Here is a 72,089-nt window from a genome sequence, read left to right as displayed (position 1 = left end):
ACATATACAAAGAATTGAATTGTTAGGAGATTACATCATGGATATTCCATAACGCCCATGAAAGGCTAAGGTAATAACTAATACCATGAGCCATAGATTGGAAGATAGCTTAAGCCTACATAAAGGCTGATCAGAAGGAAGAGGAAACTAAAGAATTACATCACCCAAGTAAATCAGGAGTCTGATTATTGGACCTAGAAAAATTATAGAAGTTGTGCTTGAGAACATGATAGAATCACTCTTAATATTAGATGTTCCAGAGAAATAACACAACAACCATAATCTATAATGGATCTACAAGGAATCCAGTTAGAAGAAGTACCGGCCTCATAAGAAGTCAGTATGAATCTCCCACCGGATCGTGTATGTACTAGAGGTGCGAGTATTATAATAAAGCTTCAAGTTATAGACATGAATTACACCTAGGTAGAAGGGAGGTCATAAAAGAGATAGAAGATACGATGCGAGATTTTAAGGTAAGTAAGGTAAAGGTGAACAACGTACAAGATACTCAAAGGCAGAAGATCGTGAATAGTCCATACTTTGGATAGAAGGCTATAAGCATGGGGATCCAATAACCGGGAATGATAGCGGCATCGTCGGCGACATGTCTTCCAGCCTATGGTTTCTAAGTACTGAGAGATCTAGTTAAAAAAATAGAGAAAAGTTGGAGACGATGTGATGTCTCGCTTGACGTTCCAGAATAACATAAGAAAATCTATGGTTCAAGCAAGTTGAAGGAAAGTTTATAAATGGATATGTATAGGTCGCAAGCTAAAGAATGGCAGAGCAACAAAGTTTTAAGGAAACATGAGTAAGGATGAGGAAAGGCAAGTGAAAAGGTGACGAGAATGGATTAGTCTTTAGGATTAAGCCCATGAAAACAAGAAGGGCAGACAATTTCTCTATGTTATTCAAAGCTCACTATAGTTGTAATGAACTCAAATGAGTCTAAGATTAATAGCATTTAGAAGGAATGAAATACTGACCTGGTAATAAAATAAGGGTATAATTGTGACAGATAAAGGATGACATTTGGGCCTTCGTTTGAGTAATGATTTGATAAAAAAGAAGAGAAGGAGAAAAGATTTCGCTGGCGACACAAAATTATGATACCTCTATAAGATGAATCACATTGAGACAATATGAAATACGATTATGGGAATCACTTCGAATATTCCTTGAGGTAACAAAAGCCCTAGGGGCAAAGTATTACGTAAGAAGTTTCAAGTTATCAGTGGTATATTGTAGATCAATATTAAGGTGAATCAACAATGGATGGACAAAAGTCACAAAGTATGAGATGAAATTAGGCTGTCATTCTAAAGATGAGCAGTAATGAGGAAACATTAAAGGACTTAAATTTATACGTATGGAATAAGCAACGAGAGTAAGTTGGGATTTGGTAGCAGGCCTCAGCAAAGATAAATTAAAGTAAGAGTTATGGTAGTAAATTCATACGGATGGCTAAACGGACCTATGCGATGAGATATAGCAATATTCGTGAATTCAACAAAGTACCAAGCGAAGAACTTCAGTATACTCATATATGCACAAAGGGACATCTTATCAAGCTCTACATATGAAGCCTAGAGATTGGACACACTTACAAGGTCAAAATTGTATATGTTGCATGATAAAAGGTACCAACAGTTACGAGATTGGAAGGATTCCGACTACAAGTTGTGGTGTGAGAAAGAGGCCTAAGGGGGAATGCCCTAGACTTTGGACTTATTCATAGAATAGTCTCCTAGATATCAAGGGAAGTTCTAAAATATTCAGAAGATATAAGTTATGAAAATGATAAGTGCATCAGTCAACATTCGAGGACGAATGTTCCAAAGGGGGGAATAATGTTACACCCCGCAGTATTATATCAATGTCATTCTCTGCAGTAATATATTACGATGATGTTACCCCCAGCAGTATTACATTACAGTGATGTCACGCTTCGCAATATTAAGTTACGACGATGTTGCACCCTGAAGTATTGTACGTTAAATTTGTCGTAAGGTAATTAACATCAGTCCAAGTAAAAGATTATTTGAAGATTATAAGGATTATGCTATTTCACAAGAAATTAGTAAATTCATGAAAATGAAAGGGGGAGCAAGTAAAAAATGAATTTTGTCCAAGTTTGGCATTTTGGGGTAAAATACGGCCCGAGCTAAAATACCCGGTATTTATGGACTAGTGTCATGCGAGGTACAACATGACCATAATAGTAAGGTGTATAAGGTATGTAAAAAGTGAGTAATATTTTAAGTAAGTGGAAATAATTCTTAATTTTGCGGGTAATTGATTAATTATCGGGTAACGGGACATTACCCAATTAATTAGGGATATATATGGATAAGATTAAACCCCACCCCACCCCATGTGACAGCAGATGAAGGAACACTTAAGTGATTTATCTTTAGACAAGCTAACTAGTGGGCACATGGACAATAAATCTTAAGGAGTTTGTACACGTAAGGAGTGATTATCTTAGCCATCTTTATCTTGTCTTTCAAGACTATCTAATTCATTTTATAACAAGGAAATATAATGAAAGGAACAACAAGGAACAAAGTGAGGGAATTCATGAAGTTAATATGAGACTTTTTGTTACATTACCGACGGTAGTTCTTAAATTTACAACGAAATTCATGCGAGACTTCTCAGTGTAGTCGTAACAGAATTTTGCGATTCTAAGGGAGCATAGTATAATTTGTCTCAAGAATATTTCTCTACTTCGGTCCGATGTTATGTGTTGTTGCAATAAATTAGTGTTAAAGAAATTGTCAAGAGAATCGATTCAGGTATGTTAAGGCTACCCCTTCTTTCTTTTTGGCATGGTCCAAGTTATACAGAAGAAACGAGCAAAAGCACGGTTTTCATAAACGACTCTATTCATTAAAGTACTAGGGGTCTCTATGTTCTTAATTCCCCATGTGACATATTATTCCGTCGTCTGTTCATGGGTCTCAGAAAAATACGTATTTGATAAAAAATTTCCGAAAGGCATATTGAGTTTTATGGCATTCCGAGAAAATCTTATTAACGTATTTTTTATGCATTTCATGCATTTATACATGTACATTGACCTATGACCAGAAGGCGTTATGTGTGTGTATATATATATATATATATATATATATATATATATATATATATATATATATATATATATATATATATATATAATATATATATATATATATATATATATATATATATATATATATATATATATATAGTATACATGGGATATTGGAAAGGTTATGGCGTTATATACGCACCACCAGCTGATTAGCTAGTATACGTTGATGATTTTGCCCACAGTGGCCAAGATGATATGATGGGATGCCCTCAGAGGCTGATCATGTTATGAAACATATACCTATGCATGACATGACATTCATACGCATATGCATGATACTATAATTATTTCATGATTTACAAAGTTATTTAGACTTACAGGTTGAGTCATGTACTCCATATTTCTTCCATGTCTGTTGTACTTATTTATGTGCCTTACATACTTGGTACATTTTTTATACTGACGTTTCTTTTGCCTGGGGACACTGCGTTACATGCCTGCAGGTCCCTATAGACAGGTCGAGAGCCCTCCAAGTAGGCTACCAGCTTAGCGGAAGATGTTGGTACGCTCCATATGCTTCGGAGTTGCTTGTTTGGTTAGTATAATTTAGACGTGTATTGTTTGGTATGGCGGGACTCTGTCCCGACCTTTATGACATTTATATACTCTTATAGGCTTGTAGACATATGTCGTGTACGTGAAAGATTGTACGGTCTTGTCGGCCTATGTTTTGAGTTTATAATGATTATATCGGCATATTAGGCCCGTATGTCACATGTATATGATGATGTAATAAGAAAGATATGTTACATTAGTACTCGGTTGAGTAAGGTACCGGGTGCCCATCGCGGCCCATTAGTTTGGGTCGTGACAGTCCTGATGCAACATGGGAAGGTAATTGTGTATGCTTCAAGGCAGTTAAGGAAGTACGAGTGGAATTATCCGACCCACGACCTCGAGTTAGTTGCGGTTGTCCATGCACTTAAGATATGGTGGAATTATTTATATGGTGTTCATGTTGATGTATTCAAAGATCATAAAAGCACGCAATATATCTTCAAGCAGAAAGAATTGAATTTGCAACAGAGGTGATGACTTGAGTTATTGAAAGATTACAATGTTAACATTCTCTACCACCAAGGTAAAGCTAATGTTGTAGGAGATGCCTTAAATCGCCGATCTATGGGTAGCTTAGCACATATAGAGGCCGAGAAAAGACAATTAACTAGAGAGATTCATCAATTGGCTTGTTTGGGGGTTTGGTTAGTAGACTCTGGCGATGATGGTGTTGTACTCCAAAATACTGCAAAATCATCTCTCATAGCTGAAGTAAAGGAGAGGCAGTACGAGGACCTAGAGTTGGTCGAGTTGAGAGAGCGAGTTCTGCAGCAGAAGACGTCGTTGTTAGGGCTCAAGGGAAATGGGGTCCTCAGATATAGAGGTCATCTGTGTGTTCCAGATGTAGCAGGGCTACGAGATAGGATTATGTCAGAGGTGCATTATTCATGGTACTCCATTCATCCTAGGTCGACGAAGATGTATCATGATATTAAGGATGTGTACTAGTGGAATGATATGAAGAAGAACATTGCTGAGTTTGTCGCCCAATGTCCTAGTTGCCGGCAGGTGAAGGTAAAGCACCAGAAGCCCATAGGTCTAATGCAGACTATAGAGATCCCGCATGGAAATGGGAGGTGATAAGCATGGAATTTATCACGAGGTTACCTCGTTCTCATTGTAAGTTTGATTCCATATGGGTGATAGTTGATAGGCTCATGAAATTAGCTCATTTTCTACCGGTCAGATCTACATATACAGCAGAAGATTATGCAAAATTATATATTAAGGAGATAGTGCGACTATACGGAGTGCCAGTATCTATTATATCTGACTATGCGGCCCAGTTTACAACATATTTTTGGAGGTCATTTCAAGAGGTCTAGGGACTCAGGTGAATTTTAGCACAACTTTTCATCCACAGGTTGATGAACAAGTTGAGCGCACAATTCAGACGCTCGAGGATATGTTACGAGCATGTGTGTTGGATTTTAAAAGAAGTTGGGATGAACATCTACCTCTTGTCGAGTTTGCATATAATAACAGTTACCATTCCACTATCTAGATGGCTCTGTATGAGGCTTTGTATGGGCGTAAGTGCAGATCTCCTATAGGGTGGTTTGATGTTGGAGAATCTGGGTTACATGAGCTAGACCTAGTTCAGTAGGACATAGAAAAAGTAAAGCTTATCCGGGAGTGACTGTTAACAACTCAGAGTCATCAAAAGTCATATTCTGATGTGCGTCGACGAGACTTAGAATTTGGGGTTAATGACTGGGTATTCTTAAAGGTGTCACCTATGAAGGGTGTGATGAGGTTTGGCAAGAAAGGCAAGCTTAGCCCACAGTATATTGAGCTGTATAGGATCAGTCGGAGAGCGGGACAAGTAGATTATGAGTTAGAATTTCCCTCAGAATTGAAGTCCGTCCATCCGATTTTTCACGTATCTATGTTACGGAAGTGCATCGGCGATCCTACCCGAGTGGTGCCCACAAATTATATACAGATTACAGAGGACTTATCATACGAGGAAATTCCAGTTGTTATCCTAGACCGACAAATCCGTAAGCTATGAAATAAGGAGGTAGCCTCCGTGAATGTTTTATGGAGAAGCAAGAATGTGGAAGAGATGGCGTGGGAAGCGGAGGAAGAAATAAAGGCTAAATACCCCACATATTTCAAACTGGAGATATGGCTCAAGGTGGGATACCTCAGCACAGCTCTATTCAGTCCAGTAGGTCATCAGGTAACCTCCTATTTTTAACTTTCAGTTATAATGGACAGTTGTGTGAGGCCAAGTGTTGCTATTTATAGACATTAGACATATGTGTCATGTACAGTATGACTTCTGGCTGCGTACAAGTTGTTTTAGCCTAGTGTACGGAGGAGATTCTGGAAAAAGTTTTCCAAAGTTTCTAAGAGTAAACATTCGAGGACGAATGTTCCAAAGGGGGGAATGATGTTACACCCTATATTTTCATACGTGGAAGTACGCCATAAGCAAATTGATATAAGCTCGGAAATGAGATTATTTGGAGATTATAAGCATTATGCTACTTCAAACAAGTGATGAGTAAATTCATGAAGGTGGGAAGGTAAGCAAATTGAAGAAAATGAATTTTCGTCGAAGTTTGATATTTTGAGATAAAATATAGTCCAAGCTACAATACCCTGTACTTATGGACTAATATCATACAAGGTACCACATTAGAAAGCTATGCAAAGTGTATTAAAAGTGAGTAGTATTTTAAGAAATTTGAGATAATTCATAATTATGTGGATAATTAGGTAACTATTGGTTAATGAGAAATTAACAAATTAATTAAGGAATTAAGTGGCTAATGTTGGATAAGTCTAAATATTCCCCACGTGGCACCAACACATGATTCTTGAGTGACTCTTGAATTAAAATTGCAAGATGTCAAAATTAAGAGGGGTTGGTGCCTAATCATCACTTTATACTACCCCTTTTCCATAATTCCAATATGATAACTCTAAAATTTCACGTCAAAATCCCAAAGCTCCTTGAGTTGTATAACTCTAACACTTCATGTCAAAAATCCCAAAGCTTCTTGAACTGTATAACTCTATCATTTCATGTCAAAATCCCAAAGCACCTTGAATTGTATAACTTTAACATTTTCACGTCAAAAAGCTGGTTTAGCCTTCTATGCATCGCAAGTTCCTAAAAATATGGTAGGCAACTTAGTAACGTGACGTTTCTACTTCAACAAGAATTTGAGCAAGAATATCATACGGATTTTCCCCTACTCCAGGTATGTTAAGGCTAAGCCCTTCCTTCATTTTGGCATGATCTCGTAATTACACGAATTTGTTAACGAGGCATAAAAAGAAATTCATATTCCTGAATTTATGTACATTTCCTAGTCTCCTAAGATACAGTATTACCCCTTATCATATTCAATTGAGTATCGTCTTCTTCCAGACAAGAGAGTAGAGAGCTTATATATACAGTATTACTGTATTTTAACTATCATCGAGCTATAATCAATGGGCATGCCCCTATTGGGCAACCTCTGATCAGATGGTAAGTTATATACCGAGCCTATTGTGGACGAGTGCCTATGAGCGAGCCCAGTTGGCCAAGATACAGAGCCTAGTATGGTTGAGTGCCTATGAGCGAGCCTACTATGGTAGAGCAGTTATATATATACCGAGCTTTATAGGGCCGGATATCTATTTTACTTACTGTATTAAGAGAGTTGAGATAGTATCAGTAGGTAAGCATATCTTCATATTATCATTGACTCCCAATTACTTTAGTTATTATATTATCAGTTCAGTTTCAGCTTTTGGTTATTTTATTGCCTTGCATACTCGGTACATTATTTCGTACTAACGTACTTTTTCGGGGGACGCTACATTTCATGCGTGCAAGTTCATTGAGACAGATGAGTAGACCTCCTCAGTAGATGTTCTTTAAGATTTTAATTTCAGATCTATCTAAGGATGTCGTAAGGAGCACCTCGATTTCTTGGTGGGGCGAATGAAGAGAGGATATAACTGCGCATAGTCAAGACCGAAGCTGGAAGCCGCCCGTATAAAGCTCGAACAAAACAATTGCCCGTGGAGCCATCGAGGTCATGCCCCGGAGCCATCAACATCATGCCCCTAGACCTGATTCGAATAACGTGACCTCGGAAACCATTGCCAAATGACCGCACACGATCAACAAAAGGCAGTGATATCCATTCCCAACCGGACATCATGGCGTAAATGTCAGGCCATATCAGCAGTAGATCAATGATTAGTGAGAAGAAAGATTTTTACCTTTTTTAGAATTGTTTTTAAGGTAAAACTCCCCTACTATATAAAGAGGAAGATGACTATTCATCAGAGACATCGTAACACGCATACCAAGGCAATATATTCGAAAGTTCTTGTTTTGGTTCATAAGTTCTTCATAAGCATTAGTCCGTAACCGAAGGCGAGCTTCTTGTTAAGCCTTTAACCGAGCCTAGGTTCAGTATTATCATTGGTTTGGTTATTTATTTAATCTTTTAGTTGCTTACCTAACATCATTTATAACTTGTATCGAATTAATCTATGTATCCTTAAAACCGTGCATAAATTCAATTGTTATTCATTTTTAAGGATAAACAGTTTGGCGCCCACCGTGGGGCTAAGGATAATAGTAATAGTTTGATAAGAATTCCCATAACACACTATACTTTACGCTTGTTCTTTAAGATTTTAATTTCAGATCTACCTAAGGATGTTGTAAGGAGCACCCCAATTTTCCGGTGCGGGGAACGAAGAGAGGACACAACTGCGCGTGGTCAAGACCGAAGGCAGGATCCGCCTGTATCAAAGCTCGAACAAAACACCTGCCCCCGGAGCCATCGAGGTCATGCCCCCGAATACATCGAGATCATGGCCCGGGACCTGGTTCGAATAACGTGACCTAGGAAAGCATTGTCAAACAACATCACAAGATCAACAAAGGGTCATGATATCCGTGCCCAACTGGATGTCACGGCGTGAATCTCAGCCCGTATCAGCGGTAGATCATTGATTAGCGAGAAGAAATATTCTTACCTTTTTAGAATTGTACTAGGGTAAAACTCCCCTACTATATAAAGGGGAAGTTGACTATTCATTATAGGCATTGTAACACGCATACCAAGGCAATATATATCTATTTTTCTCTAGTTATTCGAAAGTTCTTGTTTTGGTTCATAAGTTTTTCATAAGCATTGATCCAGAACTGAAGGCGAGCTTTTTGTTAAACCTTTAACCGAGCCCGAGTTCAGTATCATCATTAGTTTGGATATTTATTTTATCTTTTAAGTGCTTGCCTAACGTCATTAATCACATGTATTAAATTAATCTACATATCCTTAAAACCGCGTATAAATTTAATTATTAACCATTTTAAAGAGTAAATTGTTTGGCGCCCATTGTGGGGCTAAGGATAATAGTGGTAGTTTGATAAGAATTCCCGTAACACACTATACTTTACACTTGTTCTTGAAGATTTTAATTTCAAATCTACCTAAGGATGTCATAAGGAGCTCCTCGATTTCCCGGTGGGGCGAACGAAGAGAGGACATAACTGCACGTAGTCAATACCGAAGGCAGGAGCCGCCCATATCAAAGCTCGAACAGAACACCTACCCCCGGAGCCATCGAGGTCATGCCCCCAGGGCCATCGAGATCATGCCTCCGGACCTAATTCAAAAAAACATGACCTCGAAAGCATTGCCCAACGACCTCACACGATCAATAAAGGGCCGTGATATTCGTACGCAACCGGATGTCACGGCATGAATCTCGGCCCATATCAACGGTAGATTAGTGATTAGTGAGAAGAAAGATTTTAACCTTTTTTTAGAATTGTACTTAGGGTAAATCTCCCCTACTATATAAAGGGGAAGTTGACTATTCATTATAGGCATTGTAACACGCATACCAAGGCAATATATATCTATTTTTCTCTAGTTATTCGAAAGTTCTTGTTTTGGTTCATAAGTTTTTCATAAGCATTGATCCAGAACTGAAGGCGAGCTTCTTGTTAAGCCTTTATCTGAGCTCGAGTTCAGTATCATCATTGGTTTGGTTATTTATTTTATCTTTTAATTGCTTACCTAACGTCATTAATCACTTGTATCGAATTAATTTACGTATTCTTAAAAATGCGTATAAATTCAACTTTTATGCATTTTTAAGGTAAATAGTTTGGTACCCACTGTGGAACTAAGGATAATAGTGATAGTTTGATAAGAATTCCCATAACATACTATGATTTATGCTTGTTCTTTAAGATTTTAATTAAAAATCTACCTAAGGATGTTGATAGGAGCACCCCATTTCCCAGTGGGGCGAACGAAGAGAGGACATAACTGGGCATAGTCAAGACTGAAGCCGGTAGCAGCCCGTATCAAAGCTCGAACAAAACACCTGCGCCGAAGCTATCGAGGTCATGCCCCCAAAGCCATCGAGATCATGCCTTCGAACCTGATTCGAATAATGTGACCTTATAAACCTTTGTCAAACGACATCACAAGATTAACAAAGGGCCGTGATATCTGTGCCCAACCAGATGTCACAGCGTGAATCTCAGCCCTTATCAGCGGTAGATCAGTGATTAGCGAGAAGAAAGATTTTACCTTTTTTAGAATTGCACTTAGGGTAAAACTCCTCTACTATATAAAGGGGAAGCTGACTATTTATTAGAGGCATTGTAACACCCATACCAAGGCAATATACATCTATTTTTCTCTGGTTATTCGAAAGTTCTTGTTTGGTTCATAAGTTCTTCATAAGCACTGGTCCGGAACCGAAGGCGAGCTTCTTGTTAAGCCTTTAACCAAGCCCGAGTTCAGTATTATCATTGGTTTGGTTATTTATTTTATCTTTTAATGCTTACCTAATGTCATTAATCACTTGTATCGAATTAATCTACATATCCTTAAAACCGCGTATAAATTCAATTATTATCCATTTTAAAAGGTAAATTATTTGGTGCCCACCGTGGGGTTAAGGATAATAGTGGTAGTTTGATAAGAATTCCCATAACACACTATACTTTATACTTGTTCTTTAAGATTTTAATTTCAAATCTACCTAAGGATGTCATAAGGAGCACCCGATTCCAGGTGGGGCGAACGAAGAGAGGACATAATTGCGCATAGTCAAGACCGAAGCCGGAAGCCGCCCGTATCAAAGCTGGAACAAAACACCTTCCCCCGGTGCCATCGAGGTCATGCCCACGGAGCCATCGAGATCATGCCCCCAGACCTAATTCGAATAACGTGGCCTCGGAAATATTGGCAACTACCGCACACCATCAATAAAGGGCCGTGATTTTCGTGCCCAAACGGATGTCACGGCATGAATCTCGGCATGTATCAATGGTAGATTAGTGATTAGCGAGAAGAAAGATTTTACTTTTTTTTAAAATTGTACTTAGGGTAAAACTCCCCTATTATATAAAGATGAAGCTGACTATTCATTAGAGACATTGTAACACGCATACCAATGCAATGTACATCTATTTTTCTCTGATTATTCAAAAGTTCTTGTTTTGGTTCATAAGTTCTTCATAAGCATTGGTCCGGAATCGAATGTGAGCTTCTTGTTGAGCCTTTATCCGAGCCCGGGTTTAGTCTCATCATTGATTTGGTTATTTATTTTATCTTTTAATTGCTTACCTAACGTCGTTAATCACTTGTATCGAATTAATCTATGTATCCTTAAAACCGCGTATAAACTCAATTGTTATCCATTTTTAAGGGTAAAAATTTTGGCGCTCACTGTTAGGCTAAGGATAATAGTTGTAGTTTGATACAAATTTCTATAACACACTATACTTTACGCTTGTTCTTTAAGATTTTACTTTCAAATCTACCTAAGGATATCGAACTCTCAGCCTGCTCACTTCAATATTGATATTGAGTCTAGCCATTATGGCAAAAACAATAATATAGCACCTAGCAACGAGGTGCCTCCTACTGATCCAAATGGAGCCCAGTCGTAAACCCAATCGATGTCAACTCGCATATGGCCATCGACGCCAACCTGCCAACCGACCTTAAGAACAACGTTCACGGGGAGCCAGACCAACGACTCGGGCTGCGCCTGAAGGTGAGGCGACGAAATTAATCTACGGGCGATCTTCGAAATGTTACAAGCTCAACAAGCGGCGATAGCACAGCTATAGAACCAAAGCCGCGCACCCAACAGAATTGAGCCCGAACAATCCTCGGAAAGCACCCACAGGAATGAGCAAGCCACGGAGAGACCGGGTGAAGCTGAGCCTGTCGCGCCCATTTTTTCCCTCAGCGGAGAAGAGTCCGGGTTTCGACATTCCTGGGGGTGTAATGACTCATTTCCTTTTGGGAATTGGCTATTGTGTTTTTGAAGAGTCACCACCTAATGATTTTAAGGTGCGTTAGGGCACCTATAGGGTTTATTCCTAACTATGTTTGATAACCAGAGATAGGGTAAGGGCTTGAAATTATCCTAAGGGGAAGGTGTTAGGGACCCTCAAGATCCACTAGTGTGGTTCATGGCCAGACACGTTTTGTGAATTTGTACAATTAGCAAATAGATAAGTAGGGCTCAAATAATAGGGGATTTAAGTTTAAATACACATGCGTTTGAAAAACGATTAATAAAAGCAAAGTTTTGAAAAGAGTTATAATCTAAGCATGCTTATGAATGTAAGGGGGTGCCCTAGGTTTGTTTGTAATATGGATCACATCAATGTAATACCCGGTATGACACTCCTCAAAAGAGTGGATACACGTGACATTAGCGCACCGGTAATCATATCCATATCTACCATTTCCCGCCCCGTAAAGGTAATTAAAGCAAAGATTGGTCTCTACTCTTATTGCGTGCTGTTACCCGTCCCTTCCTATTAGTCCTGGAGGAATCTAGGACTCCTATTCCTATAAGAAGGAGGTTCTAGGCAGACCCTCAGGTTTAAAGGCAAAAATACTAAAGCGACATACAAAACAAGTAGGACTGCATTAGGTACCTCCACAGATAATGCACATAGACAGCATGACTTATACACAGTTAAAGTCTGAATTTAAAATCCTAAAGCAGGGTGTTTAAGTGGTAACATCAGAACCAAATTTATTACATGACTTAGAAAAGAAGTCTGAATCAGGTTTGCCTACTGATTTTAACAATTGATAATTAAACAAAGGCAGTTCCAGTTTTATTTAAGTTATTACCTAAGGCTTGCCTAGGCGCAAAGCGAGATGCAGCAGTTGTTCCAAGTCATTAAGATAGTTGGAGATTATTTTTTATTACCTAAAACATGTTGTTCTAGTTGTAGAGATTGTTGCCAATTTTATTGAGAAAACATCACAATGTAAAAATTATTAATTTTACTACCCTTTTTCATGAATTAGTAGTTAACTAGGCATTTTTTAAACAAAATGCAAACAGGATCCTAGAACATGGTATCTACATGCACATGCAAATGGTAGAGCTCTTGAAAACGGAATCCTTAAGGCATGATTTCTAAATGTACACAAGAGTTGCAGAATTTTTAAAATAACAGCCTTTTATACCAGTGTTGTTATTGCCCTAGGAGCAGGATTTCTAAGTGATAGATATCAGGCATGGACTAATGATTGAAGTGCTGAAGCAAGAAAACATAGGTCCTAAGAACATGGTTTTCTAATGCATGTATGAATCCTAAACATGGTTTCTATTGCACAATTAGGAATTTAAACCTAATAACATGCTTTCTACGCTTTAACAACTATCACATGCATATTTTCCCATCCCTTTTCACTAGCCACCCCAATACTTGTTTAGAAATTATTACAAACCATGTGATAGAGTTACAAAAGAAATGAAAAATAAGAAGTTACCACTATAGGAAACTTAATTCTGACTTCCTCTCTGAGTTATACAATAAACCACCTCGAATGCCAATAGTGTTCCAAAGCCTTTCTCATATCTGGGTGTGTCAGAGTTCCCTAAGGACCTCAAGGGATCCCGGACAGTGCTCACACCCAGATTGCATAACCAAGAGTAAGTGCAGTGTGGAACGGCCAACTCTTATGTGTCCAAGTTCAGAGGGAGCTCAAAGATCCCAAAACAAGGCTCACACAAGAGGGGCAGAACCTAATGATCTAAGAGTGCATGTGAGAGTGCTTGAAATAGTTTTAAAAACAGCATATTTAAAATAAGTTTGTAGAACAAAGAAGAGTTTTGAAAAGGAGCAAGGAATAGGAGCAACAACAACACATACAGAATAAGTTCAGAGAGGAGTACATGCTTCAGTAGTTACAAACAGGGGAGTAGGGGTTGGGGACATAGAGGACCCAAAACAGAAACACATAATTAGTCATGAATCAAGTACATTAGAAGACATGCTAGTTGAGGGACATAAACAAGAACAAGTAAACATGCTAATCATATTTGAACAAAAGAAGGTAGAATTTTAAACATGCTGAGTAAAGCAGTAAAAAAAGTAGAACTTAACAACATAAGCCATTAAGTTAGTGCAGAAAGAGACAGTGATTGACAACAAGGGAACACATAGGTTTGAGTCTCAGAATTTAAACTAGGAACATACCAGTTGAAGGAGCAAAGTGCAGGAAAAGAAAAGTAAAGCAATCAGAATTCCGCAAACTAGCCTTGGCTTTCAGCCGACTAGACAAGGCAGCAACACAAGTAGTAGAGAAAAGAAAGAGAGTTTGAATTGTGTAAGTGTGTGTTTTGAACTCAGTTGTTCGTGTGTTTAAAAAAGAGAGGGTAGGGTATTTATAGCTTTGAAAAGAAGTGGAAAACAAGGTAACAAGTAAAGGTTTAACACAAATATGAAAATAATCATCATCAGAATCAATTAATACAAGTACTTCTCTTAATAAGGGAATTACAGCTCAAACGGATACTAACAGGGGTAATTAAGGAAAGGAAATCCATTTGAGAAAGATTGATTTTTATCATATAAGGGGGTATTAAAGGTATAGAGTATATAATTGAGTCTAGGTACAGAATATACTTACTTTGGGGAAGGGATTCAGCAGGGGTGAAACATCACAGCAAATAAAGGAAGGGAATCAATCAATTGTAAACAAACGAGTAAAATTAGGGGTTTATAAGAAAACCTTACAATCAAACCATAACTTAAGGAAATCAAAATCAATCAAGAAGGGGTCATGAGTCTGTACTTCGACATATAAATAGAAAAGAATGAACAGGCATATCAGACATGCATGGTCAAACATATTGACAAAAAGGAGAAAATTAGATGAACACAATCATACAAAGGTGACATGAGCAAGCTAAGGACTACTAAAAGCATGGTAGTCAACAAGTCAAGTAGTCACATAGAACCAAAAATGAAGAAACCGGTCTAACACATAGTAACAGGTAAAGGAGATCTTTTTTAAAAACTCTTAGTAACATGTGAGGAAAACCTTTAAGACATTAGGGGTTTAACAAAGTCGAGTTAAAAAATGGTAAGAACTCAGAATCAGTCAACAAAGAAAAGGATCTAAACACAAAGAACTCAATCGAAACAAGTATACATTCAAAACAAACAAAGACAGTTCCAGAACCCCAGATAAACCAAAGATACTTAGGGTTTTCAACACAACGAACCAGGTAGAAGGAGAACATAAAAAACCATTTAAACATAGTAAAATCATAAGAAAACATTGAAAATCGGAGAAGAAGTCTTTTCTTCTAAAAAAAAGGTTAAGAAAACCTTAATCGTTGAAGACGAAGAGTCACTTTGAAAGAAATCGAAAAACACTTTGAGAAAAACACCAAGAGATTCATAACATGCACAGATCTAAGATAGATCTGAAAGAAAATCGGAAAGCTCTTAAAACTAGGGTTTTAGAGAACCTAGAAAAAGTGAGAAAAACTTCGGAAAGTTACCAATTTAGCCGGAAAAGCCATGGATCTGACTTGAATGGCCATAGATGGCCGGGAAAAGACCATGGATAGAAGTTGAACAAAGTCTGGACTAGATCTCTTCGAGATCTTTCCATGAAATCACGAAAACAGGCAACCAAGAGACATAGGAAACCGGTACACGTTTCAAACAGCCATGGGAGTCCATGGATTGAGTGAGAATCGAAGGGGATTAGGGTTAATTTGGGTGGCAGCGGCTAGGGTTTGGGTGAGGTAGCAGAGAGAATTGGAGAGGAAAGGGATTCAAGGGTGGCGGGTTGGTAGAAATGAATTAGGTTAAGGGGTTCGTTTGGGTTTATTTTAGGTAGGTGGAATGGTGGCCATTGATCTAAATGATCAACATCCCAGATTAGATGGGGTAGTTGGGGATCCGGGTTTGGGTAGGGTTTAAAAGGGCTAGGGTCGAGTTTAATTAGAAACTGGGCCGGGGAATTGGGGCTTTGATTTGGGCTAGGTTTGAAAGCCAAATGTGGCTACGAGTTAGATAGCCACTTTTTCCCTTTTAATTTATAAAAATAGTAAAATAGTTTTATGAAAATTAGTTTAAAAGGCTAAAATATTTTATAATACATAATTAACAATTTAAGAATACAGAACCCAATTTTTATGAATATAAACCTAATTAAACCTTAAAAGGGTTAATATTGCAATTACGTGCAAGTTAGCTTTAAAAATACTAAATGAAATTGTAAAAATATGTAAAATTAATTTAGCCATATTTTGGCATAAATATAAAAATCCAATAGATGAATTATCAAAATAATAATTTTGGAAATAATTATTGGGATTTTATGGATAAAAAAGGGGAAATAAATCAATTAAAAACCCTTTAAAATTATGGAAAAATAATAAAACACTTGGACATGATTATGTATGCATACATATACTTTTGAAGTTATTTTGCATATTAAAAATATATAGGGAAAAATTGGGTATCAACAGAGCCCAGAACCAACCCTGAAATCATTAAGATGCTCGAGGAATTGACGAAGTAGGTGGAGTCAGGGGAAAAGAAAATTGAGGCCAATGAAAAAAAGGTGGAAAGCTATAACTCCGGAGTTGATCAAATCCCAGGAGCGCCCCGATATTGAAAGGCCTAGACTCTAAGAAATATTTCCAAAAGCCTTTCCCCCTAAGCGCAGCACCGAAGCCAATCCCAAAGAAGTTTTGTATGCCCGAAATTCCTAAGTATAATGGAACCACAGATCCAAACGAACACGTGAGCTCTTACACGTGTGCCAACAAGGGGAACGACATAGAAGATGACAAAATCGAGTTGGTTTTGCTGAAAAAGTTTGGAGAAGCCCTGTGAAAAGGAGCAATGATATGGTACCACAACTTACCCCCTAATTCTATTGATTCGTTCACTGTGCTTGTAGGTGCCTTTGTAAAAGAGCACGCTGGGGCCATCAAGGTCGAGACCAGGAAACCAGATCGTTTTAAAGTAAAAAAAAGAGATAACGAGATGATTAGGGAATTCGTGTTAAGGTTTCAAATGGAACAAATGGATCTTCCTCCGGGTGTGGACGATTGGGCCGTTCAAGCATTCACCCAAAGGCTCAACCCCCGAAGCTCCTTGGATTCACAACAACTGAAATAGAATTTAATAGAATACTCGACGGTAACTTGGGTCGATGTCCAAAACAGGTACCAATCAAAAATTAGAATTGAGGATGATCCACGTCCAACCCGCACTCAATAATGAGTGGAAACGGTCGTTGGAAGAATAGTACCCAACAAGAGTCGGAGTTTATTTCCACAGGGAGTTACAATGGGTGTTAAGAGTATACGCTTGATGAGAGTAAATGGATTAACTAAATTTGCACTTCCACAAAAGGTTTTGATTATTAGTTCTACTTTTACTCTTAACAATTATAAACTAAGAAATGACTAAGAAAGGAAACTAGAAGCAAATTATTATTTTTGGTGTTTTTTCAAATAGTTAAAAATCCTAGGGATGTGACTATAACCTAGGTATACGCCTAATGGGTTAAATACATTAATATTTATTTTGTTAATTGGGGTGTATTATAACTCTCAACTCTACGTTTCCCACTCAATACCTCTCGGCGAGAGAGTAATTTTGCACAATTTGGTTTTCTCAACTCCAAATGGGTATCAAACAAAATAATTGATATGAGCTCAAGTCGGGTTCTTACTATCTCTAGTTTGAACTCTTTAGTTAGGCTAATCAATCTCTCAACTAATAAGTAGAGATTAAGCCAAAAAGGCATGAATCAATGTTTGCAATCATTAATTCTAAAATTGAAGCATAAACTAAGCTAAATAATCAACACCCAAGCATAAACAAGCATTAAATTAAGTACCCATAAGGTTTACACAGTAGGGTTAGGTCACAACCCTAGTAAAAAACTAATTACTTACAGTGGGAATTGAAGAAAATAAAGAAGAAATTCTAATTAAACTCATAATCAAACATAAAAATGATAAAATATAATGTTTAAACACTAAAATAGTCACAAACTTTGAAATTTGACCTAAAAATGTGAAACTCGTCTATTTATAAGGGACTAAAATCCGCTGACAAAAATGTCCCTTGAGAGATTCAGCGGCCGCATATTTCCATATGCGGTCCGTAGATTTCTTCAGTTGTTAGGAGATTGGATTCTGCAACTGCACATTTCTGGAATGCGGCTGCAAAGTATCTTCTGCGGCCGCACTTCAGCAAGGCCTCAGGACTTGGTCTTTTTCACACTTTCTGAAATTTGAATCATTTGTTAGTGAAAACTCTGTTCTGCGGCCGCACAATTCATATGTGGTCCGCACATTGGCCAAAGTTCTGTTGGGTGCTTGTACTTGGTTTGCGACCAAAGATGGAATTATGCGGTCCGCACTTTCTTCTGCAGACCACACTTTCTTGATTCTGTGCCCTTTATTGCCTTGTGATTCAGAACACTCCTTTTTGAGTCGGATTTCATCGTGGGAGACCAAACTTCCAACATCCCTGCAATTTGCATAATTTCATTAGTTTCGGGAACATTAATCTATACTTTCGGGCTAATACAAAAGCAAAAAGGTTCTATTAAGTAGTTAAAATCCCCACTTATCAACTTCCACAAACTTAAGTCTTTGCTTGTCCTCAAGCAAATAAATTAGTTCCCACCTCCTAGAGTTAATGGTCATTTCAGCGAGTTAAAGGTGAGTCATTCACATATCAATTGGGACCAACAATTACCCATACTAATCATGCATTATCAATAAGGTGATAAGTCAAATATTCATGCACATATAGTTCTAATGTAAAATTTGAGCTTCAAGAATTGACTTAACTCATCAAGGACTCTCTTTCTATTGTGCAGTCCTTGGTGGATTCCAAACTCTTCCTCCTCTAGTTTTCATTTGCCAAGCTCACTTAAAAAATTAGCACTCAATCCGAAGATTCATGAAAGGCTCACTAATCTCTCACAAGAGAATGTCACAAGTACGGCTTCAAGTACCATAGGCTTGCCCCTCATGTAGATCGCAACTAATGTAAGCTCACTCAGTTTGAAATCAAGTAGGAATTCTTTCGGGATGTAATGAAGGATTTTGGGTTAGGGTAGGATACCATATGGGTAAGTGGTTACACTTTTCCCTAAGCAATTCATCTTTCATTTCTGGGCTCATAATTGCCAATTTTTAGAGGCGCTTTCTTTTCATTGGGGACTAGAGAGACTTAACATCACTCTTCCTTGCTCATTTCTTTCTTTTTCTCCCTTTTTTATTTCTCAATGTTTGGGATCATTACCTCTTTTTGAATCTATCAAGCCTTCCACTTATTCACGTTTTGTATTTTTCTTTTTTATTCTTTTCTTTTCTTGCTTTCTCTTTCATAGAGATAATTTCTTTTCTCTTTTTGTGCCTTGATACCTTTTTCAAATTCTTCGTCTCTCCCCCAATATTATGTTTTAGGCCATTTGTTTCACAAGAGTGTTAAGGAATGTTCGAGTGCCAAGAGGGGTCATGACAAAACGGGTACACGCTTACAATATGGTTATCAAATAAGAAAGTCTAGAGGCTCAAAGAGGTTGACTAGGGATAACGACATTGGTTGGCAATAGAAAGCTCAAACGGGCCAAGAAAAACCTACCATCACTTCTCAAACCAAGAAAAACTTAGGATTTAGCCTTGAAACACATTCGGGGCAAGTTCTAGATCCTTTGCATGGATACTTGGACTAGCAACAATTCATCTCACCCCTCATGCAACTAGATTATAAAAAAGGATAGAGTCGAGAGCCTACAATGACCACATTTAAGTTTAAAGATCACTATTCTCCAATTAAACCACTCAATGATTACCAAAGTCAACTCAAGAGTCACAAAGTCACTAACTAGAGCTATTTCTTTCAAAACCTTTGTCTCTAACCATAAGCACACAGTTAAGTGTGTTGGTGCCAATTGAAGCGTGGTTGACTCTTCGAGCATGACTTAATTAGGTATTTTTATTTGTTACTACTACTATATTACTTAAACACAAAAATGGACTCATTCCCTTAAGAAGGTTGTCACATCATCCATCGTCGGGACGAGTCACCCGATTCATATGACAACTGCCTTTGGAAAGAACCGTGGCGTTATGAAAACCAAAGTATTATTATCTACTAAAGCATAAAAAGAAGATATTTAACAAAATAAGAACTAGTATGGAAAACATAAAGAAGCTAATAAGCTAAAATAAAGATAAAAAAACTAATAAGCAAAAACTACTAAAGATAGAATGAATATACATAACAAGAAAGAGAGAAGATAGATAAATACAAATAAGAAAAGAAAAAGTATCATCATCACCCCCCCTCCCGAATAAAAAGAAGCATTGTACCCAATGCTTAGCTAACTAAGAGTAAAAGAGGAGAGGGTGAAGAAAACTCTTTAAGGGTCTTTGGACACCTCAGTGTCCCCAGCAATGTCATCTCTCTTAGGATCAGGCAACTGAATCTGATCATCCTCAAATCTTGGTATGGCTAGGTTGGCGAACATCTAACGCACTACCTCTGCAGTGTTGATAGCAAGGTCTGGCTCGTCAGACTGGCTAGCTGGTGCTACCGGTACAGATGGTGCTGAAGGATCTGGGGCAGACTGGTACGGGTCAAGAAGCATATCAAAGAGGAGGTCTTCGGTTGTAGCAATTCTGGCCTCCTTCCGGAGCTTGTCCACTGATTTCTTACTGACCTAGGACTTCCTCATCTTCCTTAATTCCTTTCCCAGCTCTTCAATCACCGACCCATGTTTTACTAAGGTACTCATGATTATCTTCTGGTTCTCTAAAATCTTCTTTAGTGTCTCATTAATGGTATAAAAAGCCTGAGTTGCCTGAGAAGTGGACTGCACTGCAATAGTATTGGACAAGTCAGACAACTTTGCAATAACTGTCTGCATCTAGTTGTTGAGACTCGCCAGTGTCTGAGAGACTCGCAACGCAGATAGTGGGCATGTGCACTGGCCTCAGAGCTATGACAGAAGCTATAATAGGAGTTGTGGATGATGGTGGATGCATAGCTGCGGCACTGGAGGAAGGATCAGCCGAAGTGGATGGAACATCAACTATCTCAGAAACTACCATAACTGGCTCATCAGACTGGCCTGTGGTGGTAGGAGGATGGGCTTTCTTCTTCGGATTGCTCGCATCCATAAGTGAATACCAATCGAAGGGCTTCTTTGCCTTCACCTTTGTATCAAAATCCCTCGGCTCTACCTTTACATCAATAAGATATTATGTAATAGTGTTGGGATAAGGGTAGGACGAGATATCATGTCGTACTATCAATGAGATATTGGCCAACATCACGGCACCCACATTGATTGGGTACCTAGCTATGATAGAAGCCACTAAAACTGCCCGAGGAATAGGAAGGTGAGTCTCATTTTGGCTCGGATCCAGTCTGCTGCAGACAAAGGTTTGCCACCCCTACACCTCAAAACTCAGAGTGCTCCAGTGGATGGGAACCCCAGCGGCAATCCATGGTGGTGGTGGCCCTGGTGGTGTTAGAATCTCAGCTAGCCAAGGTCGGACTTCCTCCTTTAGTGCACACTTTTCAAAATACTCATTCGGCTCAACATTCTCAAAGCCCAAGAACGCATTTAGCGTATGCTAATCAAACCTCACCTTGAGGCTGTGTACTTTGGTCACCTTCATCCCTTTCTTTATATGAGCCACATTGGCGTAGAATTCGCGGAAAAGGTATTCTTTGGTATCCTCTACCCTCTGGGTGAACCACCTCTACCATTTTCGTGACCTGAACTGTCTCAATATGGCTAGGTTATACTTCTCCAAATCCTTTAACAAAAACTGTTGCTCAAGAGTTAGCGACTTCACTGGCCACCATATACGGAAACTGGTGAAGGCATCCAGGCTGACAAAACGATCCTACCAAATATCCTTCTTTTTTGATCCCTCTAAACCTGTAGTGGTAGAATCTCCCCATCTGCTATCATCAAGGATGTCATGAACTGGTGCAGGAACCTGTGCCTCAGGAACTGGTGTAGTCAATGGCTCAGAAGCCTGACTAGCACTCTCCGATCCCTGAGAAGTGGAGTGAGATGTAGATGGCTCGTCCCTGTGTTGGTATCTCCCCTGCAGCCTTGACTATGTGGTCATCTACTCTTAAATAGAGGCTGAGTTGCCCTTTAACCTTCCCTAGACAGGACATAGGAGCTAGACTCGAAGAGGTATGCACCTCTCCCTCTGCCGGCTGTTGCTTTCTTTATTATTGTCTTTGGCTAGTCAAGGGGCAAGGTACTTTTCCCTCGGCTCTGAGAAGGTTCACCTCCCCCTTTTGAATTGTCGCCTCGTCCTCAAGATCGAACCATTGTCTGTATTAAGAAGAGGTGATTGTTAGTTGCAATTCATTGTTCAAACACACACAGGATACATGTAAGTAAACGAAAAGCCATAAGACACATTGGGGTTGTACAATTGAATCATGCTTGCAGGGATAAGGATCTGCGGACCGCACAATTTAACTTGTGGCTGCATATGGGGACTTGCGAACTAAATATTTTGACTTGCGGCCACAAAAGTGAAGTGCGGTTCGCACATTTGTAATTGCATCCGTACTTCTAAGGCTCAAAAATGTTAACTCTCTGATGATGGAGAATTGGATAATCTACGACCGCAAAGAGAATTCTGCAATCCGCACATTTTAACTTGCGGCCACAGATTCCTTCTTCAATGAGTTGCCCAAATTCAATATTTGTGGACCGCACAAATTCAAGTGCGGCCGCAAATTTCAAAAGTTGCATACAAACAAAATTTTCTACTTAGGTTTTTCAATTTCTCAAACAATTAGACATGGCAACATTGTAAAAACATTAAATTGTACTTACCTAGTCCTCATAGAGCATGTATCAAGTTAACCCAGTTCAGATTTACCCCACATGGACACACAATTGAAATCTAATAACAAATGGCCTCAAAACTAAAAGTCTAAAAATTATACTAACACAAAATAAATTAAACTTGAAATTGAAGCATACCAAATAGAATGACTGTAATGAGTGAATGATCAAAGTGGTGGTATGTGAGGTTAGTTAGAAATCTCCAAGAAAATTCAATAGAGCACAGTGTTTTGTTTAGAGAGGGAAAAGTGTAAAATGGACCATGTTCGTCTATTTATACCAACTTTTTGATAAGGGGAAGAAGGAAAGTGTGGCCGTACATTTTCATGTGTGATCCACACTCTTTCACCTGGGGGCCTCATCTCAGATCTCCATCTGTGGTCTGCACATTTTCAGGTGCGGCCATAGATTTCACGTGCGGTCGCAAATCTGCCTCCGTACTGACAAGCTTAAACTTTAGAGAGTTTGTATTTTTGACGTTTCAAATGTGCAGTTCGCAAGATAAATGTGCCACCGCATTGCTAATCTACTATAGCACCAACAAATATGCGGTCCGCATTCCTTGGAACACTTAGCCATATTTTCTTCCACTGTTCTTGTAAGTCATGCTCATCCCTACAACACACTTCAATTCAAGTTAGAACACAAAAATTGCCTAACTACAAAAAGAAAAAGTCTACAAAAAGAAAAAGGAAAAGAACATGGGTTACCTCCCAAGAAGCGCCTGATTTTACGTCGCGGCACGACGCAGAATACCCTCAAGTCAACTGAATGACCGCTACCACGTGGCTATCTCCAACCTTTCCCAAGTAGTGCTTCACTCATTGACCATTGACTAGGAATACTTCATTGTTTTTGTTCTTCAAGTCTAATGCACCAAAATGTGTCACACCCACAATTTCAAAAAGGACCACTCCATTTGGATTTTAGCTTCCCGGGGAACCCACATTGAACTCTTTATTCCAAATGTATTTGTCATGAAGATATTTCGTCTTTTCTTTGTACAAGGACAAACTTTCATAAGCATGTCACCTGAACTCATCCAATTCATTCAAGTGTGCAACCCTTAAGTTAGCGGCTACATCCCAATCAAGATTCAACTTATTTAGCACCCACATGACCTTGTGATCTAGTTCCACCAGAAGATGACAAGCTTTTCCGAACACCAATAGGTATGGTGACATTCAATAGGTGTTTTGTAAGACATCCAATAATCCCATAAGACATCATCAAGCATCTTGGACCAATCCATCTGATTAGCATTCACCGTTTTGGACAAAGATACTCTTTATATCTCCCAGTTGGAGATTTCCATTTGCCCACTAGCTTGTGGGTGATAGGGAGTCGTGACTTTGTGAGTTACACCATACTTGCTAATAAAGTGTCGAAATCCTTGTTGCAAAAATGTGACTCCCCATCGCTTATAGTTGCACGTGGAGTACCAAACCTTGTGAAAATATTCTTCTTCAAGAAATCCACCACACTTATCGCCTTATTGTTGGATAAAGCTACGGATTCAACCCATTTGGACACATAATCCACCGCGACCAAGATGTATGTTTTTCCAAAAGAACTCACAAAAGGGCCCATGAAGTAAATACTCCACACATAAAAAATATCATTCTCCAAAATGATAGTGAGAGGCATTTCATTTTTCTTTGAGATTCCACTAGCCCGTTGACATTCATTACATCTTTTCACTAACTCACTTGCATCCTTTTAAAGAGCGGGCCAATAGAAACCACAATTAAGCACTTTGATTGCCATTCTCGCTCCACCATGTTGACCACTATATGGAAAAGAATGACAAGCCCCAAGAATTTCACCTTGTTCTTCTTTTGATACACATCTTCTAGTCACCCCATTTGTACAAATCCGGAAAAGGTATGGTTCATCCCAATAATAATCTTGACAATCTCGTTTGAGCTTCTTCCTTTGGCTTAAAGAGAACTCATCCGGGATGATTCCACACACAAGGAAATTTGCTAAATCCGCGAACCATGGCACCTCTTTAATTTAAATAGCCAAGAGTTGTTCATCAGGAAATGAGTCGTTGATTTCGAGGCCATCATGCGGCCTCCCCTCCTCCTCCAAACGAGACAAGTGGTTCGCCACTTGGTTTTCATTACCTTTTCTATCTTGGATGTCAATATCAAACTCTTTTAACAAGAGCATCATCTCATCAATCAAGCTTTGGAGTCCTTTTTTCCCATAACATAACGAAGCGCCGCATCATCCGTGTGGACAATGACTTTTGCACCCATCAAGTACGGGCGGAACTTCTGAATTATTAACACAATAGAAAGGAGAGATTTCTCCGTAATGGTATAGTTGTATTGGGAATATTGATGGTCTTACTAGCATAGTAGACCGGATGAAAAATCTTGTTGATGCGTTGCCCTAATATATCCCCAATCGCTAAGTCACTTGTTTCACACAAGAGTTCAAAAGGAACACTCCAATTTTGAGCGGTGATGATGGGAGTAGTTGTCAAACTTGAGCTTCAACAATTCAAAATCTCTCTTGCAATCAACATTGAAGTTAAACTTAGAATCCTTCTCAAGAAGCTTGCATAATGGCTTCACCACCTTAGAAAACTCTCTGATGAAGCGCCGGTAAAAACCCGTATGGCCTAAGAAACTCCGCACACCCTTCACCGAAGTTGGAGGTGGAAGTTTGGAAATTACCTCAATATTTGCCTTATCAACTTCAATTCCATTCTTTGTTATTTAGTGGACAATGACAATGCCTTCCTCGACCATGAAATGACATTTCTCCCAATTAAGCACCAAGTTGGTTTCTTCACATCTAGCCAACACCTTGTCTAAGTTTGCAAGACACTCATCAAAAGAATCTCCAACCACTGAGAAGTCGTCCATGAAAACTTCAAGGTAGTCCTCCACCATGTCCGTGAAAATAGCCATTCATACATTTTTAAAAAGTTGTCGGTGCATTGCACAAACCAAATGGTATCCGCTTGAATGCGAAAGTACCATAGGGACATGTAAAGGTTGTTTTCTATTGATATTCTGGAGCAATGAAATTTGGTTGTATCCCGAGTACCCATCAAGAAAGTAATAGAAAGCACAACCGGCCTGTCACGACCCAAACCGATGGGCCGCGACGGGCACCTGGTACCTTACTCAACCGAGTGCCAACATAACGTATCTTTTCGTATCATACTATCATAGATAACTGAGCCGGAGAGGCTGCCATAAAATAGGTAGAATACAACATGTAATACCAATTTATACGTAAGACATATAGGACAATAAGGCCAAAATAACCACTTATATACTGAACATAGGCCGACAAGGCCATGCAATCTTTTATGTATATGACATCTGTCTACAAGCCTCTAAGAATACATAATTTTCATAAAGATCGGGACAGAGTCCCGCCATACCAAACAATACACGTCTAAATCATACAAACCAAACAAACAACTCTGAAGCAAATGGAATGCACCAACATCTTCCACTGAGTTGATAGCCTACTTGGAGGGCTCTCGACCTGTCTATCGGGACCTGCGGGCATGAAACATAGTGTCCCAGGCAAAAGGGATGTCGGTACGAATAATGTACCGAGTATATAAGGCACATAAATTAGTACAAAACAGACATGCAAGAAATATAAAGTAAATGACTCAACTTGTAAGTCTGGATAACGTTGTAAATCATGAAATACTTATAGTGTCATGCATATGTGTATGAATGTCATGCCGTGCATATGTACATGTGTTCGTAACGTCATCAAGCCTCTGAGGGCATCCCATCATATCATCTCGGCCACTGTGAGCAAATCATCAACGTATACCACCTGATCAGGTAGTGGTGCGTATATAACGTCATAACTTTTTCCTATATCCCATATACATATATATATACGCGTATATAACACCATCTGGTCATGGGTTAATGTACATATAAATGAATGCAATGTACGAGAAGTACGTCAATAAAATCTCTCGGAATGTCATAAGACCATTATGCCTTTGAGTAATATCATGAAATAAACTTTTTCAACTTACGTATTTTCTGAGACTCATGAACAGACAATGGAATAATAAGACATATGGGGAATCGAGAACATAGGCACCTCTAATACTTCTATGAATAGAGTCATTTATGGAAGTTGTGTATTTACTTGTTTCATTTGTATCATATGGATCATACCAAAAAGAAAGAAGGGATAGTCGTAACATACCTGAGCCGATTCTCTTAGCAATCCCTCTAACACACGTCTTTTGCGATGGAACACATAAAGGAGGATCGAAGTAGGGAAAAATCCGTATAACTTCGCATGAATTCCTTGTTGAATCGCTACTTGGTAGATTTAGAACATCACATTTTGGTGAATTTGATCAAACTTTGTATGGCTTCCTTGCTGGACAGTGACATTTTCATGTATCTCTTAATGAAATGTTGAAGAAAGTCACTTTTCCATCTAATCTTTGTAATGGTATAGAAAAATGTTGTTTTGCTGAATTTTGCAAGGTCTTATACTTCTCCAATAAAGATACTAATCAATATTTACGTGTAAACGAGATAAAGCTTTACCTAGTGACTCATTTTGCATAATTTTGCCACCTTGATTAACCTTATGCCATGTGGCAATCTCAACAAGACCCTTATCCACTTAATACCATAATTATCTCCACCATTAATCAATTATCCACATAATTAAGGACTATCTCAAATTACTTAAAATACCACCCACTTTTAACATACCTTATACACCTTACTATCATGTCCACGTGGTACCTTGTATGGTACTAGTCCATAATTACTGGGTATTTTAGCTCGGGCTGTATTTTATCCCAAAATGCCAAAATTGGACGAAAATTCATTTTCTTTGACTTGCTTCCCATCTCACCTTCGTGAATTTACTTATCACTTGTTTGAAATAGCATAATCCTTATAATCTCCAAATAATCTTTTTCTTGGATAGATGTCCATTACCTTACGACAAATTCAACGTACAATACTACAGGGTGCAACATCATCGTAATTTAATACTACAAAGAGTAAAATCATCGTAATGTAATACTTCAAGGCGTAACATCATCGTAATATAATACTGCAGGAGGTAACATCATCGTAATATAATACTGCGGGATGTAATATCGACGTAATATTGCGGGGTGTAACATCATTCCCCCCTTTGGAACATTCGTCCTCGAATGTTGACTGATGCTCTTATCATTTTCATAACTTATTGCTCTTGTGAATACCTTAATACTCTCCTTGCCATTTAGACAGTTGTTCTGTGAATAAATCCAAAGGCCAGGGCATTCCCCCCTTTAGGCCTCTTTCCCACACCATGACTTGTGATCGAATTCCTTCGAATCTCGTAACTGTTTCTAGCTCCTACCATGTAGCATCTATGATACTGACCTTATCAGTGTGCCTATACAACTCTTCTCTCCTCTTTCCTCCAGTTTTTAACTAATCTCCAGGCTTTACTTTGTGAACATATATAAAATTATGTCAAGCTATCCCTCTGGGCGTCATTAGCTTTACTTCATCTAAGTAGGCCATACTATACCATAATTCTTACTTCGATTATCATTACTCAGGTCTGCTACTAAACTCCAGGTTACTTTCATTGCTTATCCTATATGCATAAAGCTAAGTCTTTTAACGCTTCTTCATTATTGTTCATCTTAAGACTGATGGCCTAATCTCATCTAGTACTTTGCAGCTTTTGCTCATCCATTGTCGATTCACCTCAATATTGATCTTTAATCTTCCATTGATAACTTGAAACTTCTTACGTAATATATTTCCACTAGGGTTTACGTTGCATCGTGGAACATTTGAAATGATTTTCTAGATCCACTTGGGGGCAATATTGTAGTTCCATAACCCTATCTCATATCATAGTCATCCCAATATGATTCGCCTTATATGGGTATTTTAATCTTGTACAATTCATGAACTCATTATTCAATCGAAGGCCCAAACGTCATCCTTTATTTATCACAATTACACCCTTATTCTACTACCAGAGTAACATTCCATTTCTTCTAAATGATATTAGTCTTAAACTCTTTTGAGTTCGTTTAGGCTATGCTGAGCTTTCAATAACTTAGAGAAACCATTAGCTCTTTTGTTTTCACGGGCTTAGTTCCGAGGACTTATCCATTTTCGTCACCTTCTCACTTGCCTTCTTCTTATCCCTACTCTTGTCTTTCTAAAACCTTGTCGTTTTATCATACTTTAGCTTGCGATCAATTCCCTTATGCTCTTCTGGAACATCGAGACATCACATCGTCTCTAACTCTTCTTTTACTCTCTAATTAGACCTTTCGGTACTTAGAAACCATAGGCTAGAAGGTATGCCACTAACGACGCTGCTATCATTCCTAGATATCGAATCCCCGCGCTTCTAGCCTCTTATCCGCAGTATGGACTTTTTATCGCCTTCTACATTTGAGTATCTTGTACGTTGTTCACCTTTTCCTTACTTACCTTAAAATATTACCTCGCATTCTTCTATCTCTTTCATAACCTCCCTTTTACATAGGTATAATTCACAGTCATAACTTGAAGCTCTTATTATAACACTGTGCATACACAATTAGGTGGGAGCTTCGTACTGACTTCTTATGAGGCCTGTACTTTTCCTACTGGCTTTATCGTAGGGCTATTATAGAATATGGTTGTTGTACTTCCTATTTTGTACCTCTGATATTAAGAGTGATCCTGCAATGTTCTCAATCACGATTTCTACAATTTCTGGGTTCAATAATCGGATTCCTGATTTACTTCGTTAATGTAACTCTTTAGTTTCCTCCTTCTTCTGATCGGCCTTTATGTTATCTTAATTTATCTTTGAATTTGCGGCTCATGGTATTAGTTATGATGTTTAGCCTTTCGTGGGCTATGAGGAATACGCATGATACAATCCTTTAACAATTTAATCTTTCGTTTATGACCTGGGCTCAATTATTTCTTTTAACGTATACTAGAATCTTCTACGGTTGTATGATTATCAACATATATGCTGCATGGATAATGCTCTTAGTTATTTTCTGTTATAACGTACGAAAGAAGGAACCGGAAAACATCTGTCGCTTCTCATCGTTTCGGCAAACCTACCCTTTGAGAAACGAGGGGACTATCTATATACGGGTAAAACCGAAGGTAAGGAGCACCCCGATATCCCGGTGAGGCGAACGAAAGAGAACATAACTGCGCGTAGTCAAGATTGAAGCTGGGAGCCGCCCGTATCAAAGCTCGAACAAAACACCTGCCCCCAAGCCATCGAGGTCATGCCCCCGGAGCCATTGAGATCATGCCCTCGGACCTAATTCGAATAATGTGGCCTTGGAAAGCATTGCCAAACGACCGCACACGATTAACAAAGGGTCGTGATATTTGTGCCCAACCGGATGTCACGTGACCTCGGAAAGCATTACCAAACAACTATGACCAAAATGGAATGCATGTCTCCTCCTTGACGGATATATATATATATATATATATATATATATGAAACTTTTTTATTCTTTCCAAGAGTTTTTAAAAGATTGAGCTCCACATATATATTCCTCCATAACTTATCAACCACATATTCGTGTTTGATGTTTAAGTGCTGGCTACTTACTATGCATGAACAAGGAAATGAGGAATTCAATTCATATGTTGCCGCACATTGCCAAGGAAAATAATTAATTATCTTTTAAATAGGAGTGTACAAGCCATTGCAATATTATAACTCTAGAATGGATCAAGAAATTTAGGGAAAGAAAAGAAAAAAGAAAAAAGAGACAAGATTAATGATATCAGGACCCTGGAAAAATAAACATTTAATATTTACCAGCCAAAATATGATTAATCTATTTAAAGAAATCCATAACCACCTATAAAAACCGGACTTTAATTAGTATTGACTTGAGTATCAGCAATTATTGCTTAAAACATTACTAGTTTAATCGTCTGTAGATTCTTAGCTGAAACAACTCCAGCTAATATCTAGTAGCTGCTGTATATGGGTCATCAATAAGTATTCCAGTGACTCAATTGAGATTACCACTCAAACTAATCCCCACCACTTACCTTCTTTGAGGCAGATTCACATTTAAACTCAATGAGTTCGACCTTTAGATTTCATTCTGCTTGAACTTTTGAAATTAGAGGTTCAAAATGTAATATTTGTTGAAGTTTAGTTTCACATACATATAACATTTCCAAGACGAAATACTAGATTCGATTAAACTCGTAGCTAATAAGCCAACCCGCTCACGTCCATTGGTTATAACCGTCAGCTGTAGATAATTAATTAAGGAGCAGTAAAATTAGTTAGGCGGTTAGTACAGTGGAAAATAATACTATCCCAACTTTGTCATTAATTTGCTGGCCCATGATAGAAATTGTCAACTTGATTAGACTGCATATTCTATTTTTCGCTCGTCTCATATCCAGAAGCAACATCATTGAGACGACCATCTTTAGTAGGAAATTAAAAGCAAGCAATATAACCAATGATGTATAGCATTATTTTTTTATTAGTTCTATTGTACTACTCATTTAATTAGTAGTAGGGCCAAATATGATTGGTTGTCTATGACAATGACATAACAACTTCTTGATTTGCCTTAGAGAAAAATTCAACTTTAGCATCCGTGGAATGATGAACAACCCATTTCTTGGACAACTAACCTATCTAAATTTGAGGGGTTTAAAGGAAAACCCTCAAGTCTTGTGAGAATTGAGTAGTCAAAAATAACAAATGTAACAGTTGCTTTTGCACTTACTCTTTCCTCTTGTTAATATATCAAAAGTTGATCGTTTAATTCTAGCTCTAGGTACAAAAATCATCTCACAAGACTCGTAATAGGTTAGCTACTTCACTTGTGCAAAAGAATAAAAAATAACTCCTGCCTCTTAAATTAATAAAGATCATTACTTTTACGGCTGAAACATGAGATAGTTACTTCTGCTGAAGAGTAAGAAGGAATTACTAAAGTTGAACCTTTATCCTCCAAGTGGTTTAGATCTTAAACCAGCTCTAAAGGAAAGTCTTGTTTGCTTACTTGGGCCTCTCATCAATCAATAAAAGGGCGACCCAATACACAAAGCATATCATGTTCACACAGGATGCAGAGATGGACCGGATGCGAAGGGGTGTGATGTAGGCAGTCTACCTTGATGCAAGCGCCAATGGCTTTCTCGAACCCATAAGTCTCCAAGGCTCATCTTGGCCTCTCATCAGTCAGAATTTACAACTTATACTCCATATAAACACTAATAGCCAAAAGAGCTTTGACCACTCACAAATTGGAAGAATGGTGATTCTATTTCTTATGGAATCTTGATTTTCATGAGTATCAAGATCCCATTTTAGTAACTGGCTTGCAGTTTACAAAAAGTCTCACGAAATAACAGATAATATAATCACATCAATACTAGTTAGTTTTCAGGGTATAACTGGAAACATTCTAAAAACTTCAAGGCTCAATATTTCTTCCTTCAGGATACAGCTTGTTGCACAAAATGTATTCTCCATTTGAAAAAAGGAAAAAGAAAGTGTGGGGCTGAGTCTATAGACTATATACCTGTTGTTCAAGGTGTTATCCACATAGCAAAAGATCCGCTCTCCAACCGCTCAATTATCTTCAAACTGAATGCTACATTACATATATCACGTGCTCAAACTATGGCATCAAATGCATCATAGTGGCATTAAGTAATTGCATTTTCATTGAGGAACTGTAACAGGGGACACGACACAAGCAAACAACAGCGTACCCAGTGTAGTCCCATAAGTGGGGTCTAGGCAGGATAGTGCGTACGCAACCTTACCCCTACCTTTAAGTAGGTAGAGAGGTTATTTCCGATAGACCTTCAGCTCAAAGCTAGCATGCATAATCACAACAGTATAGAGGAATACATGCCAGATGGTCCTCGATCAGGTGGTAGAGATAAGTTTGAAGTAGCTTATTGTCCCTCATGTCCAGTCTATACCAGTTATTTATGACCATCCGGGATGCTCCTCGATCAGGTGGCAGAGATACCATACTTATGACCCTAGTCGTACTGCCTCATTTACTAGTTTGGAGACAAGATAGACTGTAATTGGCAATTAGATGAAACATATTACAGTTGTCCATTTGCGGGGCCATGAGAGATGTGTAATCCAGTGGACGAGAAAAATCCAGACCACAAAAGGTCTTCTTTGACTACTCTCCGAAATCCAGGCTATAAAAGGTTTTCTTTGACTACTGTCCTCAACTTATAGACATGAAACAAGTTGAGTATTCTTTTGGACCTATAGTAAAATCCCAACATCATTTCGATCCAGGTGCCGAATGATTATAAGAAGTAGACTTTTCAAAAGTATTGGCTTCCCTTAAATACCCGAAAATTCTTTCTTGCAAGAACTGGCCTTCAGAATCACAGATATTCAATGATGTTTGTTCAGCCTCAGAGTTACTCTAAAAATACATGGCATAAGCTAGGAACTCTGTGCACCATAGCGCCTCTGCCTTTGCTGGAAGGAACATAAAGCCTCCAAAAATTCAGTTTCTCCAAAGTCAGGCCAATGTGAATGTGAAAAGAACAGTTCAGTGTAGGCCAATTGCCAGAGTAAGAAATTGCTAAGTCTCTGCTCCCCGCTAGTCCTTATAAGTAAATCAGGACACGGAAAACCAGTACAGTTTGTTTGTAACTCCTGCTCTACTAGGAAACTATCTACGTCTTTGGGTTCAATAATGCCATCCTTCACTTTTTCAGCAATGTTTTGACAAGCTTGGACAACATCATACTGTCCACTGTAGTTGACTGCAACTACGAGGTGAAGCCGTGAATTTTCCTTAGTAGTCTTTACAGCTTCATCTATTAAGTCCTGTAATGACTTGGGGAGCTTACTGGAGTCTCCAATTATAGACACCCGAATCCCTGCTCTGTAGAAATATGATAAATCACACAAGGAAACTCTGTAGACTATAAAAAGTCAATCGTAACAACTCAAAGTAAAAGCTCTAAGAAAGAAAAGAAGAAAGGGCATGCAAGTATGTGTGTTTGGACAGGTGAAAATCAGAATTTGTACAATGAACTGATGAAGTTGCAACTATAAACGTAAAGAGCCTATTAAGTCAAAGTTTGTGATCAACCGGTGTTAACACGTTAAGCATTCATCTTGAGAGTAATTTCAACTAATTAATGATCTTAGCAAAGCAATTACACTAACAAAAGTCAAAGTTCTTCAAATCAACAAGTCTCAACACATTAAGCATTGATCTTGATGGTCCTTTCAACAAATTAATGATCTTAGCAAAGCAATTACACTTAACATTGGGTTTTTGGCGACTTCAACAAATTCATGGTCTTAGCACACAACATGAATTACTAAAGCCATAGCCTTATAAAGCATGTCTAGTGTACTAAAAGGTCATTTGGTTCACGGTCTATTTACACAAAATTTATAATACGACAATGTTATGTGGTGAATAATAATGTAGAGATTGTGATGTGGTGAGTAAAACCAAAGATGTTATGACGGAATTGGGTTTTTGGCGACTTCAACAAATTCATGGTCTTAGCACACAACATGAATTACTAAAGCCATAGCCTTATAAAGCATGTTTAGTGTACTAAAAGGTCATTTGGTTCACGGTCTATTTACACAAAATTTATAATACGACAATGTTATGTGGTGAATAATAATGTAGAGATTGTGATGTGGTGAGATAAACCAAAGATGTTATGACGGAATTGGGTTTTTGGCGACTTCAACAAATTCATGGTCTTAGCACACAACATGAATTACTAAAGCCATAGCCTTATAAAGCATGTTTAGTGTACTAAAAGGTCATTTGGTTCACGGTCTATTTACACAAAATTTATAATACGACAATGTTATGTGGTGAATAATAATGTAGAGATTGTGATGTGGTGAGTAAAACCAAAGATGTTATGACGGAATTGTCTACTTTAAGGGAACTTTTGTCTTTAGATACTCTTATATAAGTTATTATTTTTTTTAATTTTCTAGTACTCCTTATCTTTCTTAATTAGATAAAACTTAAATAAGCATCTTCGATACTAGTATATAGTTAATATCAAGCAGAAGTATTTGCTCTAAATAAACTAAACTTGTAACTAATAAATTAACCCAAATGTATGTTGTTTATAGCTATCTTTCTAATAAAAAGAGGAATTGAATCTAATTTTGTTGTCATTATATTAATTCTCTTTGTAAATGTACCATGCCTTCGCGCGAGCAAATTTACTAGTGTATTAATAGTCCACATTCTACCCCGTATAAAACATAGATTCTCACGTGTTAATAAGCTAGAGTATAATATATCAATCCAAATGTTTGATTAGTTAACTAGAATTTTATATCTAAACTGAACGTATCAATTATGCAAGATTACACTAGTGATGCTGAGTTTTAACGCTACAAACCAAACAATGAATTAGTTATAATACGTAAATTTATGTCAGCATTAGAGTTTAATATACCTCCCAAACTCTTCAAGTTCATTTTTCAGCCCTCTTTCGAACAAGCCCATCAAAAAATCAACTTCCATCTACAACACAACAGCAAAACTTTACAGCAAACACAAAATAAAACCAAATATCATTGACTTAAAAAAGGAACTCAAAGACTTTACCTTTGGACGGAACCAATTTTGGGAGGAAAAAGCAAAGACAGTAAGAACACTAATTCCCCAATTGCAACACAGCTGAATAAGATTCCTAAATGCTCGAACACCCGCTTCGTAACCTAAGGCAATAGGCAACCCTTTCATTTTAGCCCACCGTCTATTCCCATCCATTATCACCGCAACATGGTTCGGCATTAATTCTTTCCTCAGTGGCGGAGGCAATAAGGCTGCTTTCGCAGTGTCGATGTGGCTTGTGGCGGCGTTTTGAGCAAAGGCAAGTGGATTATTAGATAGTCTTGTTGGTAGTTTGAGGGAGATTAGAGGGTGGTTAGTTATTGATTTTGGTAGAGAGCTAAATCCGGTGGGCGAATGGAAGAGTTGCTGGTGCTGGAGGGATAACACCATTTTTGGGCGGGAAGGCAAAAAGGGCTCTTTCTCCCCAACTTTTGGAGTTGGAAACTTTGATTTCAAGACTAGTGTTGCTGATAATAAACCAACGGCTGTGAGAAACTCTTGGCTACACTCTCTTTTTTTCCTTCTCTCGCGGTCTTATACATAATAGTCACGTCACTCCTTGTTGCTTTATATTGTTGGCTGCATTCACACCTCCACCAGTGTCTTTTGTTCCAAATATTTTTAGGGTATTTGAATCTATACTCACTTTTTGGGTCACGTTTTAACATGTGTTTGCTTTACAAAAACAATTGCAAGCATATCCACTTTTTCGCGTAACTTCAGCATACAGAGCTGAAGTAGCAAATGCAATCACGCAAAACTTCAGCATTCTAGTAGACGGACCCGAAGTAGCAAGTATACTGAACCAAGTGTGCTGAAGTTTTTGTTTGTAATTGCCGAACTTAAGCATAGTAGCTGAAGTTTTGTTCTCTATTTGCTGAAACTTTTGTTTGTAATTGCTGAACTTAAGCATAGTAGCTGAAGTTTTATTCTTTATTTGCTGAAATTTTTGTTTGTAGTTACACTAAATAAGCTGAAGCTTTTTTTGTCTTGGATTCATTAGTTTTGTCATTAAGTTTTTTCAAAAACTTCAGCAGAAGATGCTGAAGTTATTTAGTTTATTTATAAAAACTTCAGCACTTGATAAGCTAAAGTTTTTATCTTGAATTCAATAGTTTTGTCGTAAAGCTTTTTCAAAAACTTCAAAACTTCAGCATAGATGCTGAAGTTATTTAGTTCATTTATAAAAACTTCAGCACTAAATAAGCTGAAGTTTTTTTTGTACTGGATTCATTAGTTTTGTCATAAATCTTTTTCAAAAACTTCAGCAGAAGATGTTGAAGTTATTTAGTTTATTTGTAAAAACTGCAGCACTATATAAGCTGAAGTTTTTGAAAAAGCTTTCTAACATACTAGATAAATAATCAGATTGCCAACAGTATCTAAATCATAAATTTTGGAAACAATAAACGTGAAAAGAACATAATTATCATGAAAAAAATCACTAAGTGTGACCTTAAAACTTCCCGTACATGAAAATATTCACAAATTATTGTCTACTAACTTACGTAATTATTTATAATTTGTTTTTAAATAATCTGATAAACATACTTATGGCAATCATCCCATGAACTGAAGTTTCATAGCAGCACCAACAACAGCAGCAACAGAAGAAGAAGAAGAAGAAGAAGAAGAAGAAGAAGAAGAAGAAGAAGAAGAAGAAGAAGGAGGAAAATTAAAAAATGGGTATAGGTTAAATGGGGGCGACCAAATAGGGCGCGCTGTGCAATTTTTACAATATTTTTGAATCTTATAGCGTATTGCTCTTCTAGAAAACATATATTATAACATAAAATGAAATATGATTCCGAAAAAATTTAGCTTTTATAGTGAAGTATTGCTATGTAAGAATGTTGTTATAGAGGTCGGACTGTATTAGATGTAAATTGATTCTTTGTTAATTGATTTGTTTTCTAGTAAGTAAGATAGTTTTTTTTTGTGTGTATAGAATATTTAGTATCCTAGTTAGTTGATTCTTTATACAGGATCTTTTACTTCTTTTTTTCCTTCTTAGTTTGTTTCCTAGTTTGATTAATTTGTCACTCATTCATCATTGTTGAAAGATTCACAAAAAATCATAGATGAAGCTGATGAACAAAGGACCTTTGTATCGGAATAATGAAATATGATTTCTTCATGACTACAAGTCTGGTTTAAGTAGATGATGCATGAACAGTGGAAAGGATATGATTAAAATGATAGGTGTATCATTATAGGAACTCATATAAGGCTGATTGGAAAAGGGACAGGTATAACACATGCTGGGCATGCGCTATATTCAATCAAAATTGACCAGACGTCCATTAGCCTGGGACGTTTGGTAATGTTGGTATAGCGTACGCCAGGCATGAGCTCTAAGTAAATATGTTTTTTCCTTTTTTTTTCACATTACTTTGGTTCGTCGAGTTGAATTTTACATTACTTTGATTCCGAACTTCACATATATATGCCATATTTCTCAAAGTTGAACTCTATTTTAGTCCTCTTGATTTTTGTTTTGGAAGAGTTTAAGAAAGCAACTGTTTTATATTTTATAAAGATTTTTATGTTGTGGTCTGGAGAGTTCTCCAAACATATCTGATTTTATTAACGAAAAAAGAAGAAGCTATTTTCACTACTTTTGTGGTCGACAGAGAAGACCTTCCAAATATTCGCACTTGTTGATTAAGCCATACTACTTTGGAAAGTACGTACTCAACAATCAACATTATTAGCTTTGGAACATGTGATACCGAAAGAAACATGTCAACATACACAAGGTGGTAAGAAATGTCCTAGTCCATAGGATCAATATCACTTTGTTTCTTCTATTTCAGCTCAAAATCCTTTGACTAATTGGTTAATCAATATAATTGGTTAATTACCTTGCATTGCGTATCAGAATTGCCCAATCATTTCGATCCAGGCAAGACGAGAATTGCTCTCATGTTATTTAATTTGCAATCTCAATGCTTTAATTTCCTTTAATGATAGTAGCAAAAATTCAGTGATTTGTACAGCCTATATAAGCTTCAGTCCCAACTTTTGTACTGCAGGCCGCAGGGCATGTGAACGTCTGTCAAGTATTTTGTTGGGACTATAAGCATGGATTAGTCCTTTTAGTGAATGTAATTTAAGCTGCTCCAAAGTTGCAAAAAAGCATGGTGAAAAACCTATTGCTGTTGAATGCATGAAAAAATCTGCTTAAGCGTTAGAATACCAATACTTCCAACAAGCAACAACCTGAATGAGCCATATCAGGCTGTGCGTTACATGTCGTAAGGGGGACTTGACTTACCACTAAACCAGGTAGCTTCATGTGTCCCGGAAGGAACAAAGAAATCCTCGTACACCACCCATAAAAGGGAGTATTGCAGAACATGCACGAGCCCAAAATAATGGAAGAATGACACTTGAAGATATGGCGAAGGATACTAGACGCCTATGGCCTCACTGAGGTTAGCCAGCTTTTGAAGGGAGTATCCTCAGAACCAAGCACTAAGCTAAACCCAATTCCATCGCTCTTAAAATTCACTGAATTATCTTATACTGCTTCAATGGCACTCGGTTCTTTGAGCTTAATGCAATACACACGGGATCCCAAATGGTTTACTTCAAGACCGGCCTTTTCACATCCTGTGAAAAAGATTGACTCGTCTTCTTTCCCTATTCTGCGCCTCCAGCTCATTAAGAAAGCTGGCCGGGGCAATGGGCACATATCTGAGCCATGAGTTTTGATAGAGCAGGTTAAGCAACCTGATTAGTGCCGTATAAGATAAATATGCAAGCTTTACAAAATGTACAAAACTTACCCTTTTCTTCACTATTTCTGGAACCTGTTTCATTAACTTTTGGCTTGTAGGATTTCAAGAGAAAGCATAGGGTCTTTACCAAGTTCTCATATTGTTTAACATCTGCAAGTAGCAAATGAACAAGAAAAAGGAGAAAGGGGAAAGGTTAGAGGATATGCACGAGAGATCTGATATGTCAAGACCGCTAATCCATGTAACATAAGCCCGCTACAGGACGATAGCAAGCCTGAGGTAAATTACTTACATAGTAGGATATCACTTGCGATTATGAGGTCCCAGTCTGGATCAGCTATTGGAAACACATCTCCCCATGAATCTGAGAACAATGATGCAAGTCAATTTATGTCTTCAAAATTTGCTCAAAAAGCATACCTTGTATATTAGTACAGAAGTAACTTGTTTAGGGTATATAGTTTTCTTTCTCCCCAGGGGGCATTTTCATCACAGTTATCAGAAGGGTATAAGGATAAATTTCATGGGGAAAAGAGCTAACGCCTTATGTGAGGAAGGGCTGGTAAAACGCCGTTCGCCCGACAATTATGTGCTATGTTCTCTTCAATATCTGGATCATCATAGTCCGACGTTGTAATATCCAGTTCAAATGATTTTCTCAAGAAGATGGCCAAAGCTCCAGTCCCACTGTGACAAAAATCAAAAGTTAGCACAAGGACCACCACATACAAGTCTCAAAGGAAGGACAGAGAAAGTGGAAAAGACACCAGTTTAACATTTTCAACTTAAAGAATTTTTTCTCTTCCACTTTCCCCTTTTCAAAATTAGATACACATGGGAGCCAAGAGGACACAAATAAATAGAACTCTTTCAGATGATAGAACGACAGATACTAATGAGATTGCAAATTAAATAACAGAAAATAAGGAAGATCTGGAATAAACATTAACAAAGGTCAAACAACTAACACAGTACAAAATAACTTCACAAATCAGAACCACTAATCATTTCTAAAACATGCATGTACCAAAATTATTCCAACAAAGCAGCTTCTGCTCAAACTGCACAACGTTATTCATTTCTGATTTTCATACTGGGATCCTGCTTCATCTTCAATTGTGCTACTGAAGATATAAGGAGTTGTCTATTCTCCTTATACCAAGAAGTGCTTTTATTAAAGTTCTCTATTACTTTGCAAAACTTAGCATTATAACAATAAGTTGCAAAACTTGGCATTATAACTGAAAGTATCTTAGATGGAACGATACTTGTGTAAACAATTGCTAAAGACGAAAACACGTCATAGAAAATTGCTAATATGACAGTCTATAATGAGAAACATTATTTTGATATTGAAAAGGAAGTTTGTTTCTTCTCAATTTATGAGGAACATTTAAACAGAATTGCAACAAGGTTCCTTTGCACTGTGAAGGCATGTCGTTTAGCAGAGAAAACACAGAAGAACGTCCAATCTTTTAGGATGAGAGAACAAAACGTTAAATGCTTTAAGGTATTACCTGCCCAGCTCAATTATGCGTCGCCCTCTAAACCAGGATGTATGCTGTGCAAGCCATTCTGCAAACGCAAATGTACCAGGCCAAAGTAAATTAGCATTCAGCTGGTGAAAAGAGAATTCTTGGATGAGCAACTCCTGCGGGGCATGCCAAAGTGTATTAGTTTCCATGCTGAGGAACTTAATAAACAACATACTCAGTACTCATATATCCCTCAGACATTTACTTTGGCATAAAGACAAAGAAACAGCAGCATTGTGATCAGGGGCGAAGCATCCTTTGCTAAGGGTGGTCAATTGACCATCCTTTGTTGATATATTACGAAAAATTACATTGTGTATATAAGTAAAATATTGATTTTAGATGCATATAACATATATTGAATACCCTTTATCGGGAATTTTTTTTCTTCTTTCAAGTCTAAATATCCTTGGAAAAATTTCTGGCTTCGCCACTGATTGTGATAAATCCTGGAAACTTAATTTGATTCCCCATAACTTCTGATAAGTGGAAGATTTGGTCAATTAACTGAATACTGATCTCAAACTGTATTTATTTAGCCAGAAGATGGTATCAATGTACCGTAAAAAATAATAACAAAATCGTATATTCTCCCAGGTCCCACACTACTCTTGTTGTTTATCTTAGTCCCGAGCCTTAGATTCTGGTTATTGTTATTGCATGTCATTCATCTTTTGGTTTTTATGCTTCAATTACTATTACGGTTTCCACTGGAGTTACTAATGAATTCTCTTTTCTTGTTTTTTATTTTATCTTCGTCCTTCTGAGCCGAGGGTCTATCGGAAACAGCCTCTCTGCCCCTATCGGGGCAGGGGTAAGGTCTGCGTACACATTACCCTCCCCAGACCCCACTATGTGGGATTTTACTGGGTAGTTGTTGTTGTTGTTGTTGTATATTCTCCCAGGTAATTGTCCAAGGGAACTATACATAATATTGGAAAGATTCCTTAGACTTATTACTTCACAACTTGCAACCATGATATTCCTTTTAAACCTACAACTAGAGTTGATAAGCAGCAGCCAGCATGCAACCAAAATTTTCAATGCATATCACAAAAAGATTACATCTTCATGTAAATATGCACACAGTAAAAAATGACAAGACGAAATTTGTGATTTAACAAATGTACATACATCAAGCTTCACCGACATTCACTTTATAGAACTAATACACAAACCAAATAAATCTCCAGAAAGTGGAGAGTCAATCACTAACCAAAATGTCAAAATTGATTTTGATTAGTTAACTCTGGTATTAAAATGAGAAGCTTAAAGTTAAATTATTTATAAATATAGAAAGGCGTGAATTTTTTTTTTTTTTTTTTTTTTTTTGGGACAGAGGGAGTAACTGCTATACTATACAATTTCTGGGAACCCAATACAGAATCAAGAGCTGAGCACAAAACACAAATAATAATAAACTTGGTTGGGGTAGTTATTGAAAATATGATTAAACTCACCATTCCAGGGAACTGGTGCCTCCTCTCCACATTTTGCTGGGTCTCCGTGTTCTCTTCATCTGCAAAAAAAAAAAAAATCTCTTTAACTATTATAAAATGAATGCATTTTGAATCCTTTAGGAATATTGTTAGGAAATAGTAAAAGGAGTACCAGAGGAGTTGCCGCCGAAGAGGGAAGAAGGAGAAAACAGAGCAGCATCCATTACTGTGATTGGAAAATTTGGGAAACGAGCAAGACTTGACTATACAATCATTTTTGTTATTATCAGACCTGCCCCTATGTTTTCTGTAAATTACAAACTAACCCCCTCTGTTCTTTTATTTGTTTTGGGGTAAAATTCACTTTACCCCCTTAACCTTTAAGGGTTGCAAAACAATACCGCTCACAATTTGAATGGGAAAAGAAACTCCTTATGCAATATTTTTTTGGTGAGAATTCCTTAAAAAATATTTTTTTCTCTCTCTATCCTTACAAAGGTGAAGTATAATATTTTTCGTCCAAACCAATACTTGAATTTTATCTTTCTTGCTAGTAAAATTTAAGATATTTTTTAATTAAATTGAGGCCGTTGTTAATTTTTTTGCAAGAAAGAAAATATTTTGCATACAAAATTTAAGAAATATGCTAAATGCACATTCACCATGGATGCTTTAACATTTCAATATGAAAAGGAAAAAGATATACTGAAATAGTCAATTCTCTGACACATATATTAGATGAAAGAATTGTTGCTATATTAATTTATTTATGACCTGCTTGACTGGCTATCCTATATGATCAACTTGGTTATGTCTACTTTAGGATATAAGTGTATCCTCCAACTTCTGTCCACTCTACTTACCTACAATTTATGCTATTCTAAACTCCTCATATTAGGTTCTATTGTTGACCTCCCTAGTGTGAGCACTGCTCAGTGTCCAATTGAGACCCTTGTGAACTCAGACACACTAGGGCCTGGTCTTTAGTTACTCCCTCAATCTTAAAACTGTTCCTATTCATTCTACTTCACCCTATTATGTGTTGTGTACCTGAATTGGCTGATTTAAATGGTGCAACACTTGGTGCTATGGTTGAGTAAATTGGTTCTGGACTCCTCTATGGATCCGTGAGGCGTGTAATTAATGTGGCTCTTTGTTGAAGGCATGAGTATGATGTGTAAGAGTTATTGAAGGTCCAGGCAATGCTGGGTATATTTATTTAGGCCTGCTATAGGCCTATTATCACTATTATGTAATATTTGTACTTTTTACTCATTTTGGGCTTGTAATAACCTTTTGTATAAGCAATTAAGGTGTTAGTAAGAAGGAAATTTGATATCTACCTACATGCAATGGGTAGATAACATGCCTATAGGACTTGACAATGTGTTTGTTATATGTGTTGTTCGATTACATGAGCACTGTAGAGATCATGACATTAGGAGAAGCACGCACACACTACTTGTTTACCATTAATCATGAGTTCAGATGCTATGTCTACTGCTACGTGTTTATAGACAGCATGCTATAGGAAGTGAACACTCTGCATGACTACTTTTAAATGCATTAGAAACCAGCCTATAGGAACAAATGGCAACAAAGTTTCTTTCAATTCACTTCAGTTATTTACTAGAAATCATGCCTATAGAATTTTGATCACTTCATTCGCTATTATATCATATTGATCACTAGAAATCTTGATTATAGGACTAAGTATAAATAAAGCGGTTCTAATCATGAACTGTTAGAGATCCTGCCTATAGAAAACAATGGCTTGTTAATTGGTTAACATTAGACTACTCAAACACTGTTTTGAGCGTCACTGTTAGGAAAATCTAGATAATTCTGGGACTCTTCCCGGCAGATTCTGTTATACCTAATTGTGTAGATCACCTAGGTATCACATATGAGATTGGTAACTTAAAACTATTAATAATTAGCGTGTAATCCTACATAATTCCGCCTATAAGCAATATTCTGCATCTGAAATTTACCTGCATACTTTGATCACCTAGAAAGCCTGCCCATAGGTTTAAGATTCTGGATTCTGCCAATTCCTAATTGATATATTTGTTTGCATGCACTTGCTGCTTAAGTGTGGAGGTCAATGTGAGCCTTTAATTGCATCTATGTGAAGTATTTGGATGTTTTGATTGTCGCCTAGCTTTTACATTTTTGAGTAGCCTAGATAAGGTCTAGAACCATCCAAATAGAGGTCTAAAACCTCCCGGACCATAGGTATGGACGGGTAATGCATGTATAGGACACGTCTTAGAATTGAATTAGAGCGTTTTTAGGTAGGCAACTTTAACATAGTAATCGGGTAGCAAGAGATGATAGTCTATGCCCGCTGAATAATATGAGTAACACCCCATTTCGAGGGAGTTACGAAATATTATTTATGTGGCACGAGGTGATCCTTAAGGCTAAAAAGCTTAGTACCCCCCTCTTTTCTTTCTTTTCTATTAGAATCAATAGTTGTACCCATCTGTTAATCTTTTTACAATAAAATTCTCAAATTTTGTGCTCTCTTCGTTTATTTGACTAATCCATATAATTTAAGTTCGGTCGGGACCCACAATTGTGGACCTCGAGAAGTGCCTAATACCTTTTCCTCGAGGTAACTTGAGCCCTTACCCGATCTTTGGTGATGTAAACTAGTTGAACCAGAGTCATTTGCAAATAGGTGCCCTAACGCACCTTAAAAATCGTTAGGTAATGACTCTCCTCTTTTAATACATCTTTAAAAGAGTTGTCACACGTCGAAACCTAATTCCGCGAGAAAAAGAAGCGTGATAGCATGGCGACTCTACTGGGGATTTACACTTAGGCTCTTACCATAGTGAATTTGGCTTATATGTATTAGTCTTCTTTGATAAAAAACGTGCTTCCCTTTTCCATTTATTTGCTGCTACATGCACACCCCTCTCCCATTTTCCTTTTATTTATCTAATTCATTGTTACATGCACCTCTCTCTTCCATTTTCACTTTACTTGTTACATGCACATCCCTCTTCTATTTTCCCTTTACTTGTTTAAATTCGTTGTAATATGCAAATCCCTTCCCTTCTCACCCTTCTTTGCTTAAATTGGTTATAACATGCATATCCCTTTCTTATTCACCTTTATCTGCTCTAAACTGCTCTTTATTTGTTTAAAGATTGCTACATCATGTCTCTCCTACCCCTACTCCCTTGCTTACTTTATTACATTCCCTATATTCCACGAACTAACTTCTTATTTTATTTTTCTTTTTACGTCTTTTATGTTTTATCTTAATATTGAGTTTGTTGCTTTCACATATTTATTATGCAAATACTTGGCAACATGTTATTATCTTTGCATAAAGCATGCTCCACATCATATTCCACTCGTGCCAATTATCAATATATGTGCGTTTGATGAGTGTCTGCGCTCTTCCAAAATTACCTTTTTAAAATTGAAAAGGCTTATTTGCGGTAGACTAGTCAATCAACATTGCAGTCGACAGTCCCGTGCCTTTCCCTCTCACGTTGTCGACTTGAGAGTACCAGTCTAGGCTACTCTAGAAACCCTACTCCAATATCAAATGTACATGCATCATGTTAAATCTAGTAAGATTTATAACGTTTTCAACGTGATATCTTGCTAAGATAAGCCTTGTCCAAAGTCGGACGGGATTTCCACAATCCTAATGGACACCATCACGTGCATTACTTGGAGAAAATATGCTAATATGTTGATCATTAGTGTGTAAATAGTCAAATCCGGAAAGGGAAAGGGCTAACTCTATTTGTTTGTAGAAAATGAAGCACGAAGTCCCCAGGTTCGGCATGGTCCAAAACATCCCACCTCTGCTGCTGGATTGGTGGAAAATCTCACGCCTAGAGACAAGAATCATGTGAGAAGGGTCTTTGGTAATCTACCATCTTCGTCAGACATCCGACCAAATAGAGCACTAATTGAGGCCGCTACTATGTTTTGGGATGAGAAGAGGGTTGTCTTCCGCTTCGGTGACATAGAGATGACTCCTCTCTTGGAGGAAATAGGAGGTTTCGCTAAGATGCCATGGGATAGTCCCGGATTATTGGTACCAGAGAATCGCACCCCTCGTGGTTTTCCGAAAATGCTAGGTTTAAAAAAAATGATGAATTGCTTTGTTTGAAGAAGTCGTGCATCCTATTTGGATTCCTTTATGAGCATTACAGGCATAGTAAGTCATATCGTCTCCATCATGAGGAACTCGCCATTACTTCCTTGAGCTGGACGCACCGTCGAGTCTACGTGTTCATTGTCTGCTTCTTAGGGTTGCTTATATTTTCGAGGAAAGGGGGAAGGATCCGCACTCATCTAGCCATGGTCGCCAGGACCTTAATGGAAGGCATTGAGGGACAAACCTACACTATCATCTCCATGATCTTGGCCGAAATATACCGTGCTCTAGATCGATACAAGCAAGGGTTCGAGCACTTCGAGGGTAGTAATCTGCTATTGCAAGTTTGGTTATTAGAAAATTTCCAGATAGGTGAATACCGTCAAGAGCTTCTGCAACGACCATTGAATGACCACATAACTTACCATCACCCAAAGAGAATGACATTTATCCCATACAGATTTGCACAACCTGGAATGCTGTGAGCTGGGTGCGCTTCTACAACAATCTGACGGACGAGCAGGTACATTGGATGTTCGAATGGTTTCCTAGCGATGCGTTCATCATCAGGTCAAGAGAAACTACTCATCTAGTACTGATCGGGTCGAGGGGAATTTTTCCTTATGCTCCCATAAGGGTAATGAGACAAGCATGCAAAAAAAAATATACCTTGGGTTTCCAACATGGTCTAGTACAAAGCAGATTTTAAAGGGGACGTTATACCATTCAAGTTCGAGGCATAACATATGTGGAATCAGAAAAGTCATTGTGGAAAAAGATACTATTGAGACAGACAAATAACATGCCGATCATATGTACTTATACCCATCATGGCTAGTGGATGATATAGCAGGAGACGTCAAGCCGAGAGTTAATTTGAAAACAGGATCATAGATGACGCTGCTGAAGCACAGGACAAGTACAGGAGGTTACGCAAGAGGGTTTTTGAGTCTGAAGCTAGGCATCTGGAACAACATAAGGAGGATATGGAAGCAATCAATGAATGGAGGGAAATTGCCACCAAATCAACAAAGAGATTGGAATATCTGGGGCAAGGGTTGATGGAACTTGAAGAGAAAATGAGAAAGAGGGCTGCAGGCTCAGGCTTATCTATTACTAGATATGCGCGGCTTGGGGAATTTGATCGATGGAGTCAAAAGAGCAAAGCACGGGGAAGGCCTTTCTGAGACAGAGCAAATCAGGGGAATGTTGTTTTAATGCTTTCTACTTTAGTAATAAGGCAAATGCCATTAGATTTCGATTGTAATAAAGGCAAATGCCACTAGTAACTTTCTTATTATTGTCGTTTTAGTAAAGATTTGATTTATTTTCATGTTAATGAAATGATGAAATTATTGGCATCAATTTTCTCCAAGTCTCTGTGTCGCCAGGCCTACCTCAGGCACAATGAGGTCCCCCAAATTAGGACACGAATTTATTCTGCAAAGCATGTTCGATATTGCAAGCATTCTTTCAATATTCCTTACTGACTTGGTTACTTTTTTGTTTTTCATTCTTTTGATTATTCCCATTCCCCAAGGTTGGTTTGTGCATACTGGCATCATCTGCATATCATACTAGATCCAGAGGTCCTCCACCTCCTCCTCCACCAAGTGATCCTAAAGGCAAAAGCAAAGGAAAAGGAAATATGGACAATTTAAGTGGTATCAGTAAAGACAATGCTGAACACGTTGAAACTTCGAACGGTCGGAGTACTCCAGCCCAAAATGAATTGGTCATGTGCCTAGAATAGAAAATATTGGATCTACAAGGGGAGATTGAGCAGGTCCAAAACTTGGCAAACTTTTCCCTTACCCTAAATGTCCCCGACATCAACCAACAAAACACAAGTGCCCAAAACCAGGCACCTCCTCAAAACACACAAAACCAAAATCCGCAAAATCCTCCCTCGCCTCATCAATACGCCAAACCTCCTCAAAACCATAATCCTCCACCAGTACCTACTTCTCCACAACACCATCACCATCCAACTCAATATTCACAAACCACCACTTATCATACTCCTCAAAACGCACCACAACCTACCCCTGATCCCCAAAACTCAACCAACCACCACCATTATGCCCAGATTCCCAGAGTCCATCAAAGCAATCCCATATATGTGGAAACTTTACCCCATATCCCATAATAGACCCTATACATACCCAAATCCACCGAGAAGGACCTGCTTATCAAGAACATGGCGGAAGAACTCAAGAAACTTACTGGCAGAGTTCAAATTGTCAAAGGTGGCAAAAGCATTGAGGGTTTGAATTATGAGGATTTATGTATTCAACCAGATGTAGAACTGTCGGAGGGTTACAAACCTCCTAAGTTTGAAATGTTCGACAGAATCCAAAAGTGCATTTAAGAACGTATTGTGACAAGCTTGTAGGGGTTAGCAAGGACGAACGGATCCGTATGAAGTTGTTCATGAGGAGCCTCATTGGAGACGCCTTGTCTTGGTATATAAGTTAGAACCCAAAGAAGTTGGTTAATTGAGAGACATGGCGTCAGACTTCATGGACCGATTCAGGTTCAACATAGAAAATGCACCAGATGTTTTCTACATTTAGAATCATAAGAAGAAGCCAACAGAAACTTTATGCGAGTATGCTACTCGGTAGAGGTCTGAAGCCGCAAAGGTAAGGCCAACACTAGAAGAAGAACAGATGAATAAGTTCTTTATTAGAGCTCAGGATCCGCAATACTACGAAAGATTGATGGTTATTGAAAACCATAAGTTTTCTGACATTATCAAGTTGGGAGAAAGAATATAAGAATGGATCAAAAGTGGAATCACTCCAAGCCACAAATAAAGCCTTGCAGTCAGGAGGTATCTCTATGAAAAAAGAAGTAAGTGCAGTAATGGTAAGCCCAAGGTCCAAAGTCTCCTCTTACATACCAAACACCCCTACCCACATATCAACCTTCACCTCCCAGATACCACCAACTTGCAGCCACTTACCATACTTATATACTCAACCAACACACTACCACTCACCACTAGCCCTCCAAAACTACCAAAAACCTAGCCCAAATATCGACCGTGGACCACCCAGACAATACACCCCAATTGTTGAACCCATAGACCAACTCTACAAGAGACTGAAAGTTGCCTGTTATGTCACTCCCATTCCTACTGTTGCTATAGAAAACTCTTACAATGGATTAACCCAAACAAGACATATGCCTATTACTCAGGCAAGAAGGGTGATACCATTGATGAATGTCGCACTTTGTAGGACAAGATCCAGACATTAATTGACACTAAGTAAAAGGAGATTGCACCCAATATTCGTAATAATCCTCTCCCAGATCACAGAGGTGGGGGGTAAATGTTTAGAGACCGATGAAGAATGAGATCCAGAAGGGTCAATTGGACTCATCCAGGAGAGGGATGATCCTAAAACATCTCCAGTCACTCTCACACCTATTGTGGTACAAACTCAGGCACCAATTGAAGTTGAAGTAGCCACACCAACACTGTTTGAAGTTGAGGTAACCACACCCTTCACTGTGATGGTAGCACCTACTCCATCTTACCATGCTAAAGCTATACCATGGGATTATGTCGTGGAGGCAAAAAGGAAAGGAAAAGCGAAAGTGGAAGAAACAGGTGTAACACAAGGCATGACTAGAACTGGTAAGGTTAACACACCCGAGCATTTGGGAGGAACAAGCAAAGAAACTACATCTAAGCTGCCTATCGTTGAGACTAGCCCTGACTACCTTTGGAGGAAGGTTCAAGTAAGAGAATACTCTGTGGTCGATCATTTGAATAAAACTCCTACCTTGATATCCATCTTATCACTGCTGCAAAACTCTAAGACACAAAGGAATGCCCTGATGAAGGTGCTGAGTGAAGCCTATGTACCCAATAACATCACCAGTGGAGAAATGGCCAATATGGTAGGACAAGTGTTGGAAAGCCACAAGATCACTTTTCATGAAGACGAACTGCCTCCAGAAGGACTGAGTCAAATAGGGCACTACATATCATGGTGCAATTTGAGGGCAAATTCATCGCCAGAGTCCTGATAGATGGGGGTTCAAGTCTCAACATATGTCCACTAATTACTTTGAAAAGATTGGGTAAGGGTCTGTATGAGATACGAGCAGGGAGTATGAATGTGAAAGTATTTTATGGGTCTCAAAGGGCCACAATTAGGGAAACCAACCTCAGCCTACAGATGAGCTCGACCTGGTTTGATGTTGAATTTCAGGTGTTGGATATATCCGCCACCTACAACCTATTGTTGGGACAAGCATAGATACATGCCGCTGGGGCTGAGGCCTATGCTCTACATCAGGCCATGAAGTTTGAGTGGAACCATCAGGAAGTGATCATCCATGGGGATGGAAGTAACCCTATTTATACCAATTAGACTGTTCTGGTCGTCGAGAATAGAAGGAAGTTGGGTGGAGAAACATACCATCGCATCGAGCGCGTCAACGCAATTGAGAAAGACAAATGGTTAAGCAGTAAAATAGAAAGCATATTAGCATAGATAGGGTATGAACCTGGCAAGGGTCTCAACAAGAATCTCCAAGGCATCACCAAACCGATACAGCTAAAGCGTCACGACACAACTTTTGGGCTTGGGTATGAATACACCTGGCACGAGTAGCAGAATTGGTCGCCACTATGGCGTGGTCCTTATTACCCTCTAAAGCAACCAGTACCACATTTGAGCCAGTCATTTCATCAAGCTGACTTGATGTGGGGGTCCGAAGAAGATGAAGTTCTAGCTGGCATAAGGAATTTGTTTCTGGATGATGAAGACATGGAATGAAGTGCGATAGTTGAGAAGGAGGAGGATGAAGGCCTTACTATTCAGACAATGGAGAAGGGATTGTTCTCAAGAATTGGACTTGTTACATCTCGCATTTTTGTACGTTAAAAGTTTCATCTTCAGTTAGTCGAGGTAGACTCAGGGATAAAATTATCTTGAGGTTAACGTATTTACACTATTTATAACAAGTGAGAAGTAAGTATCATAAAGGATAAAGGCTACATAAATTAAAGAAAACAAGTTTCGTGGAAAATGACCAATTTGGAATAAAATACGGGTCGAGCGATATTTTGAGCGATAATACCCGATAATTATAAACTAGTACTATGCAAGGTACCATATAACCACGGTAGTATAATGTATAAAGTATATTAAAAATAAGTAGAATTTTAAGTAATTTGAGGTAATTAAAGTATGCAGGCAATTGATTAATTACCGGGTATGGGGACATTACCTAGTTAATTATTAAATTATAAAATGATGCGTGGCAACAAGGAAGCTCAAAGCATATGACTAATTAATCATATAGGATCAGTGGCATCTACGTGTATAACTCTTAAATGACTAAAGATATGTATCAAGTTTGGTCTCTTTACATCTCCTTTAAGAGATGGATAAAATTTTAGAGAACATCAAAACCAAGTCTTGCCTCCTCATTTCATTCTTAATAACAATAGCAGAACGCTAAGCATCCGAAAAGAAAAGGATCCAATGAAATCTTGCAACAACGCAATTCTAACACGAATTTATTAGAATTGTAGCAACGTAAAATTTTGTGGTTCTAAAGGAGTACGGTGCAATCTTCTCCAAGAATATTATACGGAGTTTTCCCTGCTCCCAGGTATATTAAGGCCATCCCTTCTTTCTTTGGCATGGTCCAAATTATACTGAAGAAACGAGAAAATGCACAATTTCCATAAATTACTCTATTCATAGAGATACTAGGGGTGTCTATATTCTTGATTCCCCATGAGAATTATTATTATCTTTTGTTCGTGGGTCTCAGAATAATACACAGTTGAAAAAGTTTATCCAGAAGAAATATTGAGAATTTTACGTATTTTTCATGCATTTCACCCATTTATACATGTGTATTGACTCATGACCAGATGACATTATATACGCGTATATATGTAAATATATGTATATGGGATATGGGAAAAGGTTATGGCGTTATATATGCACCACCACCTGATCAGCTAGTATATGTTGATGATGTTGCCCATACTAGCCGAGACGATATGATGGGATGCCCTGAGAGGCTTGATGATATAATGTACACCCATACCTATGCATGGAACGACATTTATACGCATGTGCATGACATTATAAATGTTTTAGAATTTACAAAGTTATTCAGATTTAAAGATGTGTTTCTATATCCCATGTTTCATCTACGTCTTTTATGTACTAATTTTCATGTTTTACATACTCAGTACATTTTTCGTACTGATGCCCTATTTCATGGGGCCTGCATTTCATGCCCTCAGGTGCAGGTAGGCAAGCTGACAGTCCCCCTTCTTAAGATCCCTGATCAGCGAGAGTTGGCGTGCTCTACTTGATCCGGAGCAGCATTTAATTTTGGTATATATATATATATATATGGGTATGACGTGGCTTAGTCCCGTCTTTGTACAATTATATTTCTATTTGAGGTCTGCAAACAGTATATCTAGTTGGGTTATATATGGCCTTGTCGGCTTTTAGTTTTAGATGTATAGTTGTCTGTAGCAGCCTTGCCGACTCGCCCACTGTATTCTGCATGTAGACGTACATATGCCTTGTTGGCGAGTTTCCTTCATGTATGTTATTTTCGTAATTCAGCAGATGTATTCAGGTTCATATCTTAGACGCATGCTTAGGGGTGTTTCACAAGTAGGACTCAGGCACCCGTCGCGACCCATCGGTTTGGGTCGTGACAAAAGTGGTTTCAAAACAGTTCTGTCCTAGGGTTGTCTACTGACCGTGTCTAGTAGAGTCTTGTTTATGGGTGTGTTGTGCACCACACTTATAGACAGGAGGCTACATGACAAATAGGATGTTATCCTCTCTTTTTATCTTAGATCGTGCGATACAAGAATTCATGTTCCTAATGATATGTTATATTTTCAACAATACCTCCAAAGAGTACGACCACCCAAAAGGGAAAGTCCGTGGCTAGTGAAACTACTAGTCAAGCGCCACGAGTTACTAGGGCTCGGGGAGAGTCTTATGGTGAGGTTCCATCTCAGACTTCACATATACCGTCCTTTCCAGAAGAGCTCCGAGGGGCACCAGCTCTAGCGCCCACCCCTGTACATTCAGCACCTCAGCCGGATGCATCGGGTCAGGAGATGAGAGACGTTATTCAGCTATTAACCTGATTAGTAGCCGCACAGGCTCAACGTCAGGAAATAGGTATTGGTCATGTAGACAAGTCTGTCTGCGAGGGTTCATGACTTCATTAATTTAGACCCATCGGTATTTACTGGGGCAAATCCGAATGAGGACCCTCAGGTATTTATTGATAGAGTGTAGAGGACGTTATGGGTAATGAAGGCCACTGCGATTGAGTCAGTTGAGCTAGCTTCCTATAGACTTCGAGATGTTACAGTTAATTGGTACGAGTCTTGGGAATTGTCCAAAGGTGAGGATGCCCTTCCAGCAGTATTGTAGGAGTTTATAGAAGTTTTTCTTCGTTATTATCTGTCCTCAGAGCTTAGACGGGCCATAGTTGATAGGTTCTTGACCCTTCAGCAGGGTAACATGAGTGTTCGAGAGTACAGTCTTCAGTTTGATTCGTTGGCTAGGTATGCACCCACTATTGTATCTAAGATGGAGGATCGAGTTCACCGGTTTGTCATGGGATTAGAGCCTCACTTTCTTAATGATTGTATGTCGGTCTCACTTCATCTAAACATGGATATTTCTTGTATTCAGGCATACACTCAGGGTGTAGAAGAGCGTAAACAGAAATAAAGGGCCGATCGTGATCATGATAGGGCCCAGAATAAGAGAGCGAGGTCTTCGGGCCTTTCTGGTGAGTTTCGAGGTGGTCATAGGCAGTAGTACCCGAGGTATCCAGCGCAGCCATCGGCTAGCGCACCCCCTCAGTTTGGCGGTAAGAGATTTGATCGTTCCACATATTCAGGGTCTGGTCAGAATTTTAGGGCCTCAAGGTCACAGTATAGGGGTGAGTCAAATCAGATGAGGCTGCCCTTGCCACGATGTGCTCAATGTGGTAAGCAGCATACCGGGCAGTGCCGTATGAGATTAGGTGTTTGTTATACTTGTGGTTATCCGGGCCACATTGTGAGGGATTGTCCGATGAGAGGTGATGCAAGCATAGCTCAGCCAGCGGGATCTATAGCTGGTTCGTCATCATCAGTACGCCCCTGGGCAAGGTCCACAAGCACCAATGAGTCGTGATAGAGACAGAGGTGGAGCATCTAGCTAGATCAATCCTCAGAACCGCATTTATGCGTTGGCAGGACGATAGGACCAAGAGTCATCGGCTGATGTTGTTACAGGTATATTATCAATCTCCACATATGATGTATATACACTGATTGATCTAGGTTCAACCTTATCATACGTTACTCCATTGGTTGCTAGTAAGTTTGAAATAAAACCTGAATTGGTTAAACCTTTTGAGGTGTCTACACCTGTTGGGGACTCAGTGATAGCTAAGCAAGTATATAGGGGTTGTATAATAGTAGTTCATGGTCGATCTACCATAGCATACATAATCGAGTTAGATATTGTAGAATTTGATGTTATAATGGGTATAGATTGGTTGGCTTCTTGTCATGCCAACGTTGATTGTAGATCAAAGATAGTCCGATTTCAATTTCCAGAGGAGCCTATTTTGGAGTGGAAAGGTAAGACGGCATCACCGAGAGGAAGATTCATTTCTTATCTCAAGAAAAGGAAGATGATCAGAAAGGGCTGTATTTATCACTTAGTTCGGGTTCAGGATGTGGAATGGAGTCACCAACCATTCAGTCCATCCCAGTGGTTCATGAGTTTCCCAATGAACTTCCGGGTCTCCCTCCAGAGCGAGAAATTGAGTTTGCTATTGACCTACTACCAGATACTCACCCAATATCTATTCCTTCCTATAGAATGGCCCCCGCAGAGCTGAAGGAGTTGAAAGAACAACTAAAGGACTTGCTTGAAAAAGGCTTTATCAAACCTAGCACATCACCATGGGGACCATCTGTGTTATTTGTGAGGAAGAAAGATGGTTCCTTACGAATGTGTATTGATTATAGACAGTTGAATAAGGTGACAATCAAGAATAAGTACCCAATCCCGAGGATTGAAAATTTATTTGATCAATTGCAAGGTGCCAAGTGTTTTTCCAAAATAGACTTGGGGTCCGGGTACCATCAGGTAAGGGTTAAGGAGGAAGATATTCCGAAGATAGCATTTAGGACCAGATACGAGCACTTCAAGTTTCGTGTTATGTCATTCGGTTTGACCAATGCCCCAGCAGTATTCATGAATTTGATGAACCGTGTGTTCAGACCCTTTTTAGATCTGTTCGTAATTGTATTTATTGACGATATATTGGTGTATTCTCGTTCAGAGGCTGAGCATGCTGATCATCTGCATACTGTGGTCAGAGTTCTACAAGAAGGGAAATTGTATGCAAAATTTTCTAAATGTGAATTCTGGTTGAATTCTATAGCTTTCCTTGGGCATGCCATTTCGGGTGAAAGCATCCGGGTGGATACACAAAAGATTGAGGCAGTAAAGACTTGGCCTAGACCTACAACACCGACAGAGATTCGTAGCTTTCTTGGTTTGGTAGGCTATTACTGGAGATTTGTAGAGGGATTTTCTTCTCTCTCAGCACCTTTGACAAAGTTGACTCAGAAGGGAGCAAAGTTTTAATGGACTGATGCTTGCGAACGGAGTTTCCAGGCATTAAAGGATAGATTAACGTCAACACCGGTTCTAATGATTCTAGAAGGGACCGATGGTTACATTATCTATTGTGATGCTTCAGGCGTTGGGTTGGGTTGTGTGCTGATGCAGTATGGTAAGGTTATGGCTCATGCTTCTAGACAACTAAGAAAGCACGAGAAGAATTACCCGACCCACGATTTAGAGTTAGCTGTGGTGATTCATGCACTAAATATGTGGAGGCACTACTTTTATGTCATTCATGTTGATATCTATACGGATCATAAGAGCCTCAAGTATATCTTCAAGCAAAAGGAATTGAATCTACGTCAAAGGAGATGGTTGGAGCTACTTAAAGACTATGACATTGATATTTTATACCATCCGGGGAAGGCAAACGTAGTAGCCGACGCCCTCAACCGTAGATCAATGGGTAGCCTATCGTATTTACAGCCAAAAAAGAGGGGAATAGCCCATGAGGTTCATCAGCTAGCTAGTCTTGGAGTTCGGTTACTGGACTCAGGTGATATTGGAATCACTATTCAGGATACGACAACATCCTCCTTAGTAACTGAAGTAAAAGAATGCCGGTACGAGGATCCTGTGTTAGTTCATTATAGGGATACCACCCCCCAGAAGAAGAGGACACCGTTTGAAATTACAGAAAATGAGGTCCTTAGATATCGAGGACAATTATGTGTCCCTAATATTGCAGGGCTAAGCCGGCAGGTTATGGGAGAAACTCACTATTTTCATTATTCTGTCCATCTAGGAGAGATAAAGATGTATCATGATATCAGGGAAGTGTATTGGTGGGACGGAATGAAAAAGGATATAGTGAAGTTTGTTGCTCAATGTCCTAACTGTCAGCAGGTTAAGATTGAGCATTAGAAATCCGGTGGGTTATTGCAAGCTATGGAGATTCCGACTTGGAAATGGGAAGTAATCAATATGGATTTCATCATAGGCTTACCTTGTACCCAACGTAAGTTCGATTCTATATGGGTGATTGTTGATAGGCTTACAAAGTCAGCCCATTTTTTGCCCGGTGGAACTACATATTTCTCAGAGGATTATGCAAGGCTTTATATTAAGGAGATAGTACGACTGCATTGTGTCCCTATATCTATTATCTCAGATAGAGGAGCTCAATTTACAACTAACTTTTGGAGGTGCTTCCAAAAGGGATTCGGGACTCAAGTAAGTCTTAGTAAAACATTTCATCCCCAGACAGACGGACAGGATGAGTATACTATTCAGACGGTGGAGGAAATGTTATGAGATTGTGTAATATACTTCAAAGGTAGCTGGGATGATCATCTGCCGCTTATTGAGTTTGCATATAATAATAGCTACCATTCCAGTATTCAGATGGCTCCATATGAAGCTCTTTATGGACGGAAGTGTAGAGATCTCTCATAGGGTGGTTCGATGTTGGAGAATCTGGGTTACATGGGCCAGACCTGGTTCAACAAGCCATAGAAAAAGTAAAGCTTATCCAGGATCGACTGTTGACAGATCAAAGTCGTCAAAAGTCATATTCTGACATGCGGCGATGAGATTTAGAGTTCGGGGTTGATGACTGGGTATTCTTAAAGGTGTCACCTATGAAGGGTATGATGAGGTTTGGCAAGAAAGGCAAACTAGCCCACGGTATATTGGTCCTTATAGGATTATTCGGAGAGTGGGCCAAGTAGCTTATGAGTTAGAATTTCCCTCGGAATTGGAGTCTGTCCATCCGATTTTTCACGTATCTATGTTACAGAAGTACATTAGCGATCCTACCCGAGTGGTGTCCACAGATGATGTACAAATTACAGAGAACTTGTCATACGAGGAAATTTCAGTTACCATCCTAGACCGACAAATCCGCAAGCTACGAAATAAGGAGATAGCCTCCGTGAAAGTACATTGGAGGAACAACAATGTGGAAGAAATGACTTGGGAGGCCGAGGAAGACATAAAGTCTAAATATCCCTACTTATTTCCTCCCCTAGAGAAGGTTCCGACTGAGACATCATAAACATAAGGTACGTGTACAAATTCTTTTATTAGTTATTGTCGTTGGTCGTGTGAGTCCATTGTTGTTATTGATAATTGTGGCCCTGTGTGGAGTTGGATTATTAAACTTCTATAAGGGGAGTTGGTAGTAGTGTTGTTACAAAGACGACCCTACCAAAGTTATTAGGTTACGGAGAGTTAAAACATTTGAGGACAAATGTTTCTAAGGGGGGAGAGATGTTACATCTCGCATTTTCGTACGTTAAAAGTTTCATCCTCAATGAGTCGACGTAGACTCGGGGATAAGATTATCGCGAGGTTAACGTATTTACACTATTTATAACAAGCGAAAAGTAAGTGTCATGAAGGATAAAGGGTACATGAATTAAAGAAAACGAGTTTCGTTGAAAATGGCCAATTTGGGATAAAGTACGGGTCGAGTGGTATTTCGAGCGATAATACCCGATACTTATAAACTATTACCATACAAGGTACCATACGATCACGGTAGTATAATGTATAAATTATATATATATACCAATTGTTAGTTTGTATGAGTCCACCAAACAGTAGAGCACCTGGTCCTCTATGAGGTTATGCTGAGAATACTAGTAAAACTATAAGTAAGTGAGACACATGATTTTTACGTGGAAAAATCCCAACTCAAGGGGACAAAAACCATGACCTACACCTGTAGGCTTTCAACTTCACTAACTTGTAAACACCTATTACAAGCCACTTTGTAATACCTCTATTACAAAGGATTCAACTCAACTAACTTGTGGCACTCTCACCACAAGCCACTTTGTGACTCTCTAGTTACAAAGACTTTGACTAACTTGTGATACTCTCACCACAAGCCACTTTGTCACTCTCTAGTGACAGACTTTAATTTATGACTAAACCTAGTCACAACATAACTCAGAGAGTTTACGGATTTTACAAGAGGATTCCTAATCAACGCTTTTGACTAAGCAGTTTAGGAGATACAATAAGAACAATCACAAAGGTACAACTCAACTAAGGACAACAACATACTAACTTTAGGAACTGGTCCGTAGTAGCGTTTAACTTTGTTCTTCAAGCTCGTGAGGATTGATTTCTCTATTTTGCAAAAGGCTTGAATGTGAAACAGAAATGTTCAAGTGATGTTTTGATATAAACTCATTGTTGATAGACCTTGATGACATCACTTGAAATGATGTAAGCACTTTAGTTGGTCAAGGAATAAGTGGGCACTGGAAACAGTGCAGTGCAGGCAAAAACAATGCAGCGGTCACGTCGCTTCCAGTTATGTCCAATTGACTTTGTACTGCTATGAAGGAACCAAAAGGGTATCAGGTCCGCGTTTGGTTTCCTATCTCCTAAAGCTATATTAGTTCACATTTAGCTAGAATCCGTTAATCTTGTAGTGTAGTCCAAACGTGTCAGGTTCCCTATTTGGTTCTTAACAGTATGTTTGTTAGATCATCAAACCATAAGGCAAAGACATTTTAAACCTATCAATTTCCCTCTTTTTGATGATGACAAACTTAACATTGATAAAGTGCATTTAGAGCAGTGAGAACCAGATTAAGTAACAGGAGAACACAAGTTTCACAAGTAGTTCCCCCTAACTTTATGCCTTACTTATTTCTCATCTTTATCTACTACACACTTGTTTCTTATTATTCCCCTTTTTGGTATCATTAAAAAGATAAAAGCAGATAAACAACATAAAGAAGTCTAGCCAAGTTAACTCATGACATATATGTGCACACAACAAGATAGAGAAGAGAAACATAAAATTTAAGCAATGAGATAACAAAAGAGGATAGATTTGATATTGATAAAAAAATTCATATTCATTTGCTTAAAAAAACAAAGGCAACATTGGACTGTTAAGACGGAAACAACACTATTTCACCAACCACATCAAAATAAGAATACAAAACATTTGCCAAACCAAAAAAAAAACTTAAAAGAATATTTCCAAAACTGGTCACTGAAGGGGTACTTAGGGGTCACTAGGAGTAGAGGGCTTGGAAGCTGCAACAAGTGTTTGGAGAACAAGGTCTATTCGGGCATTGGCCGACTTTTGCTTATTGAGCAGTTTTGCTTTCAGGTTCTCTACTTGCGCCCTGAGATCAACATTCTCTTTTGTCAAACAAGCTACTTCATCATTTAACGTCGGAACCCCTTGGGCTTGCTGACCTTCTAGGATAGCATTCCTGGCCTTCAACTTACGAATTTCCTCAGCTGCACTGTTCTGAGCATTAATAAGTTGTGAGACAGTTGATGTACTTCCTATCCTCCATTCTTTTCTATGCACTCGCATTCTTCCAATGTTGTCTGTGAGAAAGTTTGCTTCTTAGTCCCCACCTTGCCTGGCCCCAGTGGCACCTCAAAGAATTTAAACACTCGCGTAAGAAAGAACCCATAGGGAAGACCATGATTACCATCTTTGAAGGTGGCAACCTTTTGCATGTGTTTAATCATAATAGCAGGAAGGCTCACAGGAGTAAAGCTATCCAGTTGCTACATTAAGAACAGGTCAGACTAAGAAGTCACTGACCTCCTCTCAGCTCGAGGCAATAGAACTTTGTTTACCAATTCGAACAGCAGCTGATAGACAGGGAGTAACGCTTATGGATCTGGTCCCCCTTTTGGTTTGCATTGTCTTTTACCTAAGGCTGTATTGTGGTCCGGGCCCGGCCCAGGACCACTGGCCAAACGGGCCGGTCTCTAGTGGTGCATAAGCTCGTAGCGGGCCGGTTCAACCCAAATAGCCCGTGAGCCCGAGACCGGTAGGCGGTCCTGGGCCGGTTCAACCGGGCCCAACAGGCCAAACGGGCCCCAACGACTATTTTTTATTTTAAAAAAAAATGACCAACGGTCAGATTTTTAAAATCTAGCCATTGGCCATCAAAATTCAACCATTTGGCACTTTAAAAAATAGCCATTTGCCCCCAAACTTTTTATAATTACACTTTTTCCCAATTCTCAACTATAAATACACCCCATTCTTTCATTTTTACTCAAAATTCATCAATCTCTCTCAAAGTTTCTTCTATAATTGCTTACTTTATTGTTGCAATTTCGTAAAAAATTGTGAAGTTGGTGAATTTCAGTATTCAAGTCTTCAAGTCTTCAACGATATTCAATTTTCAAGAAGTTGTTCGTCAATTCGGTAAACTCGTTCCAACTCTTAAGTTTTAATAGTATAGTTTTGTTTGTATTATTTAGTATAATTATAATTAATATGGACTTTTCTTTGAAAAAAATATTTGGTGGTAAGGGTAAGGGAAAATCTAAAATTGGTGAATCTAGTAGCCAAGCTACTACTCTTCCCCCGGCTCCCCGACCAAGACCTGTTACCCGTCCTCCTCCACCTGTTATTCTTGATAGTGATAACCCTTGTTTTCAATTTTTCGATAGTCAATTTTGCCATGATGTTGCACCAGGTCAATAATTAAATGAAGAAGTTATGAATGTTCTTTATACTAATCAAACTATCTTTGAAAATGATGAGGAAAATGATGATTTAGATGAAACGCAACCGGATTTAGATGATACACCTACTAGTCCTGTTAATAACCCAACTGATGCCCCTCCTGACCCTCCTGTAGTAACCCCTACTTTTAATAGAAAACCTTCTAAACGGCCTGAAACATCTCTTGTTTGGCACTTTATTACTCAATTAAGAGAACAAAATAAGGCTAAGTGTAAAACTTGTGGGTCTTTGTTGGTTCATAAATTTACTGGAGACCGTAGCGGTACGGGTAGTTTGACTAGACACATATTGAAACACCCTAGAGATAAAGCTAGATATTTAAAAATGAAAATTGCGCAAGAGGGAACAAGTGTATATACTACGGTTAACCCTAGTACAGGTTCAAATCTAGTTCAACCGGGAATTAACACTGTTACCGGTGTCATTTTATATTATAATCCAAATAAAGATCGTGAAGAATTGGCAAAAATGGTTACTGTTATGTGCTTACCCTATAGTTTTCCTTCTAACCCTCATTTTGTACATTATATTAGAAGAGTTTTTAATCCTACTTATAAAGGATGGCCTCGCGCAACTGTAAAGAGCGATATTTATAAATATAAACATGAATATGAACAATATTTGTGCTATTTATTTACTCATATAGATTGTCGCATTGCTATTACTACTGATATTGGTAGAAGTGGTAATGATTGTGATTATCTAACTGTTACAAGTCATTGGATAGATGAGGAGTGGATAATGCAAAGGCGCATTATCGCTTATAGAATAATTAATTCACGCCATACAGGTAAGTTTATTGCTAACACAGTTGCAGATATTTGTAAATATTTTTGCATTAAAGATAAAATTATGTCGGTTTCAATGAATAATGCTTCTAGTAACACTAACGCTATAGGCTTGCTTATAACTACACTAAATCCTGCATTTAGTAATATTTTTCATGTTAGATGTATTTGTCATATTTACCATTTTATCGTCGATGCTGGTATGAAAGTTTTAAATGTAGAAATTGAAAAGGTTAAAATGGTTCTTAATTGACTTTTTTATTCAAACCGTAGAAGTAGACTTAGAGACTATTTTAAAAAATGTGATGAATTTGGCCTTAGAGAAAGAAAGGTTCCTAAAGCTTGTCCAACTAGATGGAATTACATGTTTGAAAGTTTAGTTGTTGCATATGAATATAGAAACCCAATAAGCGCAACGTATAATGCTAACGTATAATGCTCGTGTAGGTGATGGTGGTGATGATGATGATGAGCACCTTACAAATCAAGATTGGAGTAATGTTAAAATGCTTGTAGACTTCTTAGAACAATTTCATATTGCTACAAATGAATTATCTGGCCAGTATTATCCAACTATTTCTGTTTAGTTTATATTGCAGCACTTGTAGATTTATTTACTCAATTTTCAGAGGGTGGAGTAATTTATCAAGAAGCTATTAATTCTATGAAAGTTAAGTTTAAAAAATATTTTTTCCATGCCCCCTATTTTTGGTGTTGCTGCATTGTTAAATCCTACAATAAAATTAGGAGGTCCTCACTTTTGGTATTCAAAAATTTATAACGCTTTATCGCTTTCAGCTGAGGAATTTGCTACACTTGGAGATGCAAAAGCCTCAATTAAAATAAATGCTCAAACAATTTATAATGCTTATCAACTTGCCTTAGATCAAGCTAGACCAGATGTTCCAACTCCTACTTCGTCTAGTTCGCAAGAATCTAAAAGAACTACGGGCCTAAAAGCCCTTAGTTCTTGGACGGAGTTCAGGGGTTCTCAAGTTGATAAATTTGGTGAAAGTTCACAACTAAATGAGCTTCAAGTTTATTTGTCGCAGGGACTTGAATCAGAGAATCCCGACGGCTCCTTCGATGTTTTGGAATGTTGGAAGGACAAACAAAAATACTATCCGGTTCTTTCAAGAATGGATCGAGATATTTTAAGCGTTCAAGCTTCAACAATGGCATCGGAGAGCGCATTCAGTCAAGCGAGACTTCAAATCGGTGATCATAGAGCATCTATGAGGGAGAGCTTGGAAAAATCAGTACTCTTTATAGATTGGATCCGTTTGGAAAGAAGAAATTTTAGACTTGCAGAATCACAACCGGAGATAGATGAAGCTTATGAAGAAATGCTAGCGGAACTTGCGCAGGATGCTGCTTCGCCCGGAAGCGGCGATGAACAAGCTTCTTTTCCACCACCACCAACAAAAATTCCTCCGGACCTTGAAGGATTTATGAGATTTGTTAGAGATAATACATAGACTAACATGTAACTTGTATTTTGGCACATCTTCCTTAGTTTTTTTCCCTTTTAATGGTGGTATTAGTACCTTGTTGTGCTCAATCCATTGGGGGAAGGAAGACTAAGAAAGATATTGCCATTCTTCGTTAATGTCGTAATAGTAAAATATATAAGACATTCCCTTGAATATTTCTTTGCAATTTATTTTATGTTTAAATTTGATATAGTATATATATTATATATCTAATACATATAAACTATATATATACATACATACATATATATATATATATATATATATAAGGCACTATATATATCTCTAATACATACACCCTTATATATATATATATACTATACATACTATATATACTATATATATTTATATAGCTATATATAAGCAATTTATACTAGTATATACATATATAGTTTACAAGAAAGTGCCTTAGATAAAAAAAATAAAAAGATAGCCCGAAACAAAAAAGCCCGTTAGGCCCGCGGGCCCGACCCATTTAGCCCAGGACCATGTGGGCTTAGGACCACCGTGGACCGGTTCCACACATTGGGACCGTTTGGCCCGGGACCGCCTCTTATATATACATACTATACATACTATATATATTTATATAGCTATATATAAGTAATTTATACTAGTATATACATATATAGTTTACAAAAAAGTGCCTTAGATAAAATTTTTTTTTAAAAAATAGCCCGGAACGAAAAAAGCCCGTTAGGCCCGCGGGCCCGGCCCATTTAGCCCGGGACCATGTGGGCTTAGGACCACCGTGGACCGGTTCCACACATTGGGACCGTGAAGCCCGGGACCATTTGGCCCGGGACCGCCTCAGCCCAGCCCGCCTAAATCCCAGGCCCGTTTGGCCCGGCCCGTTTAGCCCGGCCTGTTTAGGCCCGTTTGGCCCGGGCCCGAACCACAAAACAAACTTACTTTTACCACGACATTTCTGAAATTAAACTGACACACATCCTTTACACTGGACACACCAGCTGTAGGAACTTTAAGAATTTCTCCAAGCAACTTTACATCGAACACGATAACTACTCCATTCACCAAAGTACAGATGTGGTCTGTCTCAATGAGAAAAAAGCTAGAAAAGAAGCTTTGTACCTCATCCTCATATGCCTTAGGTGCCTCTATTTGGAATAGATGCGCCCATCATTGAAACTCGACCATTTCAAGAATTTGTTGCATACCATCCATCTCAAAGATTGCTGGGTCAAAAGTACAACCCAGCAGAACTTTTTGGTGTCTTAGGCGTTCTGAGCCAAGGCTGACTTCACTTCTTATCCTCTTCATAGAACCAGGTTCCTGAACAATTTCAGACTTTCGTTTGCCGGATTTCCACCACTGGATTTCTCCTTTCCCTTGGTTTTGACTAACACATTCTCGTCTGATATCGATAACTCACTCACAACATCCTTCAACTTGGAGCTAGAGGTTGAAGCCTTCTCTACTGAAGCAGGCTGCTTCTTTTTCTGAGACCGTCTAACCAGTGAACCAGGTTCATCTGGTGTTTCCTCTTCCACCTCTACCATAGGGATCGCCTTATCACTTACGGGCACACCATCTTTCACCAGCTTCCTCCTTTGCTTCTTACTACCCTTTTTTCTCTTTTGAAGGGCAGAGTCACAGGCCACCTTAGCTTGCAACCTGGTAGTGGGTTGCTTGGTGGAAGACTCAGGAGTGGACACCACCCTTCGCCTTACTATGAACACATAAAGAGCTAGGTTGTCTAAATCCTTCTCATCACTGGACCTCATCTCAGATGCCTGTATTTCCAAGGGCAAAGCATCGAATGCAGGAGCAGAACTGTCCTGCGAATGAGAACCCTGATCTGGATCCTCCGGAGAGGGGTTAGGTTCCTCATGTGAGGGCCCAGTAGTATCTGCTAGTGCAACGCCTTCAATAGTTACAATGGCCTCTTCGTCCCCATACCTTATACCTCGTTTTTTGGGAGATGATCTCATGTAGTACACTATTAACAGACACCACAAAGACGGTTACAACATTTTTTCCCTTAATCGGCACTACTGCCACCACGAAATCAGTAGCAACAATGGCTGAACCCTCTATGACCTCAGGGTTTTGACCTTGTTCACCACTAGGTCTTTGATTATTAGAAACCTCAGAAGGTGGAGATGTCGTATCAACAAGTTTAAGGGTTTCTGAAATAGAGGGAGACGGGGAATCTAGGTGAAGTGTGATTTTAGCGGGAAGGGTAAGAGTGGTTAAAGAGGGCTCAGTAGGGGTGGAGGACTCCGTAGGTCTTTCAGTAATAGGTATGACTGAGGCAGGGAGGTTAGAGTTTGTATCAGCCATTGGAAAGATGGAGCGAAGGTGCTTTGGGAAGTTCTAATAGAGGACTTATGGTTTGTGGAGAACAAAAAAAAGGGGTTTTTCTATTAAGAATGGATAATTATGAAGAGAGAGAGATAGACACCGGTTCTGAAATGGCGGTTGGGCATGGAGAAGTGCAACGTTTCAGAGGGAGATGGAACGATTTGAAGTGAAGAGCCGTGACAGCACGATCTGAAAAGTTGGATGATATGGCAGTTGTGTTTTGTACCTTTTTAAGACGTGTATTAAAAAATGCACAGAACTACTAACCTTTGGTACAAGAACTAGATTCTTGACTTGTTATTTGAAAATATTAATCCTTGTTTATCATCCATGCACTGCATCTATACTCATCATGTGTGTTTACCTACAATGGTATTGAAGTGAGTTAGACGGAGCCATAAAACACTTTTAGCCATTTTTTCTTGAAGATGATTTTCATAGCTAAATAATGAGGAATCAGGTTCTTAATTGGGCATTAAAAGCCCCAACTTCACTCTGTTTCTTTCAAAATATTCCCTACTTAATGCCTTGGTAAAGATGTCTGCAATTTGATCTTCTGTACTACAAAACTTCATACATATCAACCCTTTCTGCTATTGTCCCTCAGAAAGTGATGCCTCACATCAATATGCTTGGTCCTCTTATGTTGAACTAGATTATTGGTCATGTTGAGTGCACTTGTGTTATCATATAGAAGGGGCACACTCTCAGTGAGTACCCCAAAGTCCTCCAGTTGCTGCTTGATCCACAAAAGTTGTGCACATCAGGATGCTGCGACTACATATTCTGCTTCAGCTGTTGAAAGAACCATTGAGTTTTACTTTTTTGTGCCCCAAGAGATGAGACATGTACCTAGGAAGTGAGCCATTCCAGAAGTGCTTTTCCTGTCCACAAGATAACCTACATAGTCTGCATCATCATATCCAATGAGATTAAAACTGTCACCTGAGAGATAATAAAGTACCAGGTCCTGTGTTCCTTTAAGATATCTCAGAATTCTTTTGGCTGCCTTCTAATGAGATTCCTTAGGATTTGATTGAAATCTTGTACATAGCCCCACACTGAAGACAATATCAGGTCTAATTACAGTAATATAGAGAAGAGACCCAATAATGCCTCTATACATGATTTGATTCACAAGAGACCCAGCTTCATCCATATCTAGTCGAGTGGCCGTAGCAATGGGAGTGTCTATCACCTTTGATGCTTCCATGTCAAACCTCTTCAAAAGCTCCCTGATGTATTTTTGCTGACAAATGAATGTAACTTTTGGGGAATATTTTACTTGAAGGCCCAGGAAGATGTTCAGTTCCCCCATCATACTCCTTTCAAACTCACTTCCCATGAGTTTTGCAAATTCTTCACACAGAGAATCAGTTGTTGCCCCAAAAATGATGCCATCAACATAGACTTGAACAATGAGCAGGTTTCTTCCCAATTTCTTTAGGAACATAGTTTTGTCAATTTTCCCTCTTTTAAATCCATTTCCAAGAGAAACTTTGATAGCCTTTCATACCAAGCACGAGGAGCCTACTTCAGCCCATACAATGCTTTGTCCAGTTTAAACACATATTCAGGGTGTTCATGACATTCAAACCCTGGAGGTTGCTTCACATAGACTTCTTCCTTAAAAAGTCCATTCAGAAATGCACTTTTGATAACCATTTGGAACAAGGTGAATTCCATATGAGATGCAAAAGCAATTAGAATTCTAATAGCTTCCATGAGAATGACCGGAGCAAATGTTTCATCATAATCAATCCCTTCCTCCTGATTGTAGCCTTGAACCACTAGCCTGACCTTGTTTCTTGTGGTATTCCCATGTTCATCAAGCTTGTTCCTAAATGCCCACCTGGTTCCTATAATGGTTTGATCTGAGGGTCTGGGTACCAGGTGCCAGACATTGTTTCTTTCAAACTGATGTAACTCATCTTGCATGGCTGTAATCCAATTTGCATCTTTCAAGGCTTCCTTGATATTCTTGGGTTCTATTTGGGAGAGAAAGGTTGAGAAGACAAGTGAATTTTTTGCTTTTGACCTAGTTTGTACTCCGGAATCTAGAGGAGTAATTATGTTATCAAGAGGATGAGAGCTTTCATGTCTCCAGTTAGACGTGTAAGGTTCATTTTGAGAGGGTGTGAGTACATTTGACTGCTTTTCCTGAGTTCTTCTCTAAGGTGCTAGTGGAGTACCCTGAACTGCATCAACCACTCTTTCTTCAGCGATTGTAATTGAAGTACCTGGTTCCATTGAAGATGAGACAGTATTGTCTTCACTCAGCTCTTTTACTTGGCTCATCATATATGCCTTTCCATTTGCCATGTCAATGACTTCACCAGGGACTAGTAAGGGTTCTCAATCTTGATCTTCTTCAGCATTCTTCTCACAGCATGGATAAGACTCATAAAGAATAACATGAACACTTTCCTCAACACATTGAGTCTACTTATTGTATATCTTGTATGCATTGCTTTGAGAAGAGTAGCCCAAATATATTCCTTCATCACTCTTGGCATCGAATTTACCAAACTGATCCTTTCTATTATTGAGAACATAGCATTTGCACCTAAATGATCTTAGGTGAGTCAGCTTGGGTTTCCTTCCATTTAGCAGCTCATATGGGGTTTTGTTCAGGAGGGATCTGATCATGCACCTGTTCACCAAGTAGCAGGCAGTGTTGACAACTTCAGCCTAGAAGTTCTTTGTAATTCCACTATCGATTAACATGGTTCTTGCCATTTCTTCTAGAGTTCTGTTCTTCCTTTCCACTACTCCATTTTGCTGAGGAGTTCTTGGAGCTGAGAAGTTGTGAGTGATGACATTTTCATTGCAAAACTCATCAAATTTGGCATTGTCAAATTCTGTTCCATGATATGACCTAATGTATGCGACTCTAGACTCCATCTTCACTTGAATTTTCTTCACAAAGGCCACAAACACCTCAAAGGTTTCATCTTTAGTTCTAAAAAATAGAGTCCATGTGAATCTGGAGTAGTCATCCACTATCACAAAAATGTATCTTTTTCCTCCTCTACTTTGCACTCTCATAGGACCACATAGGTCCATATGCAAGAGCTCTAGTGGCTTTTAGGTGCTCACATCTCTTTTATACTTAAAAGAGGACTTCATATGTTTTCCTCTAGCACATGCATCACAGATGTTTTCCACCTTGAACTTTGACATGGGAAGACTATTGACCAAGTCCTTCTGAATTAGTTTGTTCAGAAGAGAATGCTTGCGTGCCCTAGTCTTCTATGCCACAGTTCAACATCATCATCAACAGATTTCAGACAACTCAGATCACCACTTTGTAAGGACTCGAAATCAGCAACATAGATGTTCTTGTATCTTTTGGCCACAAGTACCACTTTACCAGTTACCAGATCAGTAACTGTACATATCTTAGATAAGAATTCCACCTTGTTTCCTTTATCACAGATCTGAGAGACACTCAAGAGACTGTACTTAAGGCTATTGACATAGTACTCAATTTCAATAGAATGAGTGAGTGACTTTCCGACTTTTACAACTCCAAGAATGTACCCCTTTTTCCCATTTCCAAAGGATACACTCCCTTCTTGCAGGGCTTTTAGTGAAAAAAAGTCCATAGTGTTCCCAGTCATGTGCTTTGAACACCCACTATCCCTGAACCATTGTTGATCGCTTCCTTTCACTATTCCCTGCACAAGAAGATCAAGAGTTAGTTTTAGGAACACAAGCAAGTTTGGGTCCCTTGTAGTAGGCAAGAGGATGAATAAGATCTCTTTTAGTCCATGCAGGTAATGTGCGCTTTTTGTGAGTGGAACTTGGTCCCTCTTTTGTAGTCACTTTTTCAGCAAACACTTTATTTTTCTGAACAGATTGAACCATGGCCTGGCAATTTTCTTTAAAGTGCCCATTGTTCCCACAGTGGGTACAAAGCCAGTTATCAGAAACAGTGATGCATTTACTGTGAGGGTTGTAAGGAGTTTTCTCCCTTTGGAACCCTATTCTCTGCCTGTTTTCACCATTTTCAGTGTACATGGCAGTGATAGCTTCTGAAGACCAGGTCCACTTGAGGAACTTTTCAAGATCATTTTTTACTTTTTCCAGATTAGTTTGGAGGTGCTTGTTTTTCTCAATTTCAACACACCTCCTAGTTCTCACAGTTTTCAACTCATTTTCAAGTCTAATGTGTTCCTCACTGGCTATCTCTTTTCCTTTTCCAAAATTTTCTGGTTTTGAAATAGTCTCTGGTCTCTCTATTGTTTCCCTTAGGTCTGCAATTACTACCAAGAGATTATTTCTTTCCTCTTTGAAGTTTTCAATAGTTTCCTTATGGTCAATGACTACAGCCACTAAGTCATCTCTAGTTTGTTCAGCATTTCCTAGTTCTAAGGTCAGGGAATCCCTATCCTCCATAAGACTATGATAGGCATCAATCAACACACTAGCTAAAGACATGGGTTTCTTAGGAGAGTAGGATATCAGATTTCTCTGAACATCCCTAAAATTTACCTCCTTGTTGTCATCGTCTTCATCATCATTTGATTGGGCCATCAAAGCAAAGGTTGAGTCATATTCATTTTTCTTGCCTTCAACTGCCATCATTGATCTATCACCAGCAGTAGTTTCATATTCAGACTCACCAGAGGTATCTCCCCATGCCATAAGAGTCTGTTTCATCACATTGTCAGCAGATCTCTTTCTTTTGAAGTCCTTGAAAGGAACCGAGTTCCTCTTAGTTGTTTTTAGGGTTGTTCTTTGAGAATTTTTGCTTCAAGAGAGGACAGTCTTTGATAAAATGTCCAAGCCTTCCACACTTGTGACAAAGATCATAGTTTTTTGGTTTGCTAGAGCTACCCCTTTTTAGCATTTCTCCGTTTCTTTTGACCATCTTCTAATATCTTTTGGTTAAGTAAGCCATGTCACTGTCTTCCTCACTTGAATCATTGTTATCAGCTTTGAGTACCCGGTTTTTTTCTTTCTTTCGTTCTCTTCTTTCACTATCTATCTTCCTCTTCATCTCTTAGGTCTTTAGACTTCCAACTAGCTCTTCTATGGTCAGCTCCTGCAAGTCATTTGATTCAGTAATAGCATTCACCTTGCTTTCCCAAGGGCTAGGCAGAATGCTGAGGATTTTCCTCACTAGCTTGTTTCTAGGAATGGTTTCACCAAGTGAGTGTAACTAATTTATGATGGAAGTGAATCTTGTATGCATATCTTGGATAGATTCATCGTCCTTCATCCTAAAGAGTTCATACTCGGTAGTGAGCATATCGATCTTAGACTGTTTTACTTGGGTGGTTCTCTCATGAGCTGTTTGCAAAGTTTCCCATATCTCCTTAGCAGTGTCGCAAGCAGAGATTCACAAAAATTCTTCTCTACAACTTTCCTGTTAGCGTCAGTGTATTCTTTACTGGTTTTTGACATTGAAAATGGAAGTTTTTCGAGTAACTTTGTTGGAACATAAAGACCATCACATATGATATCCCATAATTCAGAATCCTCAGCCATGATAAAATCATGCATTCTTGTTTTCCACCACCCATAGTATCATCCATTGAACCTTGGTGGTCGGTATGTAGATTGACTTTCTTCAAAATTTGGTGGAGCAGCCATTTCTTTCTACGTGTTAGCCTGATAGGAGAAACCCGCTCTGATACTAATTGTTAGTTTGTATAAGTCTACCAAACAGTAGAGTACCTGGTCCTCTATGAGGTTATGCTGAGAATACTAGTAAAACTGTAAGTAAGTGAGACACAGGATTTTTGCATGGAAAAATCCCAACTCAAGGGGACAAAAACCACGACCTACACCTGTAGGCTTTCAACTTCACTAACTTGTAAACACCTATTACAAGCCACTTTGTAATAACTCTATTACGAAGGATTCAACTCAACTAACTTGTGGCACTCTCACTACAAGCTACTTTGTGACTCTCTAGTTAC

The 72,089-nt window shown here is 38.6% G+C and overlaps 2 protein-coding genes across 2 annotated transcripts; both read right to left on the bottom strand.

The window, feature by feature from the left end:
• Positions 1-32,174: 32,174 nt before the first annotated feature.
• LOC107810503 (cis-prenyltransferase 4, chloroplastic) lies at positions 32,175-36,066 on the bottom strand. Its single transcript, XM_016635292.2, has 3 exons — positions 35,516-36,066; positions 35,364-35,431; positions 32,175-33,799 (listed from the first exon to the last, which is right to left on the bottom strand). The coding sequence occupies exons 1-3, from the start codon at positions 35,912-35,914 to the stop codon at positions 33,352-33,354; spliced, it is 915 nt and encodes a 304-aa protein (XP_016490778.1). The 5' UTR covers positions 35,915-36,066; the 3' UTR covers positions 32,175-33,351.
• Positions 36,067-38,668: 2,602 nt separating this feature from the next.
• Positions 38,669-42,500, bottom strand: LOC107810504 (uncharacterized). Its single transcript, XM_075254081.1, has 7 exons — positions 42,414-42,500; positions 42,263-42,321; positions 40,785-40,918; positions 39,809-39,954; positions 39,560-39,631; positions 39,316-39,417; positions 38,669-39,223 (listed from the first exon to the last, which is right to left on the bottom strand). Exons 1-7 carry the CDS (start codon positions 42,463-42,465, stop codon positions 39,048-39,050), a joined length of 741 nt encoding a protein of 246 aa, XP_075110182.1. The 5' UTR covers positions 42,466-42,500; the 3' UTR covers positions 38,669-39,047.
• Between the last annotated feature and the right edge of the window lie 29,589 nt (positions 42,501-72,089).

Source organism: Nicotiana tabacum, chromosome 5 (genome assembly GCF_000715075.1).
Source record: "Nicotiana tabacum cultivar K326 chromosome 5, ASM71507v2, whole genome shotgun sequence".
NCBI classification, from domain to species: Eukaryota; Viridiplantae; Streptophyta; class Magnoliopsida; order Solanales; family Solanaceae; genus Nicotiana; species Nicotiana tabacum.
Note: the sequence above shows the minus strand (reverse complement) of the source record. Positions and strands in the feature narration are given on the sequence as shown.

Bases quoted from the DNA above. Each gene is read 5' to 3' on its own strand.
- LOC107810504 (XM_075254081.1), bottom strand. From the start codon at position 42,465: ATGGATGCTGCTCTGTTTTCTCCTTCTTCCCTCTTCGGCGGCAACTCC. The intron at 39,955-40,784 runs GTAATACCTTAA...TTTTTGTCACAG, and splicing joins CGCATAATTGAGCTGGGCAG to TGGGACTGGAGCTTTGGCCA. The intron at 39,418-39,559 runs GTAAGTAATTTA...TGCTACTTGCAG, and splicing joins CGCAAGTGATATCCTACTAT to ATGTTAAACAATATGAGAAC.
- LOC107810503 (XM_016635292.2), bottom strand. From the start codon at position 35,914: ATGGTGTTATCCCTCCAGCACCAGCAACTCTTCCATTCGCCCACCGGA. The intron at 35,432-35,515 runs GTAAAGTCTTTG...GTTGTGTTGTAG, and splicing joins AAAATTGGTTCCGTCCAAAG to ATGGAAGTTGATTTTTTGAT. The intron at 33,800-35,363 runs GTATATTAAACT...ATATTTCTACAG, and splicing joins GAACTTGAAGAGTTTGGGAG to AGCAGGGATTCGGGTGTCTA.